The sequence below is a fragment of the Thunnus maccoyii genome, chromosome 18 (assembly GCF_910596095.1).
Source record: "Thunnus maccoyii chromosome 18, fThuMac1.1, whole genome shotgun sequence".
Lineage (NCBI taxonomy): Eukaryota > Metazoa > Chordata > Actinopteri > Scombriformes > Scombridae > Thunnus > Thunnus maccoyii.
Window position 1 is genome coordinate 25,653,329 of NC_056550.1, and position 72,089 is coordinate 25,725,417.

The window sequence follows — 72,089 nt, forward strand, 5'->3', positions numbered from 1 at the left end:
CTAGATTGCTCTTATTTCCCATGGTTCAGAGAGCCAGGCCCTCTTGATATCTGAAATTAGATGTCAGTCTCTCCAGCGAAGGTGTATATTGCTTCACTTGATTTGTAACCCCGACGAAAATGCTCTCAACTCCGTTTCAGGGCTGACATCATTAGAGCTTTATTGCTTTTATGAGGATCATACAGAAGCGAAGATGGCATGCTGGATTTTTTTTTTTTTTTTTTTTAAGCAACAAATGATGGACAGTCAAAACCTTTCTGAGACTTTGGATTTTCTTTCTTTCTTTCTGTGTCTTTGTGTTTTATCACTAAATCTCATGTAAAATACTGCAATCTCTGGAATGAGCAATAGTTGTTACCCTTCACAACAATATTTTAAATAAAATGATCCTTCCTTGCCACATTATTTTTCAAGTCGTGTAAGTTCAGGGCCGCCGTTTCACACCCTCAAAACTTGACATGATGTTAGACGACATTTTGAAAATTTGATATTCGCAGCACGAGTTCACCTGTCTGCTGCCATTCCCTCCGATTTCTGATGACACGACAACCAGGTCACTTCTATCGCTCTCTGTGAATACTGGAAAATTTTCAAAACTTTAACGTGGCAATCCATGAATCCCTCTTCATTCCTGTGCTTTTTGGTGCTTTTTTTCTTTGTCTACTTTGTCTTGATCAGCCATCAAGCTGTTGCTGTTTCTGATCAGATGATAACTAACTGCTTTCTTTTATTTCCTCCTTTTAAAATGTATTTTAATACCATAGCTGTAGTTTAAATTGTCATCTCTTTGCTTTTTTTTAAAAAATTTATAAAGCACTTTAAGCTGCATTTTGTGTATGAAAATGTTGATATATGAATAAAGTTTACTATTATTGTAATTATTATTAACTTCTACTTAATTCTTACCTCCATCTGTTTGTCCTCCATGTAAAATTGAAATATGAAAACCAGTTTCCTGCACTTAAAAAAAGGTTTAAAAATGCATTTTTCACAGAGGCAGCAAAACTGGTACATAAAAGAAAAGATGCATAACATTTCTAACTTTCATTCAGGATAAAAGGTGTCATATGTTCTGCAGATTGTAAAGCCATCTGAGGAAAAAAAAGGTGATTTGCGGTTGTATGAATAAAACTTTACCGAGCATACTGTTAATCGTCTTTACATGACTTTTACGTATTTGTGTACAGTTACACTAAGAACAAGAAAAGACACATAGAGCCATAAACATACAGCAGTAAGACGTCTGGATGGTTTAAGGCTTGCGGTGTTTGCGGTGGGAAGCTGGTGAGGGATTGTGTCTCCGTCTGACTGGTTTCTCCTTCTGTGTAGACCATCCTCTATATCCTCTATCCAACAATCAGATTAATAGCAAAAGCAACAGGAAGTGAGGGAACTCACCATTTCAAAAGATTTTCTGATAATTCTACAATTATTTACAGGAACAGTTGGCACACTGTTTTTGGAGTAGACATCAGTGTTCAAATTACACTGCAGGTTTCAAGGGGGGGGGGTCTGTTGTTGCACGTTAATTAAACACAGCATTTAATTAAAGTTCAAAGGTAAGCTTATTCCATGGGCAGATCAATGTTTTGAGGTCAATACATCAGTCAAAAAACAGTCTGAACCACAGGAGGGGAGGGAGAGAGAGAGAGAGAGAGAGAGAGAGAGAGAGAGAGGTTATATCGTCTCTAACAAAGAAAAATATAAAAAATATAAACTCATCAGTTAGTGAGAAATTTTAGGAATTTAAAAAAATAAATAGTCATAGCCTAGAAAATCGCTGTAGGGTTGTTGTTTTTTTTTTACATGCATTATCTTCCCAAATCTTGATTTTATTTGTGTAGCACATTTCAACAACAAGGCAGTTCAAAGTGCTTTACATAGAGCATAAAAGGCATTAAAACAGAAAATAAAAGCAACACAAGTAAAAAGACATTAGATTTGGAAATAAAAAAGAAGCTAAAAAGGGGATAAGACAAGCGAATAAAAGTAACAGTGCAGTGTAAAAATATTAACCCTTAATGTGGTTTAATGTGGAAAAGTCTTCAGCTGCGATTTAAAAGAACTGAGAGTCGCAGTCGAAAGTAAAAAAAAAAAGAAAGAGACCTTCTTCACAGGTGTGTGATAAGGAACCACAGTTAAGTGTGACAGACGGAGGACATACTCTGATTTGGCAGAAATGATGAGAGATGCTGCTGAACTGAACACACGGTCGGGAGATGAGCTCCAGTAGCAACAATGCACAAACCGGACGTCAAGAACTGTTGATCTGACAGAGAATCCCCACACAATAATTACACATAGCTGCACAAAACAGCAGCCTAGCAGCCCACGACGCATAAAAACCACCCTGAACATGTCCATCAATCATGTTTAAACATTATTGACAGAGCTTCCAGGGGGAGCTAAGGACTCTTGGCGTGCAGAAACTGACTGAGGGTGACATAATGCACTTTTATAGGTGGCTGCTTGTGCACTGAAAGATAAAAATCTGCTCTTCAGGGGCTCTTTTTTCTCTAAAATTACATGAACTATGCAGAAAACGCCTGTGCATTAAGTGAGACTCTTATATATCTTGCAGTATGCATGTTGAACTCAACTTTATACTGTACTTGTATCCTCTTAAACGCTTTGCAGGCTGAATATATTAACAGAAGGACCACAGAAACACTTTCATATAGGCTATAATAAAGGGTTATTGACCTGAAGTACACCATACTTTACACTGTCTTTTATATATTTCTAGCCAGGAATATAAATGCATAGAACAAGGCTTTTTTTGGCACCGATATGTTAGGTTCTGGTATTCCATACATAAAACACCTCTGATGCTCTTTGATGAAAGTTGTATGGAGCTGAAGCCTGAATTGAAGCTGTTATTTTTTTTAGAAAGAGAGTTTTATCATCCAGTGATCTGTTGGCTGCAAATCAATCTGGCCGACATCAAACACAAAAATGTTTATGTTTATTTAAAAAATATGACTAATATAATGAACAGTAGAAATATACTGCAAACTCTCAATAAACAAATTCTCATAAACTCATAAAAATGCAGCGTCTTAAACGTCATGCGCCTGGACTGAAGGTTTCTCTCTGCTGTGTTTTTGGCCAAAGGCTGCTTCTATTCAGGGTCTCTAGGTGATTAAAAATGGTACAAATACATGACTCACCGCAGACTCATTATTAGATAACATTTTAGAGAAATCGTCAAGTCATTAAGTGTGAAAATCGCCCTTTGAGTGTCTTCTTCCAGCCCGGTGTGGTTCACCCGCTGAGACAGGCTAGTGCCAGCGTCCTGTTAATTCTGACTGATTTCTCAGCTAAAGCGACGTGTTCATACAGACTGGCGGTGACAGTCCTGGAAGTGAGCTGACACCTCCGGGTCACGTACCTCGCTTTTACCTTTTAAGAGGCTATTTGAAATGTCTGCCTGTCGCTCGTCAAACCTGTTCCTCCGGCTGAATTCAAAGATGTTCTTTGCGGCTTCCTTTTCTCTCTTCCTATTGTAATTCATGTCTCTCTTCGTTCTCTCAGGGGTTTGAAAAACACAGTCCAGAGTACAGATAATAAAAAATGTTCATGCACTTTGTTTAGAGCCATGTGGAAGCTACAGTGAGCATTATAGCATCATAGTTTTAAAGTTTGCACCCAAAATTATGTAATAAAATTAATTGGAGTGGGTGAAGAAACATCTAGTACAGACGTGGATACTCAGAGACCAGCAGTGTTAATTTCTCCTCCATTGTTGTTGTTCAGCACATGTAGGAAGTGACGGTGGGTCTTTGTGGTATTTGTCCCACCCCTCCTCCACCGTGATTGGACGGCTGGGTAAAAAGTGACAGTAACGAGCTCAGCGTTTTACCCAAAGTTGAACATTTTTCGACTCTCGGCGACCAGAATAACACGCTGAACATGCATCACACTCAAAAAATGCTTAAAAGTAAGAAATAGAAAATAAGATTTCACCTTTTTAATTAGGACATCTTTTAATTTAGAAAGAAATCTATTTGCCATACTATGGCCACACACCACAAATTAAAGGAAGATTTTGATATTTTTCAAACCTGGGTCTCATATTTGTGGCATTTTCTTACTAACAGGACTCAAAACAAGAACATCAGGACAAGAAGTGTGAGCCTCCCCAAAGCTTTCCAAATAAATTTTCCATTTAACACAAATCACACAACATTTGCACCTTGGATTATTGTTGCTTACTGTGTATTTCATGTGGGGGAAGTGGAGGATCATCTCACAGGCTTACTGATGCAAATATTCTCTGTTAATTGGTGATTATGTGTCCTTTAAAGAGAGAGAGCTGTCATACTTGCTCTGATGAAGAATTTCTGCCCAAACACATCAGCAGATATGATTATTTTGCTGTTTTTTTGACCTCAGAAGTGTCGCCATTCCCTTGACTTTTTTGCTGGGAAATGCAAACATTGCAGGGGTTTTATTTGTTTGTTTGTTTATTTGGGAGTGGGGGTTTAAGAGGAGAGCACTGAACTGAAGTTCAGGGTGGGAGAAGTGCACCTGTTTCCACTTACAACTGCATAAGGACCTACTTCACATGCCAGTTTGTTGACATGTTTGAGGCTGTTCATTTAGCTTGTATACATACTGGAGAAGTAGCAGCAAATGAGAGAAGGTTCATTTACATTATTGTCTCCAAGAATCCCCATTTTAGATACCATAGATTGAAGAGCAAGTGTGTCAGTCCAGTGGACTATTATGATCATGATCATGAGTCATTTCACTTTGATGGCTGACTGTATTTATGCAAACCAGAATATGAGGAGCCACATCAAATGGAAGAGGAAAGATGGAGAACGGAGGCAGAGCTTTCCCTGATGCATCTTGTCCCTATTTCCCAAATCTCTGCTCCAAATGGCCACAATTATGGAATAAAAAATATCAAGATTTTCTTTTAATTTGGGAAAACTGGGCGAGTGTGTGTCCTCTCTGTCACTAAATGTATCTACATTTGTGTTTTCAGATTTATTGATATAAGTATAAAGTATCATAATAGTCAGGGCATATAAGCAAAAATCTTATCAATCAACCTGTGTGTCCGCCGGCCAGTTTCAGTCTACCGGCACCTTTCAACATCCCCACCTTGATAAATAAATAAAAAATAAAAACCCCAGCAGTGAGTCCAGATCACCAGGAGACCTTGAACCATCAGATCAACAGGAGTGTGGAGCACTTTGTTCTTGCCCAATTATCAGACTGGAAAGACAAATCTGTCAGAAACGAGATGTGGCTGAGCTATTGATCTGTTTATACAATCCACATCTTTTCCTTTTCCCACAGCATCTATTAGCGCTGCCTGCCTTCCTGCCTGCTTTGACATGCCACAGCAGGGGAGGAACCGTGCGGCCTCCGCCGTCACGAAGGCCCAAGGACCATCATAGTCGGCGGGACCGCGGGTAGCTTTCCTCGAACCGCACGCTGTTATTCCAGTGAGCTGAATAAAGTAGATGGAAATGTATATTAATACATACGGATGTTGTGATCATCAAAGCAACCCCCCCACCGAACCACTTGAACACACATCTGATGCATCTGGAGAAAGAATTCCCTCATCCGGCGAATCAATGACCTAGATATGTTCAGAACAACATATTCTGATCAACATGATATCATTTATCAAAGCTGGTTAATGTGAGCGAGCCGCATTAGTGTTGCTATTACACTACACTACACCGCTCCTTTTATCAGGCTCTTAAATGGGTCAATGTTCATTTAAATCTATTAGCAGAAAGAGAAAAAATAATAATGGCCTAACTGATGTCTTTCCCTCTTACACACCGTTTAATACTATAATACTAATTAGTTTATTATTAGACAGTGTGCCAATGTGTGTGGAAGGAAATATATGTCTGTTATTCAAATTTAAACTTATATGCTACAAGTTCTTTATTAGTCTCTGACGGCTGCTTTCTGCAACAGCATATATGAGACAAAGACGTCCTTCATCCCCACTGTTGTTTGTGATCGTTACAGATCGATCAATTTACAGTGACAATATCATATTATATTCTGACCCACTTTTGCTGCAAGTTATGAAATGCTAAAAGAGCTAGGTGGTGTTATAAAAAATTAGAATTATACTGTGATTAGATGTCTTAAAACCTTACAATGTGCGTGCTCTTGTCTTGTTTCCTGTTTTTGCTCTGCAAAGTTGCAGAAACAGCAAACGGGAGGCCAGTACTACATACATTAGAGGAAGTTAGGAGAGGATAAAGGTCAGAGACAGGTCAGAAGGGTGTCATCTTGATCTAGGGACCTACATCTGGCCACCGATTGGAGAACTGAGAAAGTGTCATGACATTATCTGTGGAATGTGTCTGTAAACATTAGGAAAAAGATGAGACGCCCATTTGTAAGGTATATAAACCAATTATGAAGGCTCTGACTTAAGTAACAACTTAAACTTTGGATCCAGTCTCCATTATTTAAAGGTTATTAGGAAGAAATTCTTTTAACAGGTGGAATATCCTGCAACAGAATCAGAATTAATCAGAAAACAATCAATTAATTTAAAATCTTGTGTGTGCCTGTTAGCATAAAGTCGACCTCACTAGCGAGCTAGCTTTAGCGCTGAGCTCATTAAAGCTGCAGTTTGTAACAAAGATCTTTCCAGAACTTTATTAATGATGCACGTGTGATACAAACAAAAACCAAAGATTGATAGTTCAAGTTTTGGGGGCAACACAGAGCTGCTGTCTGGATGTGAATGTGCTTGATGGAAAGTTGATTGATGATGTTGTCGGGACTCTGAAAAGGAAATTTATTGGCAGATTTTGTCCATTGTTGGATTATGTTGTGCTGCACTGAGGCAAAAGTTAAGACAGGATGTGTTGTTTTTTTTTCCAGCCTGAGGCCTCTTCAGTCCCTCTTCAGCGGACGGATCTCACTCACAGAAATGAACTCAGTAGGAAATAAAACAACAGGCTGCATTGTTTTTTCAGATAATGCTACTCTTAGTCTTCACACTGTGCAGTTTTGGGCTATTTTGTGGCCTGTCTGAGATGAAAGTCGACAATCGTGAGAAAATCATGATGAAATTCCAAAAACAGTGTCCTAGATCTCGCTGTGAGCGTCGTCCACCGACGGATGATTTGGAGCCAAAACTTTTCACAATGTAACTGCTGCTACGAGACATGAGATGACAGAGAGTACACTGGCTGTTGTGACGTTGTGTAAGTGTAGTTTTTTGAATAAAATTTTGATGGAAAACACTCGTTCTGCTTAATACATTCATGGCACACACGATGGAGGTGACTCTGCTGCTTTTTCACAACATCGGAGCTGCAGATGGATGACAGGCTACAATCCACCACGCATTCAGCACACAATTGTCATGAATCAACCTGTCTTTAGGTTACGTTTTGTTTTTTCTCTCTCATTTAGTCCTGCGTCTCCTGTTTTATTTTGGTTTCTAACTCTCCTCTCGTTTCAGATCCACTTCCTGCCCTTGTGTGTTTCCCGCTCCTGTCCTCGTCAGCCTCTTAGCACTTTGTCGCAAGCGTTCCAGCATTATCTTCTTTGTTATAGTGTCTTGTGTTTTTTGACTCTGCTTCTGCCTAGCCCATTTGGTCTTGTTGCCTTCTCTGACTGCTCTCCGTGTACCGAACCTGCTATTAAAAGACTTTGATTTGTGGAACTGTTGTTCAAGTAGTGCATTCGGTGTCTAGCCCTGGTTTACCAGCCACCCCTTGTCAACAATCTGACAGCCTCAAATTGATATTGCGACCGAGATTTTATTGTAGGCGTCTCGTACAGTGTGACATGCAATAAACTTACATGATTGTTGTTGTATCACGATCTAAACGCACCTGAAGTTTCCCATCTGTAAGTGTTACATGGTGGAGACCTGCTGGGACAGACAAACACCAGTACAGTATATCTACCAGGGGTGTGCCAGAATACAAATACATTATTTGGCAAAGCACAAATAGTGGGGGGGGGGGGGGGGGGGGGGGTTTACGAATATTTGTTTCATACAAATATTTTTAAAATTATTTGTTTTTGGGAAGAAAAAAAAACATGTCAAATACCAGCGAGCAGGTCAGTTATAGTCACTATCTCAGTGTCTCTCTTCTGCTCTGCTGTGACGTCTATCAGCAGGTCTCAACTACGCGACAACCTCCGGGGCTGTAAAATGAAGCCAAAGTGGAAGTGCCAAAAACTGCAGTTCCTTGAATGACCACTTGAGGCTCCAAAAGCGAGTCATTCCCCATAGACCCCCATGTTAAAATGTCCAGCAGAAATAAACATGTTTACAGCCTGGTACAAAAAATGGTTTTGGTCTCTGTAGTTAATTTCCTCTTTCATGACAACTGTACAGGGGGTGAATGTTTTTATAACTCACCCATTCAAATTTTATTAAGCCGTAAAGTTATGCATTATGAAGGACATGGCTGCTTTGAGTGACAGGTCCGCCAGCCGCTAGGTGGCTTGTTTCAGCCATTCGGCCCGCCTCTTCGCCCATTTTTGATTGGCGGGGAGTTAGGCAGCGTCATGCACTGCCAAGATGGCGACGGCCGGAGCGGCTCACTTTGAGCTTCAAAACCACTCTTCAGAAACCAACGGGTGACGTCACGGTAACTACGTCCATATTTCTATACAGTGTATGGTCTAAACAAGGGGGGTCACATCCACCTGCTACATGACGCATATTTCTTAATTTGGACATCACTTTAATTTTCATCTTTAATTTTCTAAAATTATAAGCGTAATAAAAACAAAAACAGGATTTTTAAACCTCTTTCCACTTTTATTCGAATACAAATACAAATAATTTTGCTGCCTCAACAAATACAGACACAAATACAAATACTGGGCCCTCTGCACATCCCTGATATCTACAGTATCTACAGATGTTCCTCTTATACAGTGATTATCAAATCAAATAAAGTGATTAAAGAACATAGTAAATCCTGTTAATGCTAGCATTTCAGGACAAATCGGATGCAATGATCGGTGCTAACATCGAGCAGAGTTTAAGTATGAGTGGTCAGTGTTTTCCTTTTAGGGATGGTTGGATGGCTAAAAGTAAAATATTAACATCAGAAACCTCTCTGTAGGTGAAAGAACCTTCATATTACAGTCGGCTGCATTCCTCCTCCCCTGGGATTACACAACGAAAAAAAGCTGTAAATATGCAAAGCAGATTAATTAGTTTTCCAGGGTCACCTGTACAGAAAAAAGGACTCCATGTGTTAATAAGTCACTGGTGTATATCTCCTGAAATGTGAATTGTCTGCAGATGAATGAATATCTGCAGATGCACAGGTTTTATTGATATTTGCTCAGGAGTTAATAAGGCTCTGTGCGAGGCTTCATTTGGCCAAAAAGTATTTCTGTTTAATCCACAGCGTTGAAAAAAAAAACCGCAAGGGCTGGAGTTGTTAGAGCATCTTAGTTCTGGTGGCTTTAACTGGAGGGCGTGTGTGTGCTGCACCTCAAAGTCCACAGTTCATTTGAATCCCAGTCCTAAAACCCCTTCCAAACCAACAAACTCAGCGTGCTGACTCAAGATGAGGCTTATTAGCTCTAATCCCCGGCAACCCTCTGTGTTTGTATTATCAAACAGGATTAAGCTGATACCTGCGCGTTGCTTTACCAATATATTGGCTCAACGTTGAACTTTTATTTTGAACATCAACAAGTCACATAATCCACCTGCGATACGGGAGAGGTTTCTCTTTGACCACAGCTACATAAATCTGGGAAAGATCTCATTTCAATTGACATTTCACAATCACTTTTGACACGTTTAATAGTGTTATCAGACACTTAAAGCTGGAGTGACTTTTATGTATAAATGAACGTCCTTTATATTCAAGCCCTCGCCAGGCGATTCCACACAACACTGATTAAGCCTGTCACTGCCAGGTAAATCTGGTTTTTAATCTGGTGTCTGTGGAGACATTCCCGCTCTGGTAGTGATGCATTTTAGATCAACCAGCAATGATTGGTTTGCCAGAGCTGGAGTGCGCCCATACAGCATGCACACCAGTGACTTCCAGCAGCCAAGCTAAGCTTCCAGTTTAGCCTTCTGCTAACTTGAGGGATAAAATAATTTAATCATGCAGCTCTTCTAGACTTTCCAAATGTTAAAGGACCGAATGGATCAAATTCTGATAGTCAAACGAGTCATTTGGCAGGCGTTGTGATGCTCAAAACAACATATCCACCATTTTACAGCCACAGCAGTATCGACGGGGACCAGTTCACGCATGTACTCATAGAACTGGATTTATATCCAGGTAACCACTATTTACTCTCACTGCCACTAGGGGGAGACACAATTTCCACACTGCAGGTTTAACTCTCCTCTTAAAGGCCTGTAGTATGTTTGATTTTTCCTCACAGGTGTGGTTACACAGCGACTAAACCATTTAATTGAATTTCATCAGTCTGTTTCAATGGAGAGTCATTGTGTTTGTGTCACATGGTTAAATTTTGAGTTGCAGACTATCAGCATGAAATATGAACAATGAAAAATTGTATCAGTATCAGTCTTCAAATTAGGGCAGCATCAAATTGACTTCTCAATTAATTGATTGTTTGGTCTAAACAAAAAGGAAACAATAAAAGGTGAGTTTGATCGAAACTGTTATTTCCGTTGTTATTAATCTGTACATCTGTCAACTTATTAATCATTTATTCATCTATAAATTTTTAGAAAACAGTGAAAACTGTAAGTAACAGTTTCCCTCAAGCCAAATAGATGTTTTCAAATTGCTTGTTTTGTCCAATAAGAAGCCCAAAACATAAAAATATTCAGTTTATCATCATGTAAGACACAGAAAAGCATTAAAATCCTCAAAATTGAGATGCTGGAACTTCTGCTGAAGCTTTTGCTTAAAAATTGACTTAAAATTCAGTTTCTGATGATCATATATTTAATTAATTGCCAAATTGTTTCAGCCCTAATATACAGTATATCACCATATCTAACCCTTATATACTGTTCTGGTCAAATTTGACCTGTTTTTACATTTGAGAGCAGTAAAAGCAGCCTAAACATGACTCTTTTAGCCTGAAATTTTATGACTTTTTCCAAAGTGTTTATTAAAAAATTCAAAGAAATCATCCTGCAGAAGTGTGGTTGCATTCTTCACATTCAATAACATTCATTGAAATCATTATGGCTGTTTTATGTAACAAAGGACGATGATACAGCATTATTATGAATGTTGTTTCACCATAAAAAATAAATAATACACTCTCTCAGCTCTCTGAAAGCTTAAGTAAGGACTAATCACCCATTTATTGATGACTTATGAGGTATTTATGAATGAAAAAATAGATTTGTGGTTCAAAAATGTGGTATAGAGTCTGAAATGTACCAAAATGTTAGTTTTCTAGATGGTTTTTGAGGCATTCTGCACATTATGAACACCCTTAAATGTGTTAAATAAAAATATTTTCCTTTCATATGGTGGTACAATGGTGCACCAAATATCTTCAGTCTGATCTTGATCAAACAGTCATATGAAGGTCTGCAGCTCCACCTCATTCTTCAGCAGGTTTATTCAGCTGTGGAAAAAAAAAAAAAAAAAACCCCTCAGATGACTATCATGATCAAGTGAATGGGATCCAACTCACTTTAAATGGACCATTAAAGAGAATTAGGCACATCATAATGACAATATACTGTAGCACATTACATGAAATGGATAATTAATTTCTCACACGTGGCTGCAAAATAAAGTACTTTAATCCATATGGACCTATTGTCATTACAAAAATGCTGAATTAGCTGATGGATTAACTAATTCTGGGATGAAATATTTCACTACAAGTTAATGATACAGCTAAACTGGATGTCCCCCCCCCCCCCCCCCCCCCCCCCCCCCCACACACACACACACACACACACACACACACCAAGACACATGCCAGTACTGCCCTCTGTTGGATAATGTGAGCCATTGCAAGCATCGACAGGTTTCATCATATCAGTGTTGCACCACATGATGGTACAATGGTGCATTTTAAACAGATGACAGCAGTGATCTAATAGGATCAGGCAGAGTTTCAGTGTTTGCTAAGTAGCGGTCGTGAAGAGCCGTTTCCATAGCTCTCTGTTGTGTGTAATTGTATTAAAGTGTGGGGATCATGTTCAGATCAATGGCCGCATACTGACACTTGTGTCTTTCCAAAAGAGCACACAAAGAAACAAAGAGACACAAATGCAACATCAGGGGGACTGTTTAATGGAAGCAGGGGTGTCATATTGCAGCAACATCCCTCTTGTATCCCAGCTGTGCATCCTGAGGCAGGATATTTTAGGTGAATAACGGCCAAAATCCTAAATTTGACCAAAAAATTCTATACAATTTCCTCCATTTTCTGAGGATTAATTATGCTACACAGATTTCATTGATCTCATGTTCAGCGAACAAAACTACAACTTGCAGATAATTGCTCCAGGCTACTTTGGGATCAATACTGTGCCAACATATCAGGCTGTATTGGAAAGTCTCTGTATGGGTGATTGCTTTGCTACATCAATCTGGCTATAACAGAGAGCCATTTCCTAGCCGCTGCCCTGCCCGGCTTCTCTTTGTGTGGAAAGAGTACCAGCCAATTGAGGCGGATATTTTCCTTTCATTGTCCAGTCCAGTCCTTGGGAAATATCAGGCGTATTTTCAACAAAAGGGCAACACCCGAGCTGTTTGTGGAAGTTTTTTTTTTTTTTTTTTGAAAGCTTGTACAACAGAAATGGAGACGTCAGCCTGAGTGGTTTTTTAGAGTCTGAGCTCTATGGATATCCTCTGGGGACCGGAAGGCAAGCTCCTCGCCCTGGATGCAACATCAGTGCTGACCGCCGCCTGCGATTGGTATATGATTTATAAGGGGATGGTGGTCAACAGGATTCTCTTGAGGAGGTGGAGATAAGCGTAGGAGGGAGGGCAGATGGTCGTAGAGCTGCGTTTTACTGGTTTCTCTGGGCAGACGTTGGGCCGAAATCTTTGTCATCTTCTCCTTCAGATTCCTTGTGGATGTTTTCTGATGGTTAAGAGGTTTAAACTTGTTGTTGATTCTTCAAAAAACACAAAGAAACTCAATCCAGATTTTAAAGGTAGGTGTCCGTCTACTTTTTTTAATAGTTAAAGCTTTACAGATTTAGCAAATTTGTGGAAAAAGCAGCAATTTATATTAGAGTTCTGTGATTCAGGAAAACAAATACAGGCAGCCATGACTTTATAAGATATAAAATGTGCTTTTCCATAAGGCAGCGATGGAGAAAGGTCAACATTTTAACAATTAATGAGTATTGATTTTAAAATAATTATGTCATGTTAGTATCTGTATGGTTAAAATGTGAAACAGTGGCTTCTTGATCACTGTTATCAGCATTTTTTATGACCTATAAGACAGTATTTCTCACTATATATCATGCTGTACATCATGTTAGTTATAAAAACAAAAGTTTTTATTTTAGTATCCATCAGTCATAGATTTCCTGAATTAGAAACAGACTTCAGAGAGGCATACCTTTCCTCAGAAGTTAATTTTTATTCCACTTTCCTCCACCAGAGTCATCCAGGAAGCCATGCCAGGAAGTCCAGAGAACATTGCCCTGGAAGAGTGCACCCTCTCCCAGTCACGGGACCAGCTGACGCCCCCAAGCCGCACGGAGAGCACCGTGTTCAGCCTGTCGCGCAGCGAGTCCCTCTGGACCAACGAGCCCCCTCGCAGCAAATGTGAGGTCTACTGGTTCCCCATTCACCTCATGTCAACCGGGGGAAGCTTCCTGGCGTGCGGCATCATCATCAGCGGCTTGTACTTCGCCGGCCACTGCAGGAAGGTCACCAACTTGCTGGGACCGGCCCTGCTGTCCATCGGGCTGATGGTTTTTGTGGTGGGCGTGGTCCTGATACCCATTACTAGGGAGAACAGGAAGCAGTCCACCATGAAGAAGCCCCTCAGTTACTACAGGCCTCCGATGTTCAATCTGTGATAACGCGAAGGTGTTGGCATGAAACTTCATGTTTGGGAGTGATTCACTTTAACTAAGAGCACGCTGGATTGAATGCAGTATTTTTCAGCATTGGAGTCACTTTGGGAGATATTTATTAAAAGACTGTGTGGTGACATTTATGTTTATTTCTCTGATCTGCCAGGATTGACAACATTAAAGGATATGGCTGGTGAATTTCTATATTTTTCTTTTTGTCAACACATCCCAGGAGAAGACCAAAACCGTCAGTAAATTGATCTGCTGACAAGTATTGTGTGTATCTAAAGCTTGATATATTATATTATATTGATTATTATATTGTATTCATCTGTGCTATAGAGCAGAGTTGTTGTCCATTAAAAACACATTAATGAGAATAAGTGATCGATCGTGTTAGTTTGTTAAGAAAAGGCTCCGAAGACTAATAACATCGATCACATTTTCAGTCTCCAGAGAGTAGTTCTATAAAAGACGGATACTACTGAGCATGTGCGGGAACACTGTTCTGTTTACAATGCTTCGCTAGCTTGTTGTTCTACATATCACAACTTCTTGAATTTGTACTACTTTTGCAAAGAACTTCAGTACAAAGTTGAGTCAAAGAACTACTCTCCACAGACTGAAAATGTGTTTATAGCTGTTTCTAAACAAACTCTTCATGGCGAGGGAATACATCACCCAGTGCAACAGTTTGGCCCAATGACGTGTTTTTAAATTGTTTTTGGACAACAATAGAGGTCTACGGCACAGAGGGATAAGATATATCAGGCTTTGGATACACACACAATACTTGTAAGTAGATCAATTCATCGTTGGTTCGGCTCCGCACATGAGATTTGTCAACAGTGAGAAAAAAATATAGGAAAAATCTCCACCCCATATCCTTCAAGCCCTTATCTCAGTTTCAGTCTCAAGTGTGCATGACTACATTTGCATTAATAACCACGGTTGCCTAAAAGAAGGTGAGAGCACAAGGACAACAATGTGATGTGTAAAATGCAATTATTCACACGTTCATGCACAATTTAGCGAAAGAGGATATAGAGAGCAAACTGTCCTTATGAATATTTATGAGGGAAAAGTGGACAAGGGGGATTTCCTAATGCTTTGTGGTACAGTATATGCCAATTCATGAATAATTAAAGGTTGTGGGAGCTTATAATTGTCAGTTCCCAGTTTACTGTGTCTAGTTGCATCCATTTGAACTCTTTATTGTGGAGGGGGAAAAAAACTGGGAAGGAGACTTTGAATCTGAATACTCTGCTACATCAAAAGATTAATGTGACCTGAAAGCACATTTTCATAGGATTTAAATATTATGTGACAGGAAATTTTACTTAACCTCTTCAGGCCAAGCATCACTACATATTTAATGGTCTGAGCCAATGAAAATGCATTGATTTAAAATTTGACTTAGTAACTAAGTAGATTGTATTGAAAATAGCTATAATCAATATTTTTATATTGACGATGCATCACAAGATATGCGGTTCCATTTAAAAGTTTGAATGGGGAAGTGTGTCCAAACTTTTGACTGGTACTACATGTGAAAAGTTCACTCTAGCAAGGAACCAACAGAGAATTATCACCTGACTGTACTTCCCCTTCAGCTCTACAGAGGATTTTACCTCATTTAGCTCATCGTTTTGGTTTCACAAGCCGCAGCAAGCAGCTGTTTGTTGCAAACTTTTAATATATTATGACATAAGAGCGGTGTGGCAGAGAGACAAAACAGGAAAGAAACTTTTTCAACATTTAACAGTTAATTTATATAAATGCAGACCTCACTTTCTTGAGCTTGGGTGTAAAACCATCATACTTAACTTATGTTGAAAATTCCATATGCAGATTTCTACAATGTGAAGAAAACAGGATTTTTTTCTAAATTTAATCTCAATGGACAAAGTGATTTCAAAGATGTCTATTTGCAACAATAATGTGATAGTTTCCGGAGTTATTATGTCAGTCTTTTTCTCTTTTTTTTTCACTTTTTATTGATTCAGTTAATTCACATTAATTCCATTATACTTCACTTTTATGGGAGGCAGCAACAGAGATGATTGGTTATTATATTACAACCATGTAGACAACATGTGAGATGCCTCTAGATGAAATCACTCAACCTCTAAACCCGTGTTAGTATGACTGAGATGTTTGACCTTTTAGCTGACATGACCGACAGATGTGCTTTGAGGGTTTAAGTCTGCTTAAAAACATAACTGGCCTTAAAAGTTGTAAGTTTGAACAGCTTGAGCTAAGAGGATTATTCCATAAAGTCGTCTTTTTAAGTAAAAATACAAAATATTCTTTGATTCCAGCTCTAGTTTTATTTATCTTCCTTTCAAATGATGCTGAATATCGACTGGTGATCTGTCAAAAACAAGACATCTGAAATGTGTTAGCTAGGAGAATTTTATACTTTTATGGACCAAACTTCATTGATCAAGAAAATAATCGACAGATGAAGGAAAAGTAAACTTTAACTGCAGCCGTACAAAAACTCTGAAATACAAATATACAGACAAAACTGCTAACAGGACTCCCTTAAATAGCTTTATCTTAAAATTTTTAAAAAGTGTTAAAATACAACACACTGCAGACCTACCAGTGTGTATAATCAACACATATAATTATCATTTTGAATGCATTTTACACTGTCTCAGTCAACAAATAGTGGACATGAAAAAATATGATGAAGAAATTTTACAAAAAAAATGTTGATTTTGCTTCATTTATATGAGAGAAAAGTGAGAATAAAATGAAAAAAGTGTTTATTATGAGTGGAAAATTAAAATCTGAAAGGGTTAAGCTCCAATAGTAGATGGTTCAAATAAAACAATCAAATAAAAGCTGGTTTATAATACAGTTTTCTACAGATATTTAGTGATAAACCATGTCTCTTAGTAATTAAGTTTAAATACGTGTAGGAGACAGGGTTTGTGCTGATGCATAATTATATGTAGGCCTACGTGAACATCAATTTGACAGTCAAATAATATGTTAAAAGCTCCAGTCTGTCCTGCGTCATTTGCATCATGTGCACCAGAGAACATTTATTTGACTTGTTCAGTATCAACACAATAAGGAAACAGTGGCTGTGAGACTAGTGTGTGTGTGTGTGTGTGTGTGTGTGTGTGTGTGTGTGTGTGTGTGTGCGTGTGTGTGTGTGTGTGTGTGTGTGTGTGTGTGTGTGTGTTTAAGCCTGTGGAAACGACTTGTTTATCTTCAGTTTTAAGGTGGGGCGTTTCCCTACAGGTGCGCTGCCTCAGCTCAGGTATACAGGATGCAGCATCCTCCCGTTATACAAGCCTGAAGCAGCTGTTATGTTGCCACGATGGACGTGAGAAAGTGTATCGGAGGTTGCCTTCCTTTGTTTTTCATAGCCATCGTTTTCGATGTCATCGGTCTGATCCTCCTTTTCATCGGGATATTCGCCAACCTGCGCATCGACGGCCGCTTTTACGGCGACTTCTTGATCTACACGGGCTCTCTGGTCATTTTCATCAGCCTGGTCTTCTGGCTCATGTGGTACGTCGGGAACGTCCAGGTGTCGGAGGACGACGGCTTGAAGAAGAAGAGCAGTATCGTGCTGCTGGCCAGGAAACTATCGGAAAGGTTAAGCCAGACGCTGAAAGGAGAAGGACGCCTGAAATGTGTCGTGGATGAGTCTGACTGCGGTCAGGTGGGGTCACCTCCACGCAAAGCCAGCAGGGTGACATGGGGCAAAGCTACAACCTACCATAATGAAGGGTACGACGACAGCCTGGACTGTGTAGCTGTGGAGAAGAAGAAAGAGGAGATAGAAGGAAAACAAGACACCTGATGCCATGAATGAGCACCTTTAATATAAAAATAATCCTCTGCTCTGGTAAATATCATTAACAAAACTGACTCTTATGACTGTCTGCAGCTTTCTGAGCCAAAACAAACGGATGCAAACGCACTTTTTCTGTTCAGAATTCATATGCAGAGCAGTAGCTGGATCCCCAACTCTTCTACGAAGACCTGAGACCTGATACTGGTCTCCAGACTTTTGTAACTGTATGCATCTTCAGTTAACACTGTATTTTACAGGTCTGTCATTTCCTATTAATTCCTCTTGAAATTTCCTGGATAGAAACATATAGAAGGACTTAGAGAGTTGGTGAAATCTCGATGTTAGTGTAACCCAGAGAGTCTTTTATCCAGTTCAGAGCAGCTGAACATACAAAGATGTGAAACGGGTCGACAGGCGGGTTGTAAGTTTCCAACAGCAAAAGAATAATGAATGAATGTTTACTTTGGTTTTATATGGAGCAGCTCTTTTCAGGAAATTCTTATTTACTTTAATTTGATTCTAATTTACTGTGTAAATGTTATTTCTCCAAATGAAGCTTTCAAAGCCTTCGTCACACTGCCAGACAAGGCTGGATTAACAACCTGATCACCTAAAAGCCAGTTTTAATCAGAGATCCCACAATATTTCCATAAAGAAGACCTGTCATTATGCCGGCTTTGCTTTTTTTTTCCACTGAACCAAACGAAGCCGACACGACGCCGCCTCTGTCTGTGATTTTAGATAGCATGCATATGTTCAGTAATCAGAGGCGTGTAAGAGAACAGCGTCGGCGTTTGGTGTTGATTGTCCCGCCATGACAGCTTCTGTAATGTGACTATCTGCTGCCCCGTTCTGTGTTTGTATGTTTCATACAGAACGGTGAGGCAGAACAACAGCGCAACATTCCCACCTTGAACAGGCTGTATAAAAGGGGCTAAAGTGGGCAACTGCTTGGGGCCCCAGACCCTCAGAGGCCCCAAAGTCTCCAGGTTCACCATTTGGCAATAACATTTTGGTAATTTAATTACTTCACAATCAGTATAGTCACGTTTTGTAAAGGCGCCCGAGTTAAAATCTAGTATAAGGTTTTTATTATTTCACTTTTGTGCTTATATGATGCTAATAATTACTAATACATGAAGCTGGGGGTCTGTGGGGGCCCACAGCTTGGCTTTGCCACGTAGCAGGTTAATCCGGCCCTGCTGCCAGAATGTAATGCTTGAATCTGAATCTTTTATTTCTCTTTTGTTTTTGGTCCACAAGTAATCAAATTCTGACATATTGGGGCTATAAAATACTGGAATCTTACTATAAAATGCCCACAATTGTGCACATATATTTTAAATCGTAGACTGAACTCCTCAGAAATATGAAGGACACATTCAGGATCCTAAATGCTGTTCACAGGTCAGCAGTGTGTAAAAACCAGTAACTATGCCTTAACAACAAAATGTTTCAGTGTGGATAGTTGTCCCGTCATTTCAACTTTTTGCTTTCAACAATGCTTTGTCAAATGTTTCAAATATATATTCAAACATAATTGATAGAAATACAGCCTGAGTTGAAGCTGCTACAAACAGAGAAACGTCGAGTCATGTTTGCTCTTTGATTTACTGTCAAAGCAAAGTAAACACTGGTCAGACTGGTTTGACTGACTGATGCGGTGTTGGTTAAACAAACCTGAAAATCCTCCACAAAGGATCCCATGTGATTCAGGACTTTGCATGATATATATATATACTAAAATGTGAGAAGTATCTCTACTCGTTACATTTCATGAATCGCAGCCTCGGAGGCCGATATTTACAGATTTGAGTTACAGTAATGGCACACCTTATGCAAATATCAGCTGTGCCGGAGGTTCACTTTAACCGCAGTAGTTTCCCAGCAGAAAGAGAGCTGAGCTGGTCTGACTGACATCATAACGCACTTCAGTCACACTAAAGGCGACGTTAAAGTAAATAAAACATCGTTCATCGCCGCCGTGTACATCTGTCATTACGACAGGCGGGACAGTAAGTCAAAGCCGAACATCCAGAGACAAATAGTGGCAGCTTGACTGGTCAAACAAGCTGCTCGCAGAGAAGTTTCCATTGCGTGCGTTTCCTCGTTGTGGCAGTGACTTCACAGTTGGTGCTATTATTGTAGTGATGCATGAACCGTGAACTAAATAAATGTTTAGGGAACACTTGAATACAATGTGTCCAACCCTGCAGGGCTGCTCCCAAACTAAATATGAAGGGTAAATATATTTCCTGGTGGGGAGGGGGGGGGGGGGGGTAAATCTCTGAACTCAGTGGGAGTTAAGTCAAGAGGGAGCTTTGAACAACCTGATAAAAGATGCAACACACTGATGCACTTTGGTTTCATTAGCTGAACAAAAAGATCAGGGCCGGGGGGGTGGGGTGGGGGGGGGTGGGGTTAATTATAGCAGGCTTATCGGCGTGTAAACACAAGCTCAATTGCAGCTGATTATGAAATGTAAGTGCATAAATATGTCACACGGATAAGACACAATGGGGTTTGACGTGTCGCATTAATGACATGAAAGGCGCAAAACAAGTCAGCCCTGCAAAGGAATGAAGGTGGACTGTGGGGCCGCTGTTAACGAGCAGCGCAACCAGTTGTTGTGGTTGGATACCAGTCCTCCCACTAAGTATTCGACTATGAAAGAAATGCAAGGTGTGCTGCTGCAAGTGAAGAAGAATGATCCAGCGAGACAGGAAAGCTCTCACTCCCGTCAAGACCTTCACACGACACGACAGCCACCCCGTCCGTCTCACATCGGCCGGGGCTATGGCGCAAGCAGGGAGATGCACCGTCTTCCTGGCCCTGGCTGCGATCATGGACATCGCCGGCCTCATCCTCTTCTTCGTGGGGATCTTTGCGCCGCTGAGTTTCTGGGACTTTTTCGTGCTGTCTGGACCTTTGGTGATCTTCCTCAGCTTGATCTTCTGGATATTCTGGTACTTGGGGAACATCACTCTGACTGAGGAGGATCTCAACCTCACCAAACATGACATACTGTGACTCCTTCGAACCAGCAACATGATGATGATGAGGAGGGTGAGGGAGCTGGCCAGGTCGGCCTGAAGCCTCATCAAAAGTCATGAATTTATGAACATGTGGCTTTCTGAATTCCTTGAAGGATAATAAATCCAAATCCAGGCAGGACCAGGAGCACATTTGACTAATCCCAGGACACCTCAGGAGATAACCTGAGGTTTGACTTCAGGGTGAAAATAACTTGTGTCGTGTTTTTCGGGGAGAGCGATGATTCCCAGACTTTGCCGGAGTGGAAAATGTATTTCTCAGCACTTTGATTGGGAGGAAGCTTTTTTTTAAACTGCAATGTGATGATACTGTACTCCTTGTTTATCCCATTGTTATCATCTGTGTGCATTGTAAGTTCATATTTATATATTTCGACATGTCCCTGCAGCTTCTTGTAAGACAGATGAGCTTTTGAATGACTAAACATGCTTTAAAGTGACTGCTGTTGTGTTCTTTTCTGAGGCCTTTTCTCAATGAGAACTAGCCAAGCAGGCACTGTGGGTTTTTGTTGCTCGGGGGTTATTTTAGTAAGATCCACCCAACAGAAAGAATAAACAGCGCTGTCTCTCTCTCTCACACACTCTCACACAGACAAAACTACCGAGGTATGTAGAGAGACGGGGGGGGAAAACATGTTCTTTCACGAAAAAAATGAAGCTCCGGTGCTTAATTACATGTGCCGAAAGGTTTTCGCCAATTAGCAGTTTTCCCTTGAAAACACTCCCAAAACACTGGATCTGTGCTTCAAGTTTGTTTCTCAAACAACAGCGACTAATACACCTCCTCCACGCCCGATTCTTTCCAGCCTTAATCAGCACTCAAGGCGCCATCAGCTCCCTCAGACATGGAGAGTGTTATTAATGCGTCCATTTGTTTCCTGCCCCTGAGAGAGGAAATGGAGAAGAGGCGTAATGGGTCTCTCTCTCTCTCTCTGTCTTTCTCTCTTTCTCTCTCTTTGCAAAGAGATGGAAACCCTGCTGCTCAGCCCTTCCTCTCCCCCCCAGCCATGGGTGGCCACCTTCTCTGTTATGCTGAAATCCCCCCCCCCCCCCCCCTCCCCAAGTTATCTTGATGATATATGTCATTATAATCTTAATCACAAATGCACTCATCAGTGCATAATAGCGCCTCCCACCAGATTACGAGGGTTTTTTTACTTTGAGAGCAGCGAGCGCAACCAGGCTCAGATGTCCATCCTTGTTGCTGGAAATCAAATCAAGAGCATGATGAAGCATTTATTTCTCCGCAGGTGACGCTGCGCAGATATTACGCCGGTGTGTTTTTTTGTTGTTGCTGAATCTCGATCATGTGGTCTGAAAGAGCTTCGACTAATGGTTGATTTCCATTAGCCATGCGACGGCGGTCGCTACTCTTCCTGGTCCATGGTGAAAATGGGACTGACTGTCATCAGAGGGTAATAAAGTGTTCGCTGCAGGAGAAATACATGCAAAACAGCATCAGAAACACATGCAGAAGGATAGATGGAGAGAGAGGCAACAGTTCAAGAGTTCTTTATCTTTCAGAAAATCATCTTGAGAGGAATTACGACTTATCAGAAGTAAATGAGTTAATTAAAGGATCTAATCTTTCTGTTCTAATGGATGTATGAATGTACTGTTGGATAAAGATCGGGCCTATGAAGCAGCTCATATTGATATAATCTGCACTTTGCAAATGCTATTAAGAATAACCGGATACATGCTGTATTAAAGTCAATCTGTCTTCTGGCAGGTGGTGTTACTGAGTTTATCATTCTGCTCAGTTTGTGAACACTAGTTCAGACTAAAAGCTTAAAATGGCTGTTGACTTCATGATGTCGCCCTCGGAGTATTGGGAAGGTGCATGTCTCCCTCCAGTGGTTGGTGGAGCAGAAGTCTGAGGTTACAGGCCTGACAACTTGTTTTTATTCCTCAAGAAGGAAAAGAGAAGAAAAAGTAAAAAATACATCCTGGTTTACATCAGAATGAAAGTTTGATTGCTGTAAATGATGATCTATGAACTCACAGTACTTACAATTAATAGTCTTATTCTTTAGATTTAGAGGAATTACATCATCAAATCAATGTATAAAACTGTTTTACTTGCAGTGCAACAGTGGTATTTTCCAAAAAGTCACCTTTTTTTTAAAGGATTATTCACTTATATTGTCATATAGTCTTATAGTTTTACAACAGTGTTTGTCACACTACAGGGTCACATGAAAGGAAGTGGTGTTAACTTGCAATTAAAGATTATTTTCAGTATTGATTCATCTGCTGATTATTTTCTAAAATAATTAAAAAAAACAGTGAAAAAATGTCATTCACAGTTTCTCAGAGGACACAGTGATGTCTTCAGTTTGCTTGTTTCGTCCGACTATCAGAAGATGTTCAATTCAGTGTCATATATGATGAAGACAGTTAGCAAACCTTCACACTTGAGAGGCTGGAAGCAAAAAATTTGTGATATTTTTGCTGAAAAAAATTGACTGAAACGATGAATCAATTATCAAAATAATTGCTGATTAATTTTTTTTTAATCCACTAATCGATTAATCATTGCATCTAATCTGATATCATATTTATGACATTTTAATTGAGAAACATGCGTCAGGTACATCATATGTGCAGAAGAAGAAGATAAAATTACATAAAGTTTCATGTAAGCAACAAGACGGCAGGAATAATACAGAAATGTAATCAGATATTTCAGTTTTGATTATTCGATATTTTAAGTGATTAATATGATTTGAATGAGATATTCATCCAATTTTTGACCATTACAATGCTGTCATGTACTTTTACATACTTTGCATACTTACATATTTACATCCCACGTTGTCAGTTTCATTTATTGTTGATGTTTTTGGTTTAATATCCGAAGTACAGTGAGGATCATCAGCATGTTTTTATGGACGTTCTTGCTTTGCAGTTGTAATATTTTGTGCAAAAAATCTTGAAACACAAATCAATATAAAGCTTCCCCAAATTTAGAGCCAGAATGACTAAGATTTCCTCAAACGCTGTAGAGCACTGGTTCCCAACCTGTGGCTCAGGATCCCTCAGAGGGTCACAAGAGAAATCTGAGTGGTTGAGAGATGTTTAACTGGAGAGAAAGAAGATTAAAATTTATTTACACTTTGGGATATTTTCATATCTTTGCTTTTCCTTTTAAATTCTGAACAGTTTCACCAATTCATCCCCATAAACATTATTCAAATGAGACAAAATTCTACTTTTATGAAGTAAAACCCTTATGTATGTTAATATGGTGGACAAAATACTAGGAACACTTAATAATACACAAACTGCTCTGTAGACTACACAGCTGCTGCTGCTGCGGGTGGAAGAATTCCTCAGATCCTTTAAAACTACAAGTGCTGCAGTAACATGTTCCCTGTGACTGATATGTTAATTATATACACTCAGAGAGCACTTTATTAGGAACACCTGTGCAATCTAATCTAAATCTAATTCCTTATATTTTGCCCACCTCATGTAATGGGGTGGACAAAGTATTAGGAACACGTTTCAATATGATTCACTCCAGTACACCACCACCTCAATAAGAAAGATAAAGTAGAATTATCACCTGAAAATGTATAAGCTTCGTAAAGGTAGAATTTATTGCAGAGCTGTTGTGTTGGATTGGTGTTCCTAATAAAGTGCTGCTGAGTACTGATGCAACCTGTCATGATGGGGGTCGCAAATAAACACTGATTTATTTTAAGGGGTCACAAAGGTTGGAAATTACTGCTATAGAGCATCTCACAGATGTTTTTATTATTTAATTGCCTTGATTATAATTCATATTATATATTATATTATATATATTGTTTGGCCTTGCATCCGAGTTGGTTTCTATTTCAGTCTTTTGTCAAACTTAAAATGTTTCCATTCATATGTTAACTAACCTTGACTTTTATCTCCTTGCTTGCTGCATTTAGCGGCAGCAGACTGTTAAATGCCTGATCATGACTTCACACCTGGTTAGAGGTGTTATTATCTTCTGATAGAGGTCTTCGCTGGTTGCACGCGCGCACATGCACGCTCGCACCAATTCCCCACAGACTGTTTACAAACAAGTGGCCTACAGATGGCAGGGTCACTCACCCTGCTGATAACGAGGCCTGCTGCAGTGCAGTGCAGGATACACCAAACCTGCAGCCGCTGCAGGAGGATATACAGTAAATCTGCCTGTCTGTCAACGCAACGCGATGTCTTTGTACTGATTACAGATTGTAACGATGATCTTTTAAAAAGATATCTATAAAGTAACAAGATGCTGCAAAAGGAGCAACGTGCAAAACCAGACATGGATTCTGTAGTGGACGAGGAAAGACAGATTGAGGCTTTGCGCTGCTGCGACGTGGAGGCACATTACAGCTGGATCCTGCAAGCAAACCGCATCAGTGTTGTTGTTTCTCGGTTTAAAGAGATGATTAGTCGGTGATATCGATACCATGATCGCAGATGATCGATAATCTTTCGCTGCGGTGATTATAGTGAAGGATTGCACGTGTAAACTGGTCGGCTCCGCTCCTTTCCTGTGTGGTTTAAAAAAAAATGCACACGCCGCTTCTTGGCTCTCACCGGGTAGCATATGCGCGTATTGCTCTTGCTGCTACTCATCAACCGACCTTGAATGTGTCCTCGGATTAATGCTAACGCGTGATTGGTCGGACTCGCGGGGCTGCATCGGCTTTCTTCGATCTCATTGGCTGAGAGCGCTGTCAGTAAAGTCACATCCGCCTCCTGCGCTATTTGGTTGGACCTCCCTGCTCCCTTTTCTCTCGGCGGTGGGTCGGAGCCGCTGTCCCTGGCCTCGCATGTTCCCCTCTAAATTCATGTTTTGAATTTGATGCCCCTCTTGTAGATTTGCTCCATTTACACGCCTCTGAAGGGCCGCAGTCAATAGTTTTTTTAAAATTTCTCCTAGTATTCGGCATTTGGAGACTTTAACCCGAGCATGGCTGTGGTGAGCGGATCGTCTGGGCCGGTTGCCCGGCTCGAGGGCCGTGAATTCGAATACATGATGAAAAAGCGCTCGGTGACCGTCGGCCGGAACTCTTCTCAGGGCTCCGTGGACGTGAGCATGGGCCACTCCAGCTTCATCTCGCGGAGGCATCTGGAGATATTCACCGCCAGCGACGACGGTGCCGGCAGCGGAGACTTCTACCTGAGGTGTCTCGGTAAAAACGGGGTGTTTGTAGACGGAGTGTTCCTCAGACGGGGCGCCCCTCCTCTGCAGCTACCACGAATGTAAGTTGTTGGGGGGAACATGTGGATGCTAGCCGTAGTAGCCGGCCGGCTAAAGTTAACAGTTAACAACATTGGGTTTATATTGGCTAGCAGTGCCGAGGGGACCACGTGTTTTAGCATGTTAGCAAGAAGTCCGCATCCTGTCCACAATGCCATTTTCTTTGTTGACATTTTTTGTTAGTAACAGTGTTTATTAGCCGCCTTCCTTCACTCCACGTCCTCTCCTGCGGTTAACTAGCCGCATTCCTGCGTGTCTGTACCGGAGCTAGTTAGCCAAAATAACCTAGCTAGCTCACAGCCACGGGGACGCTATTGTTGATGTTGACTTGTGGTTATTTTTCCTCTGTCACATGGACTCTCTTGACTTAGAAATGGTTAACTCGTGATACTGTAAACATTCACCCCCGTAGTCATGCAAACACAAGCAGTTAGCTGTAGTTTCTGTGCGGTTGTGAATGGAGCTCCCCTCGACCCCTAAACGTAAACAAACCCGCCCGTCCCCGCCCTGCCGGCTCAACAGCACAGCCTGCGGGAACTTTGGCCTCCATTCAAATACGCTGAAGTCTTCCTGGCAAGTGTGTCTCATCAATGATTTGCCAACATTAACTATGAAATAAGTTGTTTTTTTTTCTGGCGTGACGGATCTTTAATAGTTAAATTAGAGTGTTTTTTTAAGAGTAAGACAGACTGGCCCAGTGGTGAACAGACAGTTTGAGAGCGGTGATGGTGCAGGTTGCAGCCTGCATGGTGCCATTGTTTTAACTTTTAGGATTGTTGATAATGTGCAGTTGTGAAATGTGCTGCTTTCTAAACAAACACGTATCACTCCAGGAAATCTATAGCACTGATCTGTAGTAATCTGATACTGGGTGTAGGCTATTTTAGTGGCAGTTTAACAGATTAAAGATAAGTACAATTTGGATAATCAGTTCATTATTTTAAGTTATTTATCAAGCAACAATGCTAAACAATCGGTTTTACCAGCTTCTCAAATGTGAAGAGTTGCTGTTTTTTCTTCTGCCATCGCAAATTGATTATCTTTTGGGGTTTGGGGTAATTTGATGTAAAGCCAATGATTGTAGCTTAGTAGATTAATCACTTAGTTTTGATATCCTGTTGTCATATATTAATCAAACATGTCAATTTTCTGGTTCCAGCTCTACATATGTGAAGATTTACTACTTTTCTCAGTTATATATCATTGCAAACTAAATATCTTGGTGTTTTTGGTTTTTTTGCAATTAAAATACTTCAATTTAGCCAGTGTGGGGAAAAGTGTTAATTACAGTTTTTGCTATTTTCAGAAATTTTATAGACTAAATGATCAATCAGTTGAAGAATGTGTCATGGAACATACCACTTCCAAAATGGAAAAAGGCCTCAGACTCTACTGTTTCATCCCTGACATTTTTTTTGTGGTGTGCAATTTTGTCCTCCCTCGAATAATATCTGATAATCTAAAATAAAACGAGCCCCAGGGTGTATTTATGCACATAAAACAACAGAGCATTAGATTAAAACTGAGTTGAAACACATAAATCGTAATAGGAAGATCACGTTCGACCACAAACACACCAAACTAACTTGTTTACATTTTCACCAGACATATTTTTCAGGGAGGTGGTTGCAGTTTATTCACTACAGAGTCGTGTAGTGCATACAAACCTACCAGCCTCTGCCAACTGCGACTTCCCACTCCGCTTTCAGCTATTGTGCAATGTTAAATTGAAACCACTTTTTTTTTTTTTTTTTGCACTGCACAAAGAATAAGTGAACTTGTTTTGACTTGATGCAATATCTGGACTGCCAAAATTGTTGTTTTTGCGCAACAACCTTTTGTGCAACTGCACTTTTGTGTTATTGAGATTGATGGTTACATCGATTTTCTGCGCTATTAGCTACATCGTACTATATACACCAATGCATTTCATTATGTAAGCTCCACGAGAACAAGGGAGGAGAAGCAGTGGTTTCACATTCTCTTATTGATCAGGCTGACTGCCAATAAAGAGCTTTTAATCAGCAGCAGTCTTTACTACACATACGTGCATAAGTAAGACACTAGCAGCTGTAGCATGGGCTCACGTGCTTTACTGTAATCCTCAAGCTAGAGAGGACACTCAAACGACCCTCACTGTTTAGAAGAAGAAAGATGCCACTAAGGAAACGGATTGACAGCATGAGAGAACTTGCAGAGCTGTGGCTCAGGGGACAGGTTGGTTGTATTCCAGGGATTCCTCTTTGGTGATGTAAACAGGCCGAACAGAAGGAACAGCCCTCCCTCCCTCCCTGTTCCCCGTCTTCTCCCACACCCGCAAATTCTCTCCCAAGTTGTTGCTCTTCCTGTCTCGCTGTCTTCTTTGTTTACATTCTTTTTTTTTTTTTTCGTGGTGGTGGTGGTGGTGGGGTAGAGTGGAGGGGGGTGAAAATCAAGTGAAAGTTTTCAGTTGAACAAGCTTTGTTTGTTGCCGTCCTCACAGCTTCGCAGCATAGCAACTGTGCGTTTTTTGGAGTTTAGGCCCCATTGTGTTCATACAGGGGAATAAGAGGCTTCCATGAATGAATGCATGCATGGAGAAGGGGGGGGGGGGGTGTTCAACAACAACAACAACATCATCATGGATAGATTAGTGCAAATAATCATTAATTGCAGCACTAATTGCATGACAGTGTTTGTTAGAGTTTGCTTTTATTACCAGTGAAACCCTGTTTTAACACTGGGAATCCTCTGTCTTTAGAGTCCCTTTAAAACAACAAGGTGCATTTATTCTCAGCTGCAAACTGTCTGAGCTGGGCCTGTGTATCTAAACCTCAATATCCTGTATCATAACCTCAGTAGTAGATATTAGCGCTGAAGCTAATTCATTCACCAATCAGATGATTTACAGAAAATTAACTGGCAACAATTTTGAAACTCAATGAATCGTTTAAATGTGTTATTAAAGCAAAAAAGCCTTTTTACGTTTTCTCAAATGGGAATATTTGCTGCTTTTGTTTTAAACACATTTGAGGTTGCGTACTACTGGTCAGGAAAAAGAAAGCAATTTGAAGACATCCTGTTGGGTTTCAGAATCTTGTGATAAGCAGGTTTCTCTGGTTTACGTAACAGACTGAGAAAATCATCCGCAGATAAAAGTGATAATTGTCAGTTGAAGCTAATTGAAGTTGAATATAGAGCTGAGTGAAATGTGTCTGTAGCATCGAGTATTAGAAGTTGGTAACGAATGTCTAGTCAGAATTGTCTGGTTTACTGATTCCTTGATCAGACACGTCCTGACTAAGTTTAGCCAATTTTCTCAGTGTTTTACAGTGTAGACGGGCCGAATGTAATGAAATAAAACAGTAAGAGCGAACATAAACATAAAACGCCACAATATGTAACAAGTGTGGATATTGTCGTCTACCGACTAAATCGATCAGTGTTGAAACAATTAGTCAATCGACAGACAATTAATTGGCAACTATTTTGATTATTGAATAATTATTTTAGATGTTTATTAAGCAAAAATGCCAAACATTTGCTGGTTGCAGCTTTCCAAATGTGCGGATGTGAAGTAGGGATGTCAGTGGCCGAGAATATTATTGACCGGTTACGCATGTCGGGTATACAGGTTAACTAACACACACACACTCTGCTAATGGCTAGACAATTACATGTTCACAACATCAGATGTTCTTTTTGAATGGATTAAGTATTGGTGCAAAACTGACTTCTACACGGAGTGTTGCATTATGGGTTGTTTGTAGCATTAATGTTGCTAAGCTAGTGAGAGTCTTAAAGTCTGATTATAGTGAGTGTGTTAGAGTCAGTCAGCATTGAAAGTGTTTCTGCAGGAGTTTCTGAAGGCTGATGTAATGTGTTTTTCTGCCACAAAGGAAATAAATTCGAGTCCAAAACGTCTTCCGCCGTCTCTGCTGCAGAAACAGAATATGTCAAGCCGCCAAATACCACCGTCACAGATGATAAGGAGGCAGTCTTATAAATGCTAACTGTCGGAGAAAATATTTTTTTACCCCTTCCAAGAGCCTGGCAGCAGAGTGTGTGAGTATTTAACTATACTATGATGTAAGTTATATTCAAAAAGAAACGTTATTCTTCCAGAAACAGCTGTTGGAAAAGGAGAGGGGAGAGGATCTATTATTATTATTATTATTATTACTTATATTCGTACGTTGAGCACGAGTATGTTACACCATCGAGAGCTACTGTGACTAAACGCGCTGAAAAACACTTTGAGGAGAAGAAGGACGAGCTAAAAGTCAAGCTAATGTTAGCTCTGACTGCTGGACAGCTCTCACAAACAAAAGCTACCTCACAACTTTTCTTAAAAATAAACCAGTTAGTCGTCGGTTAATGGGTGTCGGTATGTCGGAAGCAAAATTAACCAAAACTGACGTTCCTAATTTGAAGCTTTTCTCTATGTGATGGGAAACCGAATTTCTTGGAATTTTTGGCTGTTGATCGGACAAAACGAGACATTTGAGGATCTGGGGCACTCACCGCCTCTGCTTAATAATTTACGAGGGGGGACCCTGGAGTTGATGGGTTTTGGAAAAGCCTATCATCAGTGAGAAACTGTTGTCATGGTAGTGAGGAATTTGATGTGGTGATTGTCTCGGTGAAAACAGTCTGAACTTGTGGGGAAGTTAAACCATCATGTGCTGCCTTTTGTAATCTAACTATAAAGGAAGTTTTGTGTCTGTGTCTCTGTCTGTGTGTGTGTTCTCTTCACTTTTCTTGACAACCGTTCATCTGATCTACTTCACACTTGGCGGGTGTGTTGCTGAGGACCGAAGGAAGCGCGGCGTCGAGTGTGAAGTCGTTTGGATGAGCGGTTCTCGAGAAAGCTGCGAGCAGAGCAGCAATACCCGGAGGCCAAGTAATTGTCCCGTTCTGAACAGGCACGTTGTGAACGGGCACTGCACTGGTACACTATAAATATATATACAGCCCTCATTAGTCATGTGACATGTCTAAACGTCAGTATTCTCATATTAAAGATGCTCGGGTGGTTGTTTGTGTTTTATATTTGAACATACACTAGTTTTCAGTGACAGTGGGATGAAAGACAATGAAGAACATAAAGGAACAAGATTGTTTTTGATATTCTGTTATTCCTTGATTATATTTAGATATCATTGTCCCCACTCTGTCAGTTACACACACACACACACACAGTTGCCAGATTTTGAGAAAAGCTCTGATGTTATTTAAAGGATCTTCCAAAAAACTTAAATCAGATCCTTTTAGAGAAGTCTCCTGAAAGGGTTCACGGAGGGCATATGCATAATGAAAGTGTCTCCCCTTACCAGTCTGGCTCCAGGAAGTGTTTCAGTCTCGTCCTGTGAGCAGCAAAGCTAATTTGAGATGTAGGTGTCGGGGATACAGTTCTCTCAGCAGATGCCAGCTCTTGCGAGGGCCCGGTGGAAAAAAAAAAACAAAAACTGCTGTGCCTGGCACTCCTTTAACTAAATGAAAAGCAATGTGTGCCTTCTCCTCGTCTCCTGGGTGTCAGGCATCCTAATCCAAACAATGATTTCTAGAAGAATTCCCTCGATGTTTTTCCTTTCATCCCTCCCCAATGTAAACGTCTATCATATACTAATGATGAGCCTTTTTTTTTTTTTTTTAATCAAACCTAAGAAATCCACCTTAAATCTTGCTCAGTGTCTGTTGGCACCATCCTCGCATTCCTGAGTCCATTTTGTTGGTTGTTGTAGTTTTTGAATTCCTCTGCAAATCAAATGGAGAAGTGATGGTTGGTTTTAATTATCAGCTATGTGGAAACCTCCGTGTTAGACGTTTTTGTGTTCTTTTTTAGATTCCAACAATATTCCAAAACTGTTTACAGGATTCAATGTCACAGAGGGACTTTATTTGTCACAGAAGGTTTTGGACTGTTTTTGTCAGACACAACAAGACGTCTGAATATGTCGACTTGGCCTCTGTGAAATTAAATTAAACTGGGGTATTTTTTAAAAACATTTCTTGGCTTTAACAATCAATCGGTTAATCAGGAAATGGAAACGTCACCGGGGCGAAGCAGACACTAGTGATTTTCTTCTCTTAGAAGCAACACAAACCCAACAGATAGAAAGAAAAATCTATCGTAGATCCAGAGATGAAAGACCACCAAGACCACTGACAAAAGTTTCATAGTTGGAGAAAGAATCCAGAGTCCAGACCGTGTTATTCTGGGAAATATAGGAAAGGTTGAAGGAGAAATAAAATACCTTGGGTGCTTTGTAAGAACCAGGTTAATATTGGAGAAGCCATTAGTTTACAAGTCGATATTAATTTGATTATTTGAATATATTTTTAGGGGCATCGGAAAACAGTTTGAGTTCCAAGGTTGAGAACAAATGTTACAATAACATTGTTGTGCTACATCACAGAGAAATACAAAAACCGTAATAATGAGCCTTTTAAATCCAAACTTTACAAGCGAGCTGCCTGTTATCAACGACGAACGTGTCAGAACGACCATTAAGGAGACTGAGTTACCCTTAAATCCTCCCTATCTCTCGTTTAAGGCAGTTTCCCGGCAGTAAAGTACCAAAGCTGACAGATATTTCCAGACCAGGTCACTGACTGAGTGATGAAGCTATGCCATTGGTCAGCTGAAGGCCAATAGCATAACTTTATCAGTCGCCTCAGCCGTGTTTTGCTACTCCTGTATTTGTTGTTTCAAAATAAAGGCCGTTTAGCATTTCACACACTTTCCAGACCTAATTTTTACAAGGTGCGACTAACCGACCAATGAAAACCTGTCAAACTCGGTCGACTACGACTCTTCTCATCGACTAACGGCTGGTCGACTATTAGGCAGCAGCCCAAGTTAATATTATACCAGTGAAAAATGTTTTATAGATGGGATTTTCCTTTTTAATAACTACTAGAACTAATGACTTTTTTAAGATTTAAAGTATTTACTTTTATTTCTTTTTCCGTCCAACCAAGAGCAGAAAGTCCCCAAGTCGTTTAAAACAGATGAAAGTAGCAAATCTTCACATTTGTGAAGCTTGAACCAACAAATGTTGGGACACTTTATTCTTGTTAAATGATCTGAATGTGAATCTGTTCAACATTTATAAATAGAGACAGACGCATATTTCCATCTGGATCATGTTGTTTTTATTGTAGCCCAATTGCAGCCAATATATTGAAATCTGACAGTTAAAAGAATATGATTACAACACATCAGCCGATGACATTTTACAGCATAAAAATAAACTTGTCAGTGTTCTCTTTTGGACGTATTTTATGTGCTTCAGTTTCATGTCATTGCCCGACATGTTCACAATAGTGATTTATCAGTCAGGCTCCAGTTCACATGAGGCTGAAACGCTTCAAGCGTCTTTTATATTTACCGCTTCGTCTAATTTAAGCCCGTCCTCCACCGCCGCCGAGGCCTCCCAACGAAACAGTCGACACAGGGCAGCTCCAGTCTGCAGAACGTAGTCTGTGATAAATCCTCTGGTTTTTGTTGCTGCTGCTGCTTGATGGTTGGTGGGTTGGCAGAATGGAGGGAGCTTCATCAAGCAATTGCATCAGTATTTGAATTTAATTAACTTGTCTTTGTCAGCTAATTAAAAAGCAGAGAGGCAGAGAATCAGCAAAGTGTTAAAGCCTCAGCGGAGGTTTATGTGGCGTTTATCAAGAACTGGCTGGCTTTTGAAATGTTGTTTTCATCGACGGGCGTCTCCGCACTTGTTCTCAGAGCTGCAGCTCCGGAGGGTTTTTTTTAAATCCTTTTTTTTTCTCTCTCTCTCTCTCTCTCTCTCTCTCTCTCTCTCTCTCTCTCTCTCTCTCTCTCTTTCCAGGTGCACTTTCAGGTTCCCCAGCACAAACATCAAGATCACATTCACCGCTTTGTCCAGCGGGAAGAAAGTGAAGCGCGAAGCACCGGAGTCCCCAGTGAAACCAGTACAACCCCAGATCTCCCCCCTGACCATCAACATTCCAGACAACATCGCTCACCTAATGAGCCCTCTGCCATCGCCTACTGGCACCATTAGGTACTCGCCACTGGAAATTTATGTATTCACTGGCCTTCAAGCAGACAGGAAATGACTTCTCTCTTCTTCTGTGCTGCTTTAATTATTTCACAGAAAAATTGGTATTTTACATTTTTTTTAAAAAGGTATAAAAAGCGTTGTTAAAGATTACACCAGCAGTTCTCAACATTTTTGGCGTGTGAGCCCTTTATAAAGAAGAAATGTCTAGTTGGGGATGATGTCACGTTTCAGATGTTTGAGTTGTGAGGGTTTTCTCTCTTTATATTTATCTTACAGTCAACAAATCTCATGTTTGGAGCCAAACCAACGATGACTTGTGTGTTTATTCTCTTATTCCTCTGTGCCGTAGACCTCCGTTAACGTCCAAAAACTATTAAAAACACATCAATGAGTCACAGCGCTGCACTTGGTGACATGGTCCTTCATCATGAAGAGTTCGGTTTGTTTAGAAACGGCTCAAAAGACGAAGAACAGCATCATGTTTTCCGTCTCGGGAGCGTTCTGCTCTCAGAGCTTTGCTAGCTTGTTGTGCTCTTCGTAACGAAGGAACATTGACGTGTTTTTTGACGATAACGGAGGAATAAGATATATCAGACTTTGCATACACACATAATACTTGTAAGTAGATCAATTCATTGTTTGTTTGGTTCTGCACATGAGATTTCTCAGCAATAAGAAAAATATAGAAAACTGTCATCTTTATCCTTTAATTTGAGGCACAAAGAAGTGAAATTATCCACTATTTAAACAAAACAAAACAAAGATTAGAGGAAAACGTTTGTGTAGCAGAACGTCCTCTCCCGTAAATGATGTCACGACCCGTCAGATTTATCTGGTGACCCTGTGGAGGCACCCCTCCCCTACTTTGGGAACCACTAAGCTAAACTACCTAATTATATGGAAGGTAGTTAAACCAGCTCCACCCCGAGCAGCTACAGCAGTAACATGCTGCTTACACATTAATACAACAGGATAAACAATCTATGAAATAATATATCAGTTACGCTGCACAACCAGTATTTTTACAGTGTCATATTGGTAATTTTATTAAAGGATCTGACTACTCCATTATTTGATCAGTTTTTGTTAATTCAATTGAATCCTGATTTGAAAACAATCAATCACTTCAACTCTCGTTTGGTTTCCAGACTCTTTAAGATCCTGGATCAGTACGTGACTGTAAGAAGTCACTCCCGCACCGCTGCCCATAGTTGACCTTGAGGTGTCAGCTGACCTTGACGTGGCCCCTATAATATGAGGATCAGCTTAGGCTTAGAGAGGGAGGCGGCTCCATCTCAGACTCTTAGATCCTCTCGACCTCTGACCTCAGCCACATCGTCAAAAAAAAACCAAGCAGGTTTCTTCTCATTTGAAAGTTGACTTCTTCTTCTTATAGTGTGAAAAATAAACAGTCACAGTTGTGAAAACGCAGCTTGTGACGTACATGCGGGAGTCCTGATCATAACATGAGTCTGTTTACTGGAGTATTAGACGCGATCATGATGTGAACGCCTTGTTGCTTGAGGCCTGATTGTGACTGCAGACTATCTAGGAGGAAGAGCCGTTTGCATAGATGTCGGCCCGAAGCGCTCCACTGCAGCACAGACTGCGGATGAGCCGAGCCCTCCTGGGAAACGCTAGCATACGTTTTAACTTAAAGCACTTCATTGTCATGTCCTATTGTTCTGTCTCTCAATATTCTCTAAGTTTCCTGACAGCTGACAGTTGTTTATTTATTTATTTTATCCCTGTAGTGCTGCTAACTCGTGCCCCTCCAGCCCGCGGGGCGCAGGCTCTTCAGGCTACAGGATGGGAGGTCGAATGGTCAGCTCCGCAGAGCTGCAGCTTATAAATGACAACTCCCAGCCTGAGAACGACAAAGATGCCTCCGGAGGCGACAGTCCCAAGGTGAGAGCAGCTCCAGAGTCCAGCCGCCGGTTTACACTTTGTCACTTAGTACACTCACAGAGACGTATAAACCCGTTGTTCTGTGTCTGCTGATGCGTTCAGATCATGATTTAATTCCCACATCTTCTACTAGATACACTGTAAACTATCTGATCACACAGATTTATGGTCACAACATGCGACACAGTGACAAAAACATCGTCTTCCACACACTCAGCTGTCTGTTTCATCAGTACATGTTGATCAGGTGACATTCATTTTCATTATCTGTTAATCTGCTGCTGGTTTTCTCAATTCATTGTTTGGTTTATAAAACAGTGAAAAATGTCAACCAGTGTTTCCCAAAGATGCAAATTAAAATGTCTTGTTTAGTCCCGACTGACATATATTCAGTTTACTGTCATAGAAGACAGAGAAGAACAGAAAATATTCACATTTAAGAAGTCCGACGTTTATTTCTTCAAAAAACTGACTCAAAATGATTCATCGATTATCAGAATAGTTGAATAGATTCATTTTCTGTTGATCGACTGATCGTTGCAGCTTTATGTTTTTCAATTTCCTGATATTTCAACAGCTGGTAAGTCAGACTGAAGGAGAGCTGCATCGATTAATTGAACAGAAAATTAATTAACGCAGCTATTGTGATAACCTACGAGTCATTTTATTTTTTTAAAACAAAAATACCAAAAGAAAAGACTGTTCCATCTTCTCTTTTTATTTTAACTGAATATCTTTTGGGTTTTAAACTGCTGCTCAGACAAAACAAGACATTTAATAACATCATTTTTGTTTGGTTTACAGACCAAACGTCTAAACATTTTTAAAGAAGTGGTATTGTGGAAAACAAAAACAGTGAAGTTTGAGATGCATTAAGGATGAACAGTAAACAGCCTGCTGGACAGAGAAGAAGGAAAGATGAAGATTTAGAGAAATCCAAACAACTTCTGGTGAATAAAATGTCACAGATATGTTTTAAAATAGACTCAGTATTTATAAAAATGAGTCCTAAAAGGCTATAATAGAAGATATTTAATAAAGAAATGCTAACAAAGATCATTGTTAGTTGCAGCTGTAGACAAAACAAAGAACTGTTTGGGTTTGCGTGTCATGATCTGAACACACAGCACGACATGAAGTCAGTGTTTCACTGTTTGAACACTCGATTTCCCAAACAAAACATATTTAACCTGCATGAATCTGGATAAAATACAATGACTTCTTTTTAAATTCTGATTAAAATAATGTCATATTTGAAGAATCTGTGATACAAACAAACTGCACACATCATACAACAAAGACACCAAAGAGATCAGAAGAGCAGGAGGTGGACTGTTAAGCAGCAGTTTGGTGATTTAGACCAGATTTGTCTATAAATATCTTTTTGCTCTGGCAAATTAAAGTGATGAATTACATGTTTTACAGCTGGAAGGAAGATGACACACAGACACACGTTTTGTTTTCTGGGTGTAATTGAAAATGTTTTGCTTCTCGGCAGGACGACTCCAAACCTCCGTACTCCTATGCACAGCTGATAGTCCAGGCCATAACGCTGGCTCCGGACAAGCAGCTCACACTAAACGGAATCTACAATCACATCACAAAGAATTACCCCTACTACAGAACCGCAGACAAGGGCTGGCAGGTGAGTCCGCACGCACGTTTGACTGTCAGCACGATGGTGCAAAGATCCAAAACCTCAGTGCACGGTTTCCCTGGAAACAGGCAGAAGCTGGCAAAAAAAATGAAATAAAATGCAGAATATAATGATAAAAATGAACCTTTTTATTATTTATTTCTTCTGCTGTAACGTCCTCTTCACTCCTCGCTTTTCTTCTTCTTCTGCTGCAGAACTCGATCCGTCACAACCTGTCGTTGAACCGTTACTTCATCAAAGTGGCGCGGTCGCAGGAGGAGCCCGGCAAAGGTTCCTTCTGGAGGATAGACCCGTCCTCGGAGGGGAAGCTCATCGAGCAGGCCTTCAGGAAACGAAGGCCCCGGGGAGTCCCCTGCTTCAGGACCCCCCACGGACCCCTGTCCTCCAGGTCTGGTTTCATCCCGCTCTGTCACACACACACACACACACACACACACACACACACTCTCTTCCTGCTTTGATTCATAAAACCAACCGTTTACAACACAGTTTACTGCCGTCTGCCGGGTTGTTTTGTGTTTATCTCCACTATTAGGGTTGTTTTGTGCTTATTAAAATTTTAGATTGAGCTGGAAGCAACACACACACTTTCCAGATTCCAACAGCAATAACTGCAGAGTTTCATATGAGTCATGAAAACAGACATTTCATTACATTTTACAGACGTGACGTGATGATGTGTCCCTTTAAAAAATTGTATAATTTTGGTCTTTTTACAACACTTGTAGTTATTTATTAGGGGTGTGATTCTCTCTATTTTCAGTCTCTCACTCCAGTATACTGCATGCAAACCAGTCACTGGTGTCCTTACTCCACTGAAATACAATATGAAACATAACAGTTATAAATGATCTGCAGCTTTTAAAAGGTTAACTGCATTTGAGAGCATTTTACAGTCTTCTGCCTGCATGAGAATAATGAAATAAAAGTGTAATTTACTGACCGACATCACTGGTTAAATGTCATTTAAAAAGAGAAGTTTTGTTCACTGGTCCACTAACGTTTAGTCTGAGTGACGGCGTATAAAGTATTCACAATATACTTCACACTAGTCTCACAGAGGTAGAATTATTTAGTCATTAAATCAAAATATGCTTGTATCCGCTGCCTTTTTTTGAGGATGAACTTCTAGATAACTCTAGCGTGTGCACGCTGTTAACTGTCCGGGTGCTGCGCTGCCCTCGCAGTTTAGTTCCGCCTTTTTTCATTGCGTCAACATCAAGTTAACGCTTAGAAAATCTTTTGACATCTGTGAATCGATTCAGAATCGTAGAAGATAAATGAACAACTAGTAACTGATAGTTACGACGTACTGAATAAAGACTCATTAAAGCTGCTCTTTCTGTTTTTAATTAACTTTTCTTTTTTTTTTTTTCTGTGACCCTCAGGAGCGCCCCGGCCTCTCCCAACCACTCGGGGGTGCTCTCCGCTCACTCCAGCGGCGTTCAGACCCCTGACAGCCTATCACGAGAGGGCTCCCCGGTTCCCCTGGAGCTGGAGAACTCGGCTCCAGCCCCAGTGTCCACCGCAGCGGTCCAGCCCAAACTGGCAGTCATCCAGGAAGCACGCTTTGCACAAAACACACCAGGTACACTTTCTGCTTGTCTTTTAGTTTTCATGTGACTTTCTCTCTCTTACGTTTGTTTACAGCAGCGTAAATCTACCTCTGTGGATGTTGACTCTGGCTCGAGTCTCGTCGTTCATGTTTTCTTCTCACGTCATGTCAAGTTGAATCAAGTCAGCATTCCTGTCTCAAACAAAAACATTCCATGACGGAGAGAAAAAAATAAAAATCATCAGTGGATTTGACTGTAAAACTGTTAAGAAGTCATTAAATTTTATTGCCGCTCACATCGGTTGTTGGATCACCGTGTTGTCTTCAGGTAAAACAATTACAGGTCTTGTTAAACTCTGCTGGTTTTGGACCAAGTTTCTGAGCTTCACTGTTACACATAAACAGCTTAATTTGAGGCCTTGACTGCTGACTTTGAAAACAACCTCAAACATTACAAAACATGGCGATCTTTATCTTTTCCACAGTGCTACAAATGCTGTTATTTTTGCACATCCTGGATACTTGAGTTAGTATTGAGTGGCGGCTTTCCACATATCATATCGGCCTTAATACAAGACGACTCTGATGTTAACACGGCCTCCTCTTTTCCAACAGCTGCTTTGTAAACATACAACACACCTTCACACGCGTCCTGATGGGAAAGTTTCCCAGAGATACAGAGATGCTATTAATCCAAAGATAAGACAGCTCTCATCCTTGAAGCCTTTTTCTCTTGTTAAAAGTGAAAAACGTTTGTTTAAAGCAGAACATAAACCCCACATCTTGTCTATCAGTCACAGTCAAGCCTTCAGAAACTCACCCAACACTTTTAGTGCTCGCTGACTAACAGTCTCACTATAAACAGACTGGAAGAAACTGGCTAGCGTAGCAACATTAAGGTTACAACCTACAATGCAACACTCTGTCAGAACTAGCAACCCCTACTTATTCTAGGGCTGTAGTCTGCTGGTCGACTGGTCGATTAGTTGGTCGATATGCTCTCGTCCGACTAAATTCCATGGATGTATAAAGAGAACTGGATACAGGAAGAGCGCCAGGCTTTGAAGCCAATTTGACATAGCGGCCAAACCGTGTAATTACAACGTCACGTGATGCACACTGGCCCAAAAAGACTTTTTCCCATAGACTTGCATTGTGAGAGAGACGTCTGTAAATCAGCGGATAAATTTTTCTGAGCGTCACAACCCCCGTGAAATGACTCACTATCAGATTTAAATCCGTTCAGTTCAATCACATTTCAAAAGCCTAGAAGAGACGTATGATTGAATTGTTTTATCCCCATTCAAGTTAGCCGGAGGGCTAAACCGGAAGTAGCCGACTCGGTCAGAGAAAGTCACTAGTGCGCATGCTCTATGGGCCGCACAATGCGGAAGATCCGGGTACTTTCATACCTGGAAGTCGATTTTTTTTTTTATTTTTTTTTTTGGCTTCATGCACCACTGAGCAACTTCATAAGAATGAACGGGGGCCCCGCCTCCGACGCTGTATCCAGTTCTCTTTATACGTCCATGCTAAATTCTCATTGGTCGAATAATCTCCGTGTTACTTTCCTAAGGAGAGAAGTGCTACATCAACAGCTTTCCAGGATTGATCCGTTATTTCCTAAAATTGGGGGGTGTATTCAAAACACCCCCGTTGTTTTCACAACTTTGAACTCGCCCAACCCCAATGAAGCTTCCAGGGTCTAACTGTACTCAACGGTTACTCAACGGTAACTGAATCAGCGTTTCTCCTGTAATAATTTCAACGAACCCCCGTAAGGCCAAAATATATATATTTTTTTAATGCCAAAAATAACGCTAAATATCAGTAGCGTAGCTCCGTTTAGGAATAGGGCAGTGCTTAGTATGTTTGCGTAGCGAGTGGGAAAAGAGCGGCAGGAAAGTAACGGTTGATGCTAGCGGAGCAGAGGAAAAGATTAGCGGTAAGTTGTCAGTCTGGCAGTAAATGTACAGTACAGACTCCAGTGTAATAGTTAATAAATGCTAAAAAGTCACGTCTGTTGTTTCCCCAAGTGCTGCAAAAGTGAAGGGGGTTAGCTCCAAAGTTAGCAACAATACGTTAGCTTAACCTGAAGAGGCAAAACGGAGAAATGACTACAGCCCAACTTATTCAAATGTAACTTTCATTTCATTTCTTTTTTTAATAATTAGAATAGGGCTGCAACTTATTTTCTCAATTAATCCACTCACCTTCTTGTCTGTAAAGTATCAGTAAATAGTAAAAAGGCCCCTTTTTATTTTCTTAGAGAAACATCTTCATATCTCTTGTTTGGTCTGATCAACAGTCTAAAATTATATGTTTAGTTTACAATCATGTAAGACAAAGAAAAGATTCAAATCATTACATTTGAGAAGCTGCAACAAGCAAATTTTGGGCACCTTAAAAAAAAATTACTAAAACCATTATTTGATTATCATCAAAGCTGCCAATAAATGTTCCCTCAGTCAACTGATCAAATATGGTCATTTTCTCATGTCGCTGCACTGTTTCCGTTCCAGGCTCGCCTGTTAACAACCAGCCGGTACTCATAGCAGTCCAGCGTCAGTTACCTCAAACCATAAAGCCAGTGACCTACACCATGGCCTCCCCAGTGAGCACCAGCACCTCCCAGCCTGCTGTCCAGACTGTCCACGTCCTGCAGCAGATCCCAGCAGGGTCCCTCAGCCCCGCCGCTGTCATCACCCAGCCAGCCACCATCATCAAGAGTGAACCGCAGGAGAACGGAGAGCACACAGAGGTCAAAGGTCAGTCGGGAGCGAGCGAGGAAATCTCTTTGTCCGCTGGTGTCTAGAGCTGAGTAGCAAACATCGATACTTTTTAAAGAGTTTCAGTAGTTTTGAGTTTGAATGTCGGCGTTAAATGCTCATTCAGATTTTCTGATCTAAATCTTTATTTGTTTACTTTGCATTTTATTTAAGCAAAGTTCTGTTACAGCTGCTGAAACATTAAACATGGAGGTATTGAGAAGCTGAAATATTTTGCTAGATGTGGAAAAGAGTAACATACTAGTACTGAAAAATGACCTACTAGTGTTGGAAGCTGCTCTGTTCTTCTGCTTTGGTGCCTGAAATAACAATTTCCCCCAAAAATAACATAAAAAATGGGTATAAAGAATCACCTCAAACCCTTCTAATGATCTTGTAATTAAGTTTTATTTGTCATAAATAAGCCTGAAAACACTTAGCAACAGATTAGTCGTTTATCAAAATTGTTGCTGATTAATTTTCTGTTGATTTTAATTGACCAATCATTGCAGCTCTGGAGGAAATGATGTGTTCTGGACATTTGTACCAACAGTGATGTTTGCAGCTTGGCTCATACAGAGAGCTTTGAAATGGAGGAAAATCTGCTTTAATGGAAGAAAGAAGGAACATAATCTTTGAGAATTGTTTGGTTTTTTGGTTCTGAGGCTGAAGTGTCTTCTTGGCTCAGATATCAGAGCAGTTTGAAAGATATCCAACGTGAGGAAGCTGTGAGTGTTGTGAGATCGTGTTTCTGTATTAGCAAAGTAGTCGTGAGGAGAGTTGAGCTATAAATATAAAAAACCAATTTATTTGGCAACAAAGAAAGGCCAAGTATGCAGCTTTTTAGAAACATTTTCTTCCTTTACTTCCTATACTTTATCATTAATTACTCGCTGGTTTAATAACCCTTAATTCATCATGTTACAGTTGTTGGTGTAAAAGCACAGTCACTATACTAAGAAGACGGTTAATTACAAAAATAAGACTTACAGAACAGAAAGAAAGGGGTGAAATGTGAGCAGTATTTCCCATTAATTCATCATTTAAAGATATGAAACCAGCATTTTTGTATGTTTTGTAGCATTAAATGTTTTTACTGAAGTCATTTTTTTTTTTCTTTCCTCTCAGTCAAAGTGGAGACGGTTCCCACCATCACCTCTATAGGTGGCTCCAGTCGCATCATCCAGACCTCCCAGTCAGCCACGCCCCTGCAGACTGTTACCATAGTGCAGCAGGCCCCCATCGGTCAGCACCAGCTGCCCATCAAGGCCATCACACAGAACGGCACCCACAGCATCACCACTGCCATCCAGGGAACCGTCAGCTCAGGTGAGACGCCACCTACACGTCCTTCATAACCATCACTATACTGGTCTCTGATTGGTTATCCGCCTTTCGTGGTTTTCTAGTTCAGATGCTTCAGCCGAATCACACAAAATGTAACTTTATTATTCAAAGAAGGGAATAAATTTGATCAGAGAGACAGTAAACTTGAGGCCAAGCTCACCGGAGCTTTTAACATGTCGGCGTTCGGTATTTAAAATCATGTGTTAATTGGTTGACAGTAGGATGGAAACGGTGCGGGGGAACCAGCCGCTCCAGAGTGGGTGAAAAGTGCACAAAATATATGAGAAGTAGGACTGCAACTAATGGTTTTCACTTTTTAATTTGTAGTAATTTCAGTCTTTCAAAAGTCAGAAACTTGTTAAAAAAAAAAAAAAAAAAAAATTCTAATTTCCCAGAGTCCAATGCTTCAGATTTCTTGTTTTATCCAAAAACAAGCAAAAATATTCAATTTAAAATGATATAAAACAAGAGAAAAGCAGCAAATCTTCACATTTCAGAAGCTAGAAATGGAAAATATTTGATAATTTTGCTTGAAAATGACAATTAAGTTAATTTAGTTTTCTGTCAATCAGTGAACTGACTGATTCTTTCAGCTCTGGATACAAGATGACACAAACAATAGAAGAACTGCTCGGTGTTTTTCTATTAAAAAAAACCCTCCATTTGACATTTTTAATAGGCTTTTCATACAATTTATTTTGATTAACCATGCGTAGAGAAGTCTACTCTCTTATATTGTTGAAGCTGTCTAAACTTATTGGAATGATGGTTAACGACTAATCCAATAAATTCAAGTCAACCACAAGATCTTCTGTTGAACATAAACACTTTTCTTTTGCCTCCGCTGAATCTGGAAAAAAAAAAAAGTCTCTTAAAAGTCTATTATCCCATACTGGCAGCAGCTGAGCCAAACCACACTTCCCACAGGCCTCCTGCTTACAGATGCTGGTTAACCACAGTTTGAGCCGCTCTGACAGTCAAGTATTTCCTCCACTAACCCACCTCCTTCCCTTCTGTTTCCTTCCTCCTGTTTTTTTTTTCACAGCTCCAGCTGTGGCGAGCCCCCTCCACCTGCTGGCGGCCCACGCCTCCGCCTCCGCCTCCCTCCCCACCAAACGGCAGAACGGGGACCAGCTGGCCAGCGAACAGCCGGACGCCAAGCGCATCAAATCAGAGACCGAGGCGGCGGCCGCGGCGGCCTCGACCCCAGCGGACTCGGACTCATCGGCAGCTAACGACCAAGGCGGCCAACTCAACTAGTCCGTACAAACCACATAACCACACAACACCCCACCACCTTCTCTTCTCTTCTCTTCTCTTCTCTTCTCTTCTCTTCTCTTCTCTTCTCTTCTCTTCTCTTCTCTTCTCTCTGTCTCTCTCTCTCTCTCTCTCTCTCTCTCGTCCCCGTCGTTTCTTTTTTTATTTTTATTTGTCTTCCTTCTACCACTGACTCCCGAGGTGCCAAACGGAGAGGATTCTTTTCATTTTTCAGTTTGGGTTATCTGTTCTAGAGCATCAAAAGAAGAAGAAACAAACACAAAAAGAGATAAAGTCCACCCCTTTAAAGACTGGAATGTGGATCAAGAACAAAATCAAGATAAACTCCAAATGAAAGGTGTCCCCTGTGAAGCCACTGAAAACAGGAGAGTGACTAAACCAAGACCACAGGAAGCCTTAACAACAATTTAACCCTTACGAGCTGACCTTTGACCTCACGTGGTCCAGCGGAGGAGGGGGGAAGTAGAAACCCCGACTCAGCTCGGGCTGGACGCCACCCCTTTCTGTCGTATCTACCTCAGAGCAGATAGGAGACTCTGGCAGCCAGCGGCGGACAACATCCTCCCATCCAGGACCCGTCGGGGGCGGAGGAGGGAGGAGGAGGGGGGGGAGTGACCAACCGAGCGACGAGTATGACGAACATCCGATGGTTCAAAAAAAACTTTATTAAAAAAACAAACAAAAAAACAACGGTCAACGCATTCAGAAAGGGATCAACTCTCGGAGCCAATATTCCTGAAACTCTGGCAGCTAGCCTCTCACAATACTGACCTTCCTTTACGCAGCTGTACGTAGATATGCAGTATTTTGTTGTTCAAATGTGGAGCATAGGATTTTTTTTTTTTTTAATTTTATGTATTTTCACTTATATAGATAAGTAATAATTTAATTAAGAGGAAGCGTACAAAACGGTGAGGTCGGTGACATTTCGGTAACTAATTTAGAAATCTCACTTACTTTCTTTTTTTTTTTTTTTTTTTATGTGGACTTCCTTTCTGTTCGGTGAAAAACAGTGTAGTTTTCGTAATAATTGTTTCTTTACCCCCCCCCCCCCCCCCCCCCCACCAACCCCCTCCACCTCCACCACCCTCGTTCTGACATATCCACATGCCAATCGCTTCGTTATACCTACATATTTTAATACTTGAACAGATAACCGATTATAAGCATATGAAATCTCCATGTGTAGTTCCAGATGTTGATGACCTTGCATGTATCCGACAACAGAGAAGTTGTTAACTGTAAAATTTGAACAGAGGAGTTTAAAAAAAAAAAAAAAAAAGGAAAAAAAAAAGATTTAAAAAAAAAAAAAAAAGAAGAAGAACCTGCTTTGTCCAAACCAGATTTGCTTGATTATTTTACTCTGTTCTGGCGACCTGGTGAGTCTGTTTTCTGATTGTACACGTTCCAAACAATAGTAAAAGGAAAAAAACAATTGATGTTTGTTCTGCTTCAGTGGAGAAATGCTTTTTTTTAATAAATTAATTTAAAGCCCTTTCCCTGTGTCTTCTTGCCTCCATATCAGAAAAATAAACCAACAAACTGTAGTAAAGTCTTCAAACCGGTAGTTGACCCTGTTCACCACCAGGGGGCGGTGTAGGAATGTTTGTCAGGTTGTCCTTGAGAGCAGTGGGTCTCAAAGTGAGGTTCAGGGGCCTCTGGGGGGTCCCCAGCAAATAGAGGAAGAATTTATTTTCATTATAATTCCATCCAAGTAACACAGTGACAGATTTTATGACTATTTTGGTCACAAAACAACATCTAAAAGCAAAAATCCTACCAGATGGAACCAGAAGGCTCCTTGACATGAAGTTTGAGATCCACTGCTTTAAAGGAGCAGTGTGTAAGATGATAATATTCATAAGTATGTTTTAATTAGTGTATAATCACCTGAAAATTAGAATTGTTGTGTTTTTGTGACCTTTAGAATGAGCTCTTTATATCTACATAACACAACATGAGTGCACACGGACACTTCTTTTATTCTCTTAATTTGTGTCAAATATATCATCACTAAATAAAAGCAGATGGCTAAGTTTTGTTTTTTTTTCAGATAATGAAAAGTGATGTGTAAATTCATCAGATGAAAAGTAATTAAGAGAAATTTTAGGGTTTTTTTTAAATTCATGTACAAATATAAATGGAGCAAAGTCACTTAATCAGGTTGTAGGAAATAAATTATTACACATCAGTGATTTTAATCATCTTTTTTCATTTCAAGACAGTTTAACGTCTCAGCTGATGTGTAATTTTCATTTTTCTCCATGTTTAGAGTTGCAGGTGCAGAAACACAATTTCCAGAACAAAAGAACAAAGAACTTTATTTAGTAAAGATTAAATAGAAATACCTGCACTTTTAGTAGAAATGCCTTATAAACAGTTTATTTATGCAGAAAGTACATTTTCTAGCTTATAAGTTACAAAGGCATTTTTTCCACCTACATAAGGCACATCTTGTCTCCAAAAGAAAAACTCGTCGGTACATTTGTTACTTCCAGGCTGGATTATTGTAATTCCTTATTATCACGCTGCCATAACGAGTCTCTACAGACTCTCCAGCTGCTCCAGAATGCAGCTGCATGTTTACTGACAAAAAACTAGAAAAAGAGATGATCATATTTCTCCCAGTTTAGCTTCTCCGCCAAGGACAACTGTAAAAATCCAGAATAGAAGTGGTTCTCTGTAAATTAAAGAGTACAGTCTGGACCTGATCTATGTGAAGAGAAACTATGAAAAACAATAAGAATAAAATGTACAAACCGCAAAATATAAAATTAAGATCAATCCAAAGAAACAGAATGTTTTAAGGTTTCTTTATAGATGTGAAACGAGCTGCTGCAGAGTCAAGGAGCAACAAGAAAATGAAAAGATGAACCAGATCTGATGTGTGTGAGAATTTCTCTTCTGGACCTTTCGATCGTATCACAGAGTCTTCCTCAGCAGCCGTGGAAAAGAACTGAACAGCTACTGAGTGAAGGTCAAGTTTCAAGATCAAGAATTAACTTTCAGTCTCAGTTTGTAAACCTGCATGAACGAGGAGTCCATTAAGTCATCAGAAAAAGTGTCAATTAGAACATGAACAAACTCTGATTTGCTGATGAAGATCATGCGAAAGCTCCAGAACTGCTAATGACTGCATCTTGTGATGGGATGACTTTTATCAAGATCCACATAATATTTTTTTTTTTAAAAACAAAGTGTTATTGTACAAAGAGAAGAACATAATCCCTCCTAAAACCCCTAATAACTAATAATCATATTTCAAAAACAGATGAGGATGTTTTCAAATGTTTCCAACAAAGACACAAGGATCCATCTTTGATTTCATCCATAAAGTATAAAAAAAAAGGTGGAAAGTGGGACTAGAAAAGTTCTTAACTTCATCCTACACCCTGTTCGAACATTATTTGTTTATTTTTTGTATGATGTTATTTTAACATGTTCAAAATAAAAGAATCTAATGAAGGATCCATCTCAGATATATAGATTTGATATGAAAAGTCAACAGAACAGTTCTAGTAACTTTTTCTTTCATAATTCTTGTTTTTAAGAAGACAAAAGTAAGTTTCCTTCTTCTTCTTCTTCCATTAATCAAGCAGCTCTCACAGCGTCGATGTTGTTGGTCGGATGTGTTTTGGTTGACACAGAGACGCCCGGCGACCGTGAAACAATTATCCCAGTTTGCATCCTGCGGAGCTCCAACATTCCTCCTTTGTGTCGGAGTTGCTAAATAAAGCCGCCGTGTCGGAGGTGTTTCCTCAATCCAGGCTCGAAGGTTCGGTTCACAAAGCTGCAGATGTGCTGAACTGAACAACAAACCCTTCAGAGTCAAAACGAAACTCACTCACAGCCGCGATGAAGGTGTGAAGAAAGCTTTTAATTGTCCTGACATCACTAAATAACACCTGAGTCTCATGATGCAACCAAACAGATGTGCACTGATGTTAAACACGTCCTCGTCTTTAACGAGGCTGCTAATTAGCTGCAGAGAGAAACGCTTACAGATGATGTCACATATCATAATATATGAATAAATAGAAAAGCTGATAAATTAACAGTTTTGAGGTTAATTAACGAGTGCGCACCAGCGGTTGTTGATGTTATCAGATATGCAGATGGAAGAACATAAATACACAGACGGCAGATGTGCGTGTGCGTCATTTATTTGCATTGTGAGATTAGTTAGCAGGAGAAAAAATAGAAATAAATAGAAATATCAAGCAGATGTTTGTCCAGAATTCTGCATCAGCTCATAAACACAGAGACAAGTTATTGTCATGAGATGAAAGTATTGTTGGTTTGGAAAGTGTAAAAGAGAAGAATGTCATAAAAAAGTGTTTTTTTTTACTTATTATTTTGTATTTATAAGCAGTAAATAAAGATGTAATGCATGGTTTATAACACATTATAGTGCAGTTACAAGCAGATATTTTAAGTGCTAATTAATGTGTAGTATTTAGCAGTGGTGGAAGAAGTATTCAGATCCTTTACATAAGTAAAAGTACAAATACAGCAATGTAAAAATACTTCATTACAAGTAAAAGTCCTGCATGTAAAATCCTACTTAAGCAGAAGTACATAAGTATTATGAGCTTGATGTAGTTAAAGTATTTCAGTAAAAGTACATAAGTATTATGAGCTTGATGTAGTTAAAGTATTGCAGTAAAAGTAGTGGTTTGGTCCCTCTGACTGATATATTATTATATATGACATCATTAGATTATTAATAGTGAAGCATCAGTGTTAGAGCAGCATGTTACTGTTGTAGCTGCTGGAGGTGGAGCTAGTTTACACTACTTTATATACAGTTAGCTAGTTTAGTCCAGTGGTTCCCAACCTAGGGGTCGGGCCCCTCCAAAGGGTCAGCAGATAAATCTGAGGGGTCGTGAGATGATTAATGGGAAAGAAGAAAAAACAAAGTTCTGATACACAAATCAGTTTTCAGTTTCTGGACTTTTTCTCTAATCTTTGATTTCTGGTGAAATATTGGATCATTTGAACATTTATTGAAATGAAAGCATGTGAGAAGTTTAGAGGGAAAAATCACTATTTGGTGGAGCTGTTAACAACTCATAGACATGTGAAATGTGACCCCGACTACACACTGCTTTTTGTAAGACGTCAAAAGCCAAAAAGGTTGGAAACCACTGGTTTCATCTTTAACAATGTGTTGTATTTTAAAAGCTTGTTATATTATCCATTGTATCAAATCTTCATCTGAAAAGTAACTAAAGCTGTTAAATAAATGTAGTGGAGTAGAAAGTACAATATTTCCCTCTGAAATGTAGTGGAGTGGAAGTATAAAGTAGCATCACATCAGGGGAAGGTGACTGACAGTGAGAGGAAGCAGCAGCAGCATTTAAAACACTGGGAGAAGACAGAGGATCGGGGGTGAGATTGTCATTACAAACACATTTGTGTTGCCTCCACTGCTGGCTGTGTAGGTGGAGTCTCCATAGAAACCAGGAGCTTGTTGCGACCGCCTCTATTGAGTGTTGATACTCTGGAAGCTGGAGGGGCTTAGAGAGATGATGAAGAGTGTGCCTAAAAAACGACCAAAAAATCTGTTCTGCATGATTCATCCTCATGCTCTGAGAATTATTCCTTGTTCTCGAGAGAGCATATTTTTCCTCTTCAGCCATTCACAGACACCCAAAACTAGAGCCTAACGTCTTTTATTAGCTCATCTCTCAGGTCATGAGGTTGCTCGCTGTTTGGATTCTCAGAGGAAAACTATTCCAGGACTCTAATCCTCTGATAATATCTCGTCTCAGCACTGCAGCTCCTTAAAGCTGCTGTTGCCACGAGGACCTTCTGACAACCATCACGGTGAGGATCAGTGCGAGAAGTCACAAAAAGTGAACATCAACAGGAAAATATAAATATATGACGTAGAGATCCACACTGTTGAGCGCTGACGCACAAAATCTCCCTTTCCTCGTGAATTTCCTGGGTTTTTTGGGGGTTTTTTCCTCCTCTTCCTGTATTTTAAGAACTGAAATCCAATTTGGTAATTATTTCGATCCTTGTTGTGACATAACACGACAAAAACAACAAGCCTTTCAGGGCTCAGAGCTGAATTTACATCCGAAGAGAAATTGCAGCTCCAGCTGCTGCAACTGGAGCATAAACTCTGCCTGCAAGCTACAACTTTACTGTTTTTAGTAATTTTCTGTTGGCCTGTGTTTTGATGATGCTTTTTTAGCTATTATTTGTTTTTTCTGTAGGTTTTTGTGCCCAATTATGTTTTAATGAACCAATGTGCCGCTGTGGTGAACAGTACAGTTGTATTTATTAGCTCACTATAAGCTTTTCTTTCTTTTTAACTTTTTATTTATGCCGTACAATTTAAACATTATTTAGTACATAAGCATCTCAGCATTCTCTTATATACATTTTTAAATATAAACTTCATGGAATAGAGAAATCATATAAAAGAAAAAATAAAAAAAGCTGCACTGCTACACACACGTGACATGCTTCACCTTCCGTATCATCTACCAAACACACGATGTGGAGGTTTATTTAAGCTGCATTATTAAGTTTCTTTGCCTCATCAATGATGCCGCCGCCCTGCATCAGTATCACTTCCTGCTCTGTCATCTCCACCACCACCATCCATCATCCACCTGCAGCTCCAGTATCTCATGTAAAACATATCCGCAGGGAGTGATGAGGACGCCAAACTCTAACTATGTTCCCCTGTTTGTAATAAACAGTTCAAACGTGAGCTGTCTGACTGAACTAAACTAACAGTAAAAATGATAAAAACAAGAAGATGATACACAAGAGAAACAGCAGTTTTTTATATTCTTTATATTTTCCAGCTCTTTGTTTTTGATATTTCTAATATCCATCCATGATTTCCATAATAAACACCTCATTAACCTTTTCATCCTTGTTTCAAAGTTTAATTCTAAATCTTAAATTACTTCTATTTCCTTTATAACTTTATATCCTACCAATAACTGCAGGTTTGGACAGACTCATAATATATGTGAGAGGTGTCCTTAGTGTCCACAACCATATTTATAATTTTAATCTGTTCCTTCATGCATTTTGTCTCCTACAAACCAGCTTTTTGCATTTTATTTTAGTAGCTTTGTTGTCATGTAGATTTACCGTTTGACAGGTTCTTATGTCTTTATTAATCTAACTTATTGCTATATTTAGCACTGTATAGTGTCCTGTCTTTAATAACACTCTCATAATTGTCACTTGTTCTTCAATATGTCTTGATTTTGTTCCTAATTTATGTCTTCGTGACCACCTAAAGACAGTTTCCTCCCTGGTAGAATGTTTTATTCCATCATTTTCGCTTGATGTCTTTGGTGAAATGCAGGCATTACTGTGTTGCATCATTCTTTGGCAGCGTGCGCACATCACCTACTTCCGTCCTAGTGATTTTTCAGACCTTCTCTGTGTGGGATGTTTAGATATTTACATTTACATTTTGTCATTTGGCAAATCATCCAAAAGCGACTTACAAGCGAGGCGAGACAATCAAGCGTTAGAGGACGACGGCAACTCAAAAAGAGCCTCAAGAAGCTGATCAGGTACAAGTACAAGGTTCAAATTGTTATTACTATTAAATTAAAAAAAGAAAAGTTAAAACAGCTAGTTGAAAAGCTTGGAAAAAAAGTTAAATTGGCTCAAATCCTAACTGAAGGACTGCAGTACTCCTGCTCACCACATGATGGCAGTGCAGAGCAAAGCATGTCCACACACACACACACACACACACACACACACACACACACACACATCCCAACATTACAGCCAAGTGCTCCACTGGACAACCCTGGTGTTCACAACCCTGCACAGAAGAGGTGCCACCTATGTTGAATTAATTTAGTTTAGTTTTGTTTTGTTTTTTATTTTGGCGCTCTCTCAGCCTCTGACATCCAACGACGGCAGCCCAGCAGCAGCAGCAGCCATTTCCATAAGCGGCGGCGGTGAGGGTAATGAGGACAGAGAGGATGAGAGCGTGATGGAGACAGAGTGGGAGAGAGGAAAAAAAAAACAAAACACAAAGACAGAGACGGGAAGAGATGTGGGTGGTTTTTTGAGCAGAGAGGAAAGATGCTCTCTACTCTGGGAGGCTGTGTGGGTGTTCGTTGCCGGTGAGGAGTGCAGCCTGTGACCCTCTGTGGAGCCTGTGACCCCGCTTAACAGCTGCTCCACAACTGGCCCCTGTCAGATCCCAGAGTCCCCCCCCCCCCCCCCCCCTCCCTTCCCTCCAAAAAAAAAAAAAAAAAACACATGCAGGACTCCTACTTTAAAAATCTCTCTCACTGCAGTGGCGGCAAATGGATGCTGAGAGCACTCAGGAGGCTTTTCACTGAAAGGCCTCAACACGCTGACATGCTAATGAGATGCTAAAAACACTTGACATGCGAAGTATGAGGTGCTTCTGCTTTGTGTCAGCGTCCATGAAGAGTTTTCTGTTCCTTCACTCTTTCTCTCTCTCTCTATCTCATGTTTTATCTCTCATGGATGGGTTTGAACATGTGGCTGCTGCTGCTGTTATTCGCTCTAGGTGTTTGGAGGGGCCGGGATCAAGCGTTGCCTCCGGGTCATCAAGTGGTCTGAAAACATCACATGAGATCCTCTTGGACCGACTTCAGAAGGCGCCTCAGAGGGAGTGTAGCGAGTTTGTCCGTCCCGTAACGCATTTTCTAGAAGCTCCAACAAACACGTCTGGCAGACTGTGAGGGCGCATTTTATTCCACAGCCGCTGCGGAAAACAAAGTTTGTCACACAGCCGAGTGAAAAGGGAAGATACGAGGAAACATCCCCGTCGTCATCATCATCATCATCTCAGCTTATAAACAATACAACAAACCTTAGTGTTTTACTGCAGTTACCTCACAACACATACATGAAAGTATACATGTGGGAACCACTATAGGACCAGGTGCAGTGGTGGAAAATAACTAATAACTAATAACATTTACTCAAGTACAGTTTTGAGGTACTTGTACTTTACTTGAGTATTTCCATGTGATGCTACTTTATACTTTCCACTCCACTACATTTATTTGACAGCTTCAGTTACTTTTCAGATGAAGATTTGACACAATGGATAATATAACAAGCTTTTAAAATACAACACATTGTTAAAGATGAAACCAGTGGTTTCCAACCTTTTTGGCTTTTGACGTCTTACAAAAAGCAGTGTGTAGTCGGGGTCACATTTCACATGTCTATGAGTTGTTAACAGCTCCACCAAATAGTGATTTTTCCCTCTAAACTTCTCACATGCTTTCATTTCAATAAATGTTCAAATGATCCAATATTTCACCAGAAATCAAAGATTAGAGAAAAAGTCCCAAAAACTGAAAACAGATTTGTGTATCAGAACTTTGTTTTTTCTTCTTTCCTCTCCCATTAATCATCTCACGACCCCTCAGATTTATCTGCTGACCCTTTGGAGGGGCCCCGACCCCTAGGTTGGGAACCACTGGACTAAACTAGCTAACTGTATATAAAGTAGTGTAAACTAGCTCCACCTCCAGCAGCTACAACAGTAACATGCTGCTCTAACACTGATGCTTCACTATTAATAATCTAATGATGTCATATATAATAATATATCAGTCAGTTTACTGCAATACTTTAACTACATCAAGCTCATAATATTTATGTACTTTTACTGCAATACTTTAACTACTATTACTATTTTTCATCCTTTACATTTTTACTTATGTAAAGGATCTGAATATTTCTTCCACCGCTGCTAAATACTACACATTCATTAACACTTAAAATATTCTTATATCTGCTTGTAACTGCGTTATAGTGTGTTATAAACCATGTACTTTTACTTAAGTAGGATTTTTCCTGCAGGACTTTTACTAAAGTAATGGAGTATTTTTGCTGTATTGATACTTTTACTTGAGTAAAGGATTTGAATACTTCTTCCACCACTGACCAGATGTATCTACTGTATGTGTCTTCATATTTCATATGTTCATGTATCTATGTTTTTGTAATCCAGTTTTTTTCATGTGTAATTTCGTTATCTTGGTCTGTTCTATACACACAACATCCTGTCTGTCCATCCTGGTAGAAGGATCCCTCCTCTGTTGCTCTTCCTGAGGTTTCTTCCATTTTTTCCCAGTTAAAGTTTGTTTTTTAGGGAGTTTTTCTTCATTTGAATCGAGGACAGAGGATGTTGCATTGCTGTACAGACTGTAAATCCCTCTGAGGTAAATTTATGATTTTTGATATCACGCTATACAAATAAAAAAATGACTCGTCTGCTGTTTGGTGCTGAGCAGGTGGTGTAAAGCAGAGTTTGTGGTCCGATGAGCTGAAAGATGCTACTGCAGAGGTTTCATCACTATAAGCGACACTTTTCCTACTATACACAGTCATGAGATTGATTATTAGTTCAAAAATATTATTGTTGTTGTTGTTCTCTGTGCAGAGTTTGTTTTTAAATTCATCTACTGAAGGAGGAAAGTTTCTCTGCGTTCGCCTTAAATCTGAGTTTAAAACGAGTGTCTACATGCATCCAATCGTGGTCCAGTATGCAAATTACACAAGTGTGATGTAAAAACTTAAAGCCTCCAGTGCACAAACACATAGACATAAAAGTAGTTGAGATCTTTTATTCGGCAGTTAAACTTTTGAAATTAAACATATTTGCATATTCATTGATTCTGGATTCTGTCATTTCAAGATTTTTAACAAGATAACTGAACTTTGTGTAAAAAAACAAAAAAAAAACATGTCTGACATAATTTATTAAATCCAAGCAGAGGATTTCCACATGCCCTAAAACATGACTGGAGGGGATCTTTATCATATTATATTATTTATTAATAGAGATATTCTTTTAAATGTAAAGTAAATTCAGATTGACATATACAGCAGCTCATGACAAAACAACAAAAATGTTCAAAAACTTCACAAATCCTTCAAAATAAATCTGAATTAGCACCAAGTGGTTTCCTCTTTCCTCAGCCAATATTCTACCAAATGTATTTTAAGCCTGTTGACAAGTTTTTCCAGATAATCTGCTCTCTAACAAACAAACAAGACTTTCTTTATCCCCTCAAAGCAGGTTATGTTTCCTGCGTGATGCTCTGACTCAAACACAATATTATCACCACATTAAAATATCTAAACTGCCAGAAATTGTTTACGCCGCTCTGTCATGACCTGTTTATAAAAAGAAAAGAAAGGTTCAGTGAGTTCCTGACAGCCTGCGACACCTCCATTGTACTCAACAGCCGGCCCTCGCGCAATAAATGTCATTTGCACGGGCTTCAAGAAGGAATCTGTGTCACGGACTTCTGCTTTCAAACCGTGACGAGACACGTTGCGGCGCCACAGATGTCCTCCATCACAGCGGAGTAGTTGTTGTTGTTGGCGCGCCTGAATATTTTGGTGGATGATCATCGATTTGGATGATCGCAGGTGCTGCCTCCGATTGCAGAGGATGCTTAGAGAAGGATTTGAGATAAATAAGATCAGGTTGAGGAGGCGTCTCTTTTGTTTGTGTTTAGAGATCTGTGTGTGTTTCTTTAATCACCAAAGTTAACAGGAAACTCGATGATAGCAGCTTTAAACGACTCTAAACAGTTTGTAGCTTCTAACCGCTACGTAGGTGTTTAATGGCGGTTGCCATCGACAACAAAACGTGTTGCTCACAAGTCAAATAAATTGAAAGAGAAACAACCGCCAGTGAAAAGGCTGATTAATGGAGGCAGACATCGATTTCATAATATTCAACTGACCACAACACGAGATCTCATGTGTTTGTGTTCTTGGCCCTTTTACAAGAATCCAACCGTGCACCAGAACACTCTGGTATCTCTGTAACATCAAGCAGACATTCTTACATTAGCGAGCGATGTCTCTCTCTCCCTAGAAACTCCAAATGACAACATGTGCACTCCCTTGCTTTGAAGGGTCAAGGTTCAAAAATGCAGTATGAAACAATATCTGCTGTTTTTTTATATCTTGGGGTGTTATGAACGTTGCATCCTCAAGGGCCATAAATATGTCTTAACTGAGCAGGTAAAGTGCATTTTTCATCTCGTTTAAAGGTGTGACAGGAAGTCACAAAGAAACCTGTAAAATGCAGATGTTTTGGTGTTTAAATTCAGCCAATAAAAATGAGACAACTGAGCCCTGCGAAGAGATATTTACCTGTTAATTCAAATGTTTTATTTTCACTCAAAGATGTCTCCAATAAGAGTAAAAGTGTTTGAGTGCAATCCCATTTGTAATGTAAGATTTAAAAGAACCCAAAAGCGAGCCACTAATGTCAATTAACACGGGGAACATCTTGAGAAAAATTCAAGGAAATGATTCAATAAGTGTTGGAAAAAGTTGGATGCGCTTCAAATAAAGCGAAGCCAGCAGCTTTAATAATTCCCCCTGAGCTGTTGCTGTCTCGCTTTTAAATTGGCATTCTTCAGTGAGGTGACTGAAAAGGTTCTTGAAGATAATTTACCAAGGCCATGTGAGAGGCGCAGCGCCGCCGGCCCCTCTCGCCTCTTAATTGGTCAGTGTCACTCTCTCCCAGCACTCGGCTCGGAGATGGAAAGCCTCCTCTCAGTTCCCAAGGAAACAACTAGGTCGCTCTCACACTGCAGCTTTTTCTTTTTTCTCTCCTGCAGCTCCTGTTAGCGTAGCATTCATGGGCTTCCACACCAGCCAACACACAGACACACACAGAAGGTTTTTCAATCAGTGATTTGTCTTTGGGTAATTTATTCCTCTATGCACGTCATGATAACCATTGTCCTATATGAAGGACTTCCTGTTGTTTGTAAGGATCACATCTCGCACCACGTTTCCATTTTGTAACGCTTACTTCACAACATGATATAACGGCTCTGGGTTGAATTTGTTGCATCATGTCACCAGGACTACCCATTCTCTGATGCCGTAGCCTTTTATAACACGTTAGACTGGTCATCATAAGAGAAAAACACACCTGTAGCTGCCTCCATACTCTCTGTGTATGTGTGAGTTACTTCATATGTTCTGTAATGTAGGAATGTACAGAAGTTTATTTATCCTGGAAACTGTCGTCAATATCAAATCTAACATCTCGGATAAAAATAGTCCTTATCTCTAAGCATTCCTACTTCTAAATGATGCTTAATGTGTGACAGCTACACGGAGGGAAAAGTTAGAAAACGGTGAACTTTGGTCTATAAAGTAAAATAAAAATATTATTTTGTTCATAAAGTGCAGTTTATCTTGTAACCTAGTTGGTGTTTAGGAAGTTAGATTGATGTTATATGTGTGACTTTTTAACTTTTATGTTTTCTGTAATTACTGTAATCAATAAAACCATTTAAAACACAGAAAAAGAGGTTTTGATGTGTGACAACTTGTGTTTAGATGCTCTTTTTAAGCATCCTTCATATAAAGGCTTTTCACTTGTTTTTATTTTACTACGTTTGACTGTGTTCTCTTAAAATGACAAAATGTTCAGATATGATAAAATATTTTATGGATTATAAACATCTTAAAGTCAAAACACTCAGTTCCAACATGGTCCCAAGATGTTAAAAGACAAAAAAACATAAACATAAAGACATTCGACATATAATCAACAATAAAATCCTGAAATCCAAAATAAAAGATAACATCCAAATCACAACAACCGAAGTACAACAAGAACAATTTGATGACTTAATTGAAAATGTTAATAACAAATAATAATAACTTTATTTGTATAGCACCTTTTGTACAAGAAATGCAGCTCAAAGTGCTTTACAACAAAATAAAATGAACATAAAAACATGTTTAATCTAACATAAGTTGGAAAGTAAAACCTACTTGATAATAATAATAAAAATAGGATAAATTCAAGTAAAAATACAACACATAGATGTGTACATCAGCAGTGGTAATTTGAGATTTAATAAGCAGAAACTCAGAAAGTATTTCTCCATGTGTACACAGTCTATAAATCAGCACTGAGGTCTCTGAAGCAAACACAACCTCACTTTTCCCAACAGACACAAACTCACCACCGGTCTTGATTAACTGAAATAATCTTCTTTCATCTTTCACCAGAACGTCTTCCCGCTGCTTTAACCTCACTGTGGGTCTTATCTGTGGTGCTGTGGGGGTTAAAAACACACAACACAGTCTTTTCCTTCTCAAACCTACCAACCAAAATGTTATTAAAGATTTCATTATAAATTTGTGACATTATGACATAAATAACCTGACTTCTAAAAGCTCCTTTTGTTTTTTAACAGCTGGATGTGTAGCGGAGGGCTCAACAACCAGTGTTAAAAAAAACAAAAACTCTCTGCGGTTGAAAGCCAGTAATTGGTCTTTTTTGTTCAGAAAGGTTTCTATAACCACTTTTCCAGTTTCTGTTTCCTCTCTCTGTCAAAAAATAGTAACAGAACAGACCAGTCAGACCAGTAGAAAAAGCTCAGGTCTTACTAACATTAACAAAAATGGCTCAAAAGTGAGCGAGCAGGACCTGAAACTGAAGCAGCTGAACAGAATTCAACTATCATTCCTTTTATTATTTACACCTGAACTTTTCCTGCTGACCTTAAACGGCTACTTCTTGATTTTCAGACGGACGTCAGAGGCTGATCTGCTCGTGAACTCATGCAGAATAAAGTTGACGGTGACTTACACAACCACGTAGGAGGCCACATGAGACATCAATGTGCCTGAGGCCGCCACAGCTGAGAGCCCACAGTGACCACTTGTAACGACAAGTGGTCTCAAACCCTTCAGTCTCTGTGATAATGATGATGAATGAATAATGCTGATTAGAAGCACAATGTTTCCTTCCGTCAGTGGTCAAAGTTCCAAAACACGAGGTGAATGTATGTAAAAGTGCAAATCAAAAGACTTCAGCCTCGTTCACACACGTCCACAAACCACATATATGGGATCAGATTCTGGCTCGAACATATACGGATGTAAAGAAAAGGAAAAATCTGACTACTATTGTTTGTTAACGTCGCCTCTGGAGCCAGCGGAAGTCTTCTTCATGCAAAGATATCGCAGCAGAGCCTCAGAATATATTAATATAGATCTGGAAATGTGCAGAATATGTGCTCTTTAAAAAGTTTGTAGTTTCATCCTTCAGTTTGATTTCATGTCAGTTATAATATATTCAAAAGTGTAACAAGTCAAAAAGTGTAAAAAGTGTCAAAATGTCCATGGAAACCTTCTCAAACTGCAACATAATAATCATCTTTAATCAGTGTAATAATCTATAATGAATTTCACTGTTGTCAATTGTTGCAATAGACATTAAATACTCGGTATGAACAATACAACATCCTCAATCCTTAGACCTTTGATACAGATAAGGAAGGGTTCCCACAGATCCTTAAAAAGTCTTAAATAAGATTTTTCAGAATTTAAGGTCATAAAATGTCTTAAAAAATCTTATTTTTAATTATTGCAGGTCTTAAATTTTGCAGTGAGGCCTTGTTGAATGAGGAACATCCACCCACAGGATTCACTTATTTAAATATGGTTCGGTCGTGAGCGGTGACTCAGTCCAGTTCTTTCTTTTTCTGGTTCTCCACAGACCACCTGCTCTCACAAAAACAAAGCACACAAAACAATACAGATGATGCTCAGCTGAAGACATTTGACCGTGAAGGTTCACAGAAGTCCTATTATTTCTGATAGTTGCTAGAATCTGGATAATAATGATTTTAAGTGCACATGAAGGAGAGGAGCAGATTTAGTGGACTGTTAAAGTGGATGAAAGGTTCTGAATGAGTCTTAATAAGGAGAATTTACTATAACCTGCTCTGTGGGAGCGAGAACGACCAGACAAAATAAATACAAGACAGTGCAAGCATCAATAAATAGTCAAAAAATATAGTAGCTTAAAAGTCAATGAAGAGGTGAAAATAAAAGTCACATAAAACAGTTCACTCTCCTTCTGATCCAGAATGATCCCATATGAAGGTTTAGATGTCAGTTTATCTAATATAAAGCATCACAGCAGGACACAGCTCATTGCATTTGCCATTGATTTAATTAGATACAAAAATATCCAGTAAAATATCCCTATTAATGTTGTTGAATTGATTCAAACATAAAGCTCATTCATTTTGCTGTTGAAAGGATATTTAATTTTCTTTGTCGAAGAAGTTAAAAAGCATTAAATTTGACTTCAGAAAGTGTGCAGCAACCCTGGATAAGGGAAACTATAAAAGAGATGGGTTGAGGGTGTTTTCTGAGTCCATTAAAAACAGCTTTTAAACATCATTCAAGAAGAGTCATATGATCGTCCATAAAAGCAGACAGTGAAATCTTAGACATTTCCGTGTTTTTATTGTTTCACAGCATTGAATCCAAACAGATTTAAATGTGGATTCTTTTGATACCGATGAACAGAAAAAGACTCTTTTCATGTCAAAGTGAAAACAGATCAAAATACAAAGTGATCAAAATTCATTACAAATATAAAATGCAGAATAGAATCGTCCAAATCTTTGCTCCTGATGGTGCTTAATGCTTTGTGTTCATTCATCTTTACGTATCTGTTTTGAATGATGAGTCTCTGAGTGTTTGTTGACAGCCGCGTGACGCTAACCAGCTTCTTTACCCGTGGCTAAGGTCAGAGGTCAGGCCTTAATAATCCTTCATTTGGTGCAAGTTTGCAGAGCTGATCCACAATGACAGAGGAGTCCCATTTCATAAATTACATCTGTTCAGGGTGGGGTTTTTTTAGTCAGTGTAGAAAAAAAACTCTCAAACAACAATTTTTACCATCATGGTCACTAAAATACTTTCTGGTCATTCAGTCATTTCCTCAAATTAGAGAATCTTTTGTGCTGTATTGTATTTTAGGTTAAAACATCTGGAAAAAAACATTTAAGCTTGTTTACCAGCATGATTTCAAAGCCTCTGCCATCGTCCCAGTTCCAAAAAAAAGGACAGAATTACATACCTGAATGGCTACAGATTCATTGCTTTGACATCCATAAACACTTATCCTGTCCTCCTTCGAAACCAATCACAGACCCCCTTCTAGATCCTCTACAGTTCGCCTACAGAGCCAACCGCTCCGTGGATGATGCTTTTAATCTCACCTTCCACCACATAGAGCCCCTGGACACACCCAGCACCTTTTTCAGGGCTGTTTTAGTAGACTTCAGCCTTCGATATTATCCTCCCCGTCCATCTGCACACCAAGCCGGTACAGCTGCAGGTACCCTTCCCCGTCTGCGAGTGGATTACGGACTTCCCCACCAACGGGGATCAACAGGTGCAGCTTGGCCCTCCCCTCACCTGTCTGCCCCCCCGCCCCCTCACCACCAACACTGGAGCTCCACAAAGTTGTGCTCTTTCACCATATCTGTGCTCTCTATACACCAATGACTGCACCTCCAGCCACTCGTCCATCAGGCTGGTCAAGTTTGCTGACGACACCGCGGTCTGAGCAGCAAGATGATGGAGATGATCATGGACTTCTGGAAACACTCGCCCTCATGTTCCCCGCTACTCATCAACGATGCAGCCGTAAAGATGGTGGAGTTTCTGGATACCACCATCACCAGTGACCTGAAATGGGAGACACACTCATCTAACATCATCAAGCGAGCTCACTAGAGGATGTTCTTCCTCAGACTGCTCCAGGAAGAGGAACATCTCCTCCAAAGATTGCACCCAGTTCCTCAGAGCCAGCACTGAGAGTGTCCTCACCTCCTCCATCACTGTGTGGTATCCCTTACCCACATCAAACTCAGACTATACTGTGGTGGAAATCTGAAAATAAAAAGCTGACAAAGACCAAGTTCTCTTTTTGTCCTTTAATGAAAAACCTTGCAAGGGTTCAGCACACAGTCACAACAGAGTGTAATTGCAGTCTGATGTCAGTTACAAAGTGTACATACTTTTTATAAGACGAGGAGTTTTGGGAAACATGTATCAGGATGTGTGTGTGGGGTCCGGTGCCGGATCTCATCAGACACTTTGGAAAATAACTGTAGCATGTCCGAGATGAAACTACTCCCTATTTGGATCCAACAAAACCAAAGATGAGCATAAACCAAACGGTTACATGAATAGGAAGTGTGTTTTTTTTCCATTACAGTACACGTCGTGTGTAACGCCAGGTGGCTCACGGATCAGGAACAGGTGCCCGAGAATGTTCTGCACGATGCCAGAAAGTGGGCCAGAAGGACAGAGGTGGACCCCGTCAGTAAACCTCCATCCAGCAGCAGGTTCTGCTCCATCAGGACCATCACCCTCCTCAATAACCCATCTTAACTCACACATCATTCCCCGCCTGCCCACCACGCACCATGGGACAATACAATCCCCTACTATGGGCCCAACCGTCCTGCCAGGACTGTGCAATATGTAGTATATGTTATTATTATTATTATTATTACTTAATCTATTTGATATCCGGTCAGTTGGACATTTTAAATACCTTTTGAACCATATAAACATTCAAGCAAGCAAACTCAAAGTACATATACTCTTGTTCTTAACTTGAAATATGATTATTTGATTCTATAATGTTCTACTCTCATCTTTTACTTAATGTTAGTTTGCTCCTCTATGTCTTATTCTGCTTCAAGTCACCAAGTCATGTTCTAAAGCGATTTCAATTCTGAAATAATGAAAGTATTAAGTAGTTTTAATAGAGTTCAGCACCTTTGACATGTAAGAGGTTGTTTCTTTTCACTGGCACTAGGGGCGAACACTGACACCATACTGTCATATCTCTCACTATGGATTTGGACACTTTGAACTCATCAGTCTTGGGTACAATATTTAACCTGATAGCTTTAATTAGAACAAAAACATCCTTTTTTTGTGAGATCTTATCAAAAGTTCTATATTGGAAAAATATAAATAAAAAGTGTAACAAGCTCAAGTTTCTCCTTTGTCTTTTTATGTAGTGACGACAAACATCTTTTGCCATTATGTCCTCTATCCCTCAATGTTATTTATTAGGAACATTCAAAGTTATTTGTGTCAGTTTTGTGTATTGAGAGGATACAATTAAAATCAATTGCAGCAGATATTTATCCATCCAATTCAGTTTGACTACAGAAGAATTCACAGATTTGGACTTTTGATAATGATAGACTTGGTGTAGACTAACAAAGCCACACATTTCCAAGATTTTTAAATTTCGAAAATGACTGCAATGTCTTGTTGAGGAGAACTTTCCCTGTGGTTACATTTTGTTTTTCCAATAGTTTTGGATCAGACTGGACTGCTGCAATTGTGAGTTTGTCTCTGTTTTGTACAGAAACCAGCGTGATCCAATTAAAATGTCCAATTTTTTTTTATTAACTTTTGATTGTATAATGATACAATCCATGTGTGAGGAAGCCTGACCAGAGTGGTTCTGAAGGTGGTTGGATGCAGACTCAGACTCTTGTTGAATGAGTAAAAACTGATTTATTCAGTCCAGTGTAATAAAAACAAGGTATCCCATAAAATTAAATGAATACAAGCAAATCAAATTGAACCATCTAAAGCCATAAAGCAAACTAAACCTACATCTCTCCCCTTAAATAGGCCCTCCAATCTACCAGGCAGAGCCATGTTTATTGCAGGAGTGTCCTTTCTTTTATATCAACTTACATATAACAATGCTACTTGTATCAGTCAACATTGTTTACACAAAACACATCCACAGCATAAACCTCAACATGAGCCAAAATAAGCACAATCATATAGATGCTAAACCGAACATTAACATAACTTAGTCAAAGGTCTCACCCATTGACATCACTGATCATGTGACCCAGTGTATAAATACAGGAAGTGGTGGATATGGTAAGCATAGATGTATTATAAGAGCTAAATACCGGATACCGGACTAAAAATGGTGCCCATTCAGTCCTATAGACTTTACATTGTGATGACATCACAGATGTTTAAATCGCTTTTCTCGGCTCGAGGAAAGTTTCACAAACATAAAACCTCCATGGATCAAAAGTTCATAATAGAAAGAGTCATAATTGATGTTGTTTGCAGTTAGAGGTGTCCTGTCAACAGTTTTACAGGCATCTCTTTTACAATGGTGGTCTTTGGGGAAAATGCTTTTTGGGCCGCAGGGGGATTTTTTGCTGCAATACCGCGAGTGGCCACTGGGAAAAATTGGCTGCAAGGCTGAGCGGTGGCGCCCTATCCAGCTCTTATTATACATTCATGATGGTAAGTAACAAAGAAAGTAAATTATTAATTTATGGAACGCAGAACTAAACCAATAAACAATCAATAAACTTAACAATACTCGTCTGTGTTTTACTGTGTTGCTGGTGCGTAAACTGTAACCAAACATAATGCAAATCACAGACAAACCCGGGATAATATGTGTCTGCAAGTTACACATTAATGATGGAACTATGGCTAAAAAACAAACAGTTAACAAGCGTAGTGAAATTAGTGAACAATGTGACAGTGATGGTGAAAATGGTGACAAACAATATGTTCTCACCCACTTTGTCACACCATGGTAATGTACATTTTACATACATAATATCAAAGATAGATCACACCTGCAGACCAATTTGTTTTTGAATAAAGAATAAAAATGCTGTTTCTCAATGTAATGAATGTTTTTAAGGGAGCATCGTTCAGTGTTGTTGCATTTTTTTTATTAAAGAGTAATGATCTAACAAATCAGCAAACTTATTTACCTGAATTGACTTCACATCAGGTCGGTCATTAATAGTACTCTTCCATTTGTCACCATGACAACAGTCTTATTTTATTGGCAAAGTACAAGCTGAAGGTGTCATTGCTCTTACAGCTCAACCTGGCTGTTGACAGCAGGCGCTGACATACTGGTGACACTGGGAGCCCAGTCACCCCCCCCCCCCCCCCCCCCCAGCACCATGAATGTCAGCCCAGTGCATTTGTAGCCCGTGTTCTATTTTAACCAGCCAGTCAGACCCCCACATATACATACAGCTGCTGGACGCAGAGTGCTGACGACGTGTCCTACATTTCCCTCACAGATATACATTACTGTTTCCAGTGGCTTCTCCTCTCAGCTGTGCTGTGTGACCGTTTGACTCGAGATCACCATCAGGGGAACAGAAGTCTCACCGAGAGGAGCTCTGAGGAAACACTTGCTGTCAAATCAGTCTGTGAGGCTGTCAGGTACGAAGAAAGAGAGCCCCGCTGTGTGTTTGACAGATCTGTGCTAAACAACATACACACACGCTCATGGTTCAATATGTGAACTGTAGCTTGTGTTTATGTTCTGTCACTATGGGCTAAAAGATGCAGCGCTACTATTGACCACTAGATGCTGGCTCAAACTCAGTTTCATTAATGACTTAGTGCTTATTTAGAAAAATACAGTTTAATTAAAGAAGACACTTCCACTACATTTCAGAGGGAAATATTGTACTTTCTACTCAGCCTTAGTTACTTTTCAGATTACAGTTTTTCATAACCTTCCTGTCCAGCGAAACCATGTATATCCAAATTTGGTGATTTTGAATTAGAATTTTTCTGATAAACTAAAGGATTAAATGTTCCTTTATGGGTTGAGAAAATTATCCTACTTCTTAAAGGTCTAATATGTAATTATTCCACATTAAAATGTCTAAAAACAACTAGACCTATGTTATCTATTTTGTTGAGTTGTGTACTTACATTATCCCAAATGTTTCCAACAATTTTCAAACCCAGAGAAATCTGTAATTTAATCAAAGTAACTGTTACATTTGGTCGCATGTCAATGGCGTCATACCTCCTCTACTAAATACGCACAAGATACATACGGCGGCGCTGTGTTTGTCCGCTACAATGGCGTCTACCAAAGAGTAACTTACACACATACAAGATAATACATCGGCGTTGTGGTTGTTCCACAGAAACTGTTATAAATGGACTTTTATTCAGTTTTAAGCCACATTTTCATGATAAATTTAGGTTGCTTTTAACTATATATTTTGGCTGGAAGAAGGATTTTAGTCATTGGACGTCTGGATCTTAAGTTATCAGAGAAATAAACTGGGCAAACGTTAGCAGCAGCTCGGCTAACAGCCCCTCCAGGAAGTCCGGTGGTCACCAAACATCGTCGGAGAAATATTGATTTTTTTTAGGTGAAATAGCTGTAATTATTATTTTTAACGATTTTAATCTGCGTGTACGTTTGTTTTTGGAGAGGAGGAGACCTCCGCGGGTAATTCGGCTCCTGGTAAAAACATCCTGAACGATTAACACTGGAGTAATCCTATCCCGGTGAAGCTGGTTATTTTAACAAAGAAGACAACAACTCCCATGATCCCTTGCTACTTCACACCATCATCACACTCCGTCTTTTGTTATTGTTTTGATTGAGAGACCCCTAGTGGCTGAAATTACATATTGTGCGTTTAAGCTAAATAGACTATTTAAAACCCCACTTGGATTAGCTGGAAAATACATCGTCACAAAGCTGAAAACAGGACTGTTTTTCTGAGCTTGTTGACTTTTTAAGGATTCCTGGTTCTCAAAGGACAGATTTATAGAATATGATGCATTACTGTAGATTAAACTAACCAACAATATATAAAGTAGTTACAGTTAGTACAACCTTAAATAAGTACAGCAGTAAAATGAATGCAGCAGTAATATTTAACCAAAAACATCATATATAATAGTAAAACACTGACAGGAAGCATTCTCTGCATAATGTGTACTTTTACTTTTGATACTTTAAGTAAACTTTGCTGATAACACTTAAATACTTTTACTTAAGTAAGGTTTTGAATGCAGGATTTTACTTGTAGTGGAGTATTTTCACAGTGTGGTATTAGTACTTTTACCTAAGTAAAGGACCTGAATACCTTTTCCACCACTGGCTGTATCAAAACTATATTTGCACAGTGTGTTCCTTGGACATTGCTGATTCAACAAATATAGGTCACGTCCATCTGTGCCTGGAAACATTTTCTGCCATTAAGGATTTTTTGCTTCTGTTGGCACATATTTCATCTAATCTTCACCAAACTTGGTAAATACCATATTTAAATGACCCTGGAAAAAACCTATGAGTTCATTTCTGTGTATCACTTACTGTTTGTCTGTAATTGGTTGCCAAACTTTTGAAGGTGTGGATGACACCCTTTACGGGTCAGAACTCTTCAATGCTAAATTGGATTGCAACCAAATTTTTGAATGTTGTGCATAAAGTCACACTGCACAAGTGTGTAACATCTGATATGATTCTACCACTACCAAGTTCTCCATGAAAATCTGCACGAGATACTGAATCATGGCACTCATAGCTCCACCTTGTGGTCATGAGTAAAACACCACCATACTACTTATTAGCTGCCATATCTCTTAAATGTGATATACCATGGTAACCAAATTCTGCAAAATTGTACAAGTGAGGATGCTGAACAAGTGTGTTGTATTTGCAGCAATGCTTTGCAAGTTATTTCAGCTGTCAGCATTCACATTTTCCACAGGAAATGCAGTTCCAGTTCAGTTTATATTTCAGCACAGGAACACAGTACAAAACACATACAGTGGGAGGACAAGGAGTTAATAAGGACCCAGCAGCTGACTTCTGCCTCGGGGCCACCCAGCAGGATTAGATGTGGCCATGTGTGAAGACCACGAAGTTGTTAATAAAGTGAGTACAGTTGATCAATACTGTGTCAGATCATTTTGTTCTTATCAGTTATATGAACCTGGGGAAACACGTCTCTGACTCCTAGACCATCAACAAACAGCTGCACCTCCAGTCATCAGTGACTCAAACTCCTGCACCGACCTCACTGGGTCCATCTCTGGTGGGGATGAGTCCTCTTACAGGTGGGAGGTCCTGGTGCAGCCAAAACAACTTAGAGCTCAATGCTCTAAAGACAGTGGAGATGGTTGTGGACTTCAGAAAGAACCCAGTCCCACCCATCCCCATCACCTTCTGTGATTCCCCAGTTGAAACTGTGGAGTCCTTCCACTTCCTGTGAACCATCATCACCCAGGACCTCAAGAGGGAGCAGAACATCAGTGGCCTCACCAAGAAGGCACAGCAGATGATATACATCCTGCGTCAGCTGAGGAAGTTCAACCAACCTGCCAAAGCCAATGACTGTGCACTTCTACTCCGCCATCATTGAGTCCATCTTCACCTCCTCCACCACCATCTGGTATGCTGCTGCCACTGCCAAGGACAAGGGCAGACTGCAGCGTATCATTTGCTCTGCTGAGAAGGTGATTGGCTGCAACCTGCCATCCCTCCAGGACCTGCATGCCTCCAGGGCCCTTATGCGGACAGGAAAGATTGTGGCCAACCTACCCTGGACACAAAGTCTTCAAACTACTCCCCAGGACAGGACCAAAACCTTACGGCACAACAACAGCTTCTTACCGACTGCAGCTGGCCTCATCAACAAGGCCCGGGACCCCCACTGACACAAACTGTTATCCTGACCCCCACTGACACCACACGTACATTAACACATGTCCACATCTGACTTATGCATTACATTAACGCACATCTTGCACATGTGCTTCATACTGTGAACTTTTGCACATTCCCTGACACAAAATTGCACAGCTCTATTATTTAAAAAAACTGACATATCATACTTATAACACTTTTTCATGTATGCTACTGTTAATTCACTTATGTTCATTGTTTTTTTGCAGTACTTGCCTGTTTTTGTCCTCACACTAAGTTCATTGCTATGCATCATCAGACCAAAACAAATTCTTTGTATGTGAAAACCTACTTGGCAATAAACCTGCTTCTGATTCTGATACAATAAGGTTGAAAGTAGACCAGGAAAACCTATATACAGTTGATATCATCCATGTTAGCCTCGTGTTTGTCTACAGTCTGTGGTTGAAACCTCACACGTTTTGGCTCCAAATGTCAGCAAAAAGTTTGAAGTTGCTGAACTTTCGTGCTCATGCGGTGACCTCAATAAACAGCGGGAAAGTTCATGTTTACTGACTCAGACTGTGTGTGCTGGCTTGTACGCACAGATACCAAATAGATGAGAACTTTTATTCCTAATTAACCTTTTGTTCAGGTTTTCCGGTGAATAATTGTCTCTTGCTTGCAGGCAAAATGTATGTTTTCAGCCTAATAGAGCTCCAGATGATTAAAACCCATAAGATGTCGGAGTACTCATTAATTACACTCATTACAAAACATAACCAGCCCTGATCAGCCTGTAATTAACATCTCAATTAGTTTCTGAGACATTTTTAATGTAAATGTAGCAATAAATTAAAGTAAATGATAATTATGAGTGAGTTTTAGACAGTGTGGGTACATTCTCTTCTTTGCTTGATGATTTGTGCGCATTCTTGTTTTTGTTTCCTGTGTGTCAGTTTTCCGTCTACACTATGACGGAGCAGCAGAGAGCGTCCTAGCAACAAGTGCAACACTGCGTTGTATACCTGCAGCTCCGGGCCAGTTAAATGCGATACAAACAAAAGATAGAATATAGCAGGAATGCAGAAGGGTGGGTTCAAGGTCAGAAAGTGTACATTGCCCAGATTGATGGTGTGACACATGTGAGGCCCTGTTTTCTGTGAACTGCATTCCTTGTGCAGGGAGGCCTCCAGGATAGGGGCTTGCTGCAGTATTCTTGTGCCTGCCTGTTTAATCACATTTGCAGGATGCCACAAGCCGCGGCGAGGGACCGCCCTGCCGCCTGGATCGGACTCAACAGCTCACATGGCAGACCATGCTTGTTGCTCGCATCTCCACCAGCACAGGCACGCCTCTTTCCTCCTAAATCCTAACACAAACCAATACCGACACCCGTCAATCAGCGCTCTCCCCGCCTCCTGAGCGGCCTCCGCTCCTCCTCCGGTCCGCCTCCGTGCTGGATTCCACTTCGGGTCTTCTGTATAGCTTGTTCCCTACTTCGAAAGTAGGTCACTGTTTGCTTTGTATTATTCAGCAACTGGAATGATTGTGTGGTGAGGGTTCTTGACTGTGATCTGGGTGACATGCAGCCAGCCAGTAGTGTGTAGAGTAAAAAAGAGAGAGAGAGAGAGAGGAACCCGACAGGCAACAACAACACACCCCGACCGGTCGATTAAGATAATGTTTGGCACTGAACAGCAAAGTGAAACTTCCCCCCCTGTCAGCTCTGCGCTCTCATACCTTAACCAGCAACCCCAGTGCATGACCTCTCTCTCTCTCGCCCAAGTCGGCCGGTGAATTTCATGCCACCTAGGAAACAGATGGATCCTTAATGAGCAGTCATGAGGAGGCCGATGAATAAACAGTATGGCTAAAGCTGTGAGCTGTGAGGTCACGGTGACAAGAGAGGTCATGAAATGTTTTAATATGGAAGAGCATGAAATGAAATGAGGCTTCTGCATCTACACCAGATGAACTCACATCCAAGTTCATTTTCCTCTTCACCGCAAACCCCCTTGCACAGTCAGCGGTGCGTTGGTCAAATCTGGCAGGAGCTTGCTGTATGTGCGTGCAGGTACATACAGCGTATTTGTGTCTACTTGGTTTGAGATATTTGCTATTTTTCAATGCTAAGTGGATCTGAATTCAGTCCACAGGGGCTTTAGTCCAGGCTGGGATCCTACCTGGAATGCAGAGCTGTTATGCAACTCAGAGGACTTTGGATGATCTGTGATTGATGTACTGTGTGGCATTTTTTTTTTTTTTTTTGAACTGGCTCCATTTGAAAATACAGCACACTCACATACACATATATAAAAAAACACACTATAAAATTATTGTCAGTCGTGTCAAAGCAAGGTGTAAAAATCTCTTGAATTCCCATCTGTTGAATCTTCAAGTGTTTCAGAGAATTTCTCCACCCTCCGACATCATTTATTCTCATTTTTCTCCGGCTGAATAAATAGCGGACATAATAGCTGCGGATGATGTAAGCCGTCACCGCGTTAATGTCATTTGACGAAAAGGCCGAATGCCACCGAACAGAAAGACTGCAGGTTTCAAATTGATATGTTGGCCAGAATAAAGACGGCGAATGAGCGGGAATAAATCATCTCCCTGTTTCCTGCTGCGTTTCTGATAACCTTTTCCTTTCCTCATTAACAGATGGAGATTACAGATGTTCCCCTTTTTCATGGTTTCATCTCAGCATGATAAAAACCCATCAAACGGGCCGTCTGACAGACTCTGCCTCACTGTTTGCGGCTCCCTGCGTTCATCTCGGTAACTAATCTTTAGTTGTTAAATTTGATAAATACAAAAAAACATCCCGAGGTTTCATGTTGCAGCAAACGTTTTGTCTGAGTGGTTGCAAAAAATGTTCAAACTGACCACAGAGTTTCTGTTTCTGTCCTGGTATTACGTCAAAGTTACTGGAACATTGTTATCTGTTGTTAAAGACTGATTGCAAAAAAACATGCCCCACCCAGCAGGTATGAAGAAGGAGAACATTGTGTAATCAAAATGTGTCAGTCATACTACTTAAAAACTGAAACTGACAATCTTCAATTAGTCTTCCAGGAGATGTGGGAAGTTGTGATACATGTTTTTGTGCAGGAAGAGTGAGAAGAATAAAA

At 40.0% G+C, this 72,089-nt stretch overlaps 2 protein-coding genes and 1 long non-coding RNA gene across 3 annotated transcripts; 2 read left to right on the plus strand and 1 right to left on the minus strand.

Moving 5' to 3' along the window:
• Positions 1 to 13,416: 13,416 nt before the first annotated feature.
• LOC121884829 (phosphoinositide-interacting protein-like) lies at positions 13,417 to 14,468 on the plus strand. The gene has a single exon (XM_042393855.1). The coding sequence runs from the start codon at positions 13,574 to 13,576 to the stop codon at positions 13,979 to 13,981; it is 408 nt and encodes a 135-aa protein (XP_042249789.1). The 5' UTR covers positions 13,417 to 13,573; the 3' UTR covers positions 13,982 to 14,468.
• A 7,479-nt stretch (positions 14,469 to 21,947) lies between these two features.
• Positions 21,948 to 25,533, minus strand: LOC121884233. The gene is made up of 3 exons (XR_006092318.1): positions 24,745 to 25,533; positions 23,653 to 23,936; positions 21,948 to 22,761 (listed from the first exon to the last, which is right to left on the minus strand). It is a non-coding gene; the product is annotated as an uncharacterized LOC121884233 (long non-coding RNA).
• Positions 25,534 to 25,628: 95 nt separating this feature from the next.
• Positions 25,629 to 45,502, plus strand: foxk2b (forkhead box K2b). The gene is made up of 9 exons (XM_042392920.1): positions 25,629 to 26,092; positions 33,917 to 34,111; positions 35,866 to 36,019; positions 37,518 to 37,664; positions 37,871 to 38,064; positions 39,065 to 39,264; positions 41,754 to 41,999; positions 43,128 to 43,328; positions 44,392 to 45,502. The coding sequence occupies exons 1-9, from the start codon at positions 25,800 to 25,802 to the stop codon at positions 44,604 to 44,606; spliced, it is 1,845 nt and encodes a 614-aa protein (XP_042248854.1). The 5' UTR covers positions 25,629 to 25,799; the 3' UTR covers positions 44,607 to 45,502.
• Positions 45,503 to 72,089: the final 26,587 nt, after the last annotated feature.

What these genes read in the sequence shown, in the direction of transcription:
- LOC121884829 (XM_042393855.1), top strand. Translation starts at nt 13,574, where the DNA reads ATGCCAGGAAGTCCAGAGAACATTGCCCTGGAAGAGTGCACCCTCTCC.
- foxk2b (XM_042392920.1), top strand. Translation starts at nt 25,800, where the DNA reads ATGGCTGTGGTGAGCGGATCGTCTGGGCCGGTTGCCCGGCTCGAGGGC. An exon ending in CACGGACCCCTGTCCTCCAG is followed by an intron (nt 38,065 to 39,064) that starts GTCTGGTTTCAT and finishes TGTGACCCTCAG; the next exon opens with GAGCGCCCCGGCCTCTCCCA. An exon ending in CCAGGGAACCGTCAGCTCAG is followed by an intron (nt 43,329 to 44,391) that starts GTGAGACGCCAC and finishes TTTTTTTCACAG; the next exon opens with CTCCAGCTGTGGCGAGCCCC.